The sequence below is a fragment of the Zea mays genome, chromosome 9 (assembly GCF_902167145.1).
Source record: "Zea mays cultivar B73 chromosome 9, Zm-B73-REFERENCE-NAM-5.0, whole genome shotgun sequence".
Lineage (NCBI taxonomy): Eukaryota > Viridiplantae > Streptophyta > Magnoliopsida > Poales > Poaceae > Zea > Zea mays.
In genome coordinates, this window is record NC_050104.1 from 150,337,802 (window position 1) to 150,409,890 (window position 72,089).

A 72,089-nucleotide genomic window follows, 5' to 3' on the forward strand; every position below is an offset into this window, starting at 1 on the left:
AGTCCCAGGAGGCTAGTAAACACATTTATACATCAGATGATTCTAGATCTGCTTAAATGAGACAAACCTATAAAGGTGGCGATCAACTTTAAGAGTTGGTCCACAACTCGGGACATATCATCAGAGTGGGGCTGAAGCAGCCCGATATACGCAGCGAAGCAAATCAGCGGTCCAACAGCCACAAGCAAGGTTGGGAACAGTCGTAACTCTTACCCAATCTCCTTTTTCTGAAAAAACAACAAATAAGCAAGGGTGAGTACAAACGTACTCAGCAGCCCACCTTCACTCGCGGAATGGGGAAATCAGATATAATGCATGGAATATGTGGAGCTCAGGATATTTTGCAGAAACAATAATATGTTATGCAGGGTTGTTTTGAAAAACATTTTGTATTTTGCAAAGCGCATTCTCTCCCAAAGGAGCAGGAAGTTTTTCAATATTAGAACAAAATCCCCTGGACTAAACCATCCAGGTCTCTCAGCAGTTTCCCACTGGTTTTCATTTTCAAAAATAGCTACTGGACTTCCCGTCCACCATAGCTCACGGCTCAACCGCCGAACCTTTTAAAAATCACTTTTCTCAAACGCACCCTTTTTTGAAAACAAAACACTAATTGCCATACCACATCAGACTCGTCCATTCCTGTGGACACAGACTATTCGAGTAGGTTTTCGAACTCTGCGCAGAGGTGTACACTTTACCCACTAGTCCGGCTCTGCGATCTTACTGCCATGAGATCCGACACCGAATCTCTTTCTTTCCTCGCATGTCCTAACCTTAACGGTTATACCGGAAGGAGTCAGGCCACCGCCATGTCCAAACCGGACAAAACATTCCCCCTCCTTATCCTCCTGGTGCTCCCCAGCCTTCATAACCCTGGGGTTGGACCGTACGAGTTCAGATTGAGTGACTGCCCACACAGTCTCGAGTGGTTGTACTTATCATGAGTACAGGTAGTGAAGGATGACAAACCGGTCCTTATATGAGGGGACAATCCTTCTGCTCACGCCTAAACTAGTTGAGCCATCACCTTAGGCCCTCCCCTAAACCAGGGAGTCCCTGATCATCCCTACTCAAAGGTGATAAGGGTGAAAACCCTTCATCATACACATTTCGAAAAGCATTTTCTTTTGAAAAACTCACACCTTTTCTTAAATCATTTGTAACAAATATATTAAGGATTGATTGCGGCAAGCGGCTTGGGTGGCCATAATAACTTGTCTCAAAATCATATCATGCATAAAATAATAGGCTGAGGGTTGTGGTTGAAAAATCATAGGTAATTTATGCATCAAAGGGATCCAGTGAGCTTGTCGTGCTTATCCGGCGAAGGGGGAAGGAGAGCTCGCGGAACTGGCTTCTGGCTCCACCGCCTGGCGTAGACTTGCAGATCTGGCCTCCGCGAGACAGCACAAACGCTCCGATAACTATGCAACATGAGCAAGCAAACATACAAACCAGCAAGTATACCAACAAATATTTAGTATAGTGGTCAGAATAGCAATATATGGATGGGTAGAGTCTTGAGTAGAATCTGTGTCATGTGGTGTTGTGATATTACTGGTGGTGGAGCGGAGGTGCTTACCAGGAGGGTGGACTGGAGGCGAAGCGACACTATGCGTGTAGTCGGAAGAGCGGAGTAACTGAGTGGGTAGGGTGTTTTCCTTGGCTGAGGGTGTTGAGTGTGTGTGGAGAGGGAGAGGGTAGCTGGGTGTATTTATAGCTGGGTGTATGTGGTGTAGCACAGTGAAGTTCACTGTTGGTGAGAATAGTGATGAATGAATCGGCTAACTTAGTATGAACAGGAGAGTTATAGGCAGAATATGGGACAAGAGTATTTTAGGAGTTTTCTGGAACATGAACCATGCTTAAGGGATGACATGGTTGGATAGGGAATAGTTCGATAAGAATTTAGAAACAAGAATTATTGGAATCGGGGTTTGGAAGCCTGGTTCGAAGGAATCTCAAAGTTAAGCGTGCTCAACTTGGAGAAACCTGGGATGGGTGACCAGATGGGAAGTTCCCACTGGAAGGAAAAATCACAGTCACCGGGGTTCGTATGACTGGAATATGGGTCTGGCTAGTCTTAGGTGGACTGGACAGCATGATGGATGAGTAGTCGAAATTTGGGGTGATCGGATGATCGATGAATAGTAACGATAAATAGTGACGATGGTGAATAGTGTCGATGAATAGTAATGATGATGAATAGTAACGGTGAATAGTGATGGTGAATAGTTCGTGCGAACGAACGATGAACGATGAATAGGAATTATGAACGAACGGACGAACGATCGAATGATCGGACGAACGAACGATCGGAATTTCGGCAGCATAACGGCAGGACAAAGATTATCTGGAAGAACGATGAATAGGGACTATGAACGAACGATGAACGATGAATAGGAACTATGAACGAACGATGAACGATTGAATGATCGAACGAACGAACGATCGGAATTTCGGCAGCATAACGGCAGAAAAAAGATTATTTGGACAAACAAATGGACGAACGATCGAATGATCGGACGAACGAACGATCGGAATTTCGGCAGCATAACGGCAGGACAAAGATTATCTGGAAGAACGATGCATAGGGACTATGAACGAACGATGAACGATGAATAGGAACTATGGACGAACGATGAACGATGGAATGATCGAACGAACGAACGATCGGAATTTCGGCAGCATAACGACAGGAAAAAGATTATTTGGACGAACGAACGGACGAACGATCGAACGATCGGACGAACGGACGAATGAACCATGAATGATCAGATCGAACGATCGGACGAACGAACGAACAAACTAAGAACAGGGGGACGAACGATCGAAGAATGACCGAACGATCCTTGTGCTAGTGTGTGCTTGTGTGGAACATAGAGTGGGTGGGTGTGGGGGGGAAGAGAGTTGCCATGAAATGGCTTGGGGTGGGATGAGAGGAGGCCCTTGCCCCTCTATTTATAGCCATGGTGGGGGATTAGGGGGAGGGATGAGAGGATTAGTGGGATATTAGCATGTATTTGTCTTGTATAAGTGAGATTAGCTTGTAGAGCTCACCGTATGACACTGGAGGCATACGTATACGTATGAGCATGAGAAAAGTTATGAAGAAAATATTTGTAGGGACTTGAAAATGATTATGAAGGTATTTCTTAGGAAGAAAATACTTGGAGATATATCGGTGGAATATTTGGGCAGTATTTCTGGAAAGAACTTGAAGGGGTCACTGGGGAAATATCTGGGCAGTATTTCTGGAAACAATTTGAGGGTGATCACTGGAGAAACATTTGTAGGATATTTTGAGGATGATTTTGGAGAGAATATAGACCACTATATTTTATTTGTTGATATCAACTCACAAACAAACATTTTGAAATGAAATTTGAAATTCATTTTGAATTTAGAGCGCGTTTGAGAAAATTCCAAGATTTGAATTTTTGGGATGCTACATGTTGGTACCTCATGATTGGGGTATCTACTATTGTTGGGTCAAGGCGGGCCCTCTAGGACTACCCTTAACTTCCATGCTAATGATGATCCGTCCTAGCCCAGTGGCTGGGCCTGCCCAGTAAGGCTGCTAGGTTTGGGGTAGAGACTGGCACCTGTAATCAGCGCTCTGGAACCCCAGTGCAGGGGGTCCAGGTTAGCCACGTGTCTTGAAGATGAGTGCTCTTAGCATCTGGGCCCGAGAGCCCCCTAGACCCCCGGAACGACCCTGACTCTCGTGGCAGCCATCCGGACCTCTGCCAAAGGGGGTCCGGTGCTGTCACGTCCTATCCAACACAGGAGGAAACAGGACCTCCTCCGAACACCACCTAGACCCCCCAGCCAAGGGATGTCCTAAGATGTTACGAGGAAGGGCAGTCCTAGTCTCTACACCCCACATAAGGCGAGGCCCGATGCTGCCACGTGTCCTACGACTCGTGATGTAAGTCATCGGGGAAAGTTTGACGTCAGCTTCCAAGTGTGAAGTGCCTCTGCATTAACTACAGACGAGACGTATACCTGCCCACCCCAGTGGTCGACGGTGCGTCCGCAGTATGCAGGTCGTACAATACTCGTGCGTTACCAAGGCAAGACCATTGTCTCTCTGCACTGTGTGGGCTGCTATCACCATGACTCCCACCGTAGCCCGCGTTGTACTAAGGCAAAGGGTGACAGACGGAGAAGGCATGACGACACTTCCTGAGCACCCTACATGCATGCGTATCAGCCTACGCCGCAACCTACTCCTGCGCTTTGCTTCGACTAGACAAGGCAAGGGCGCGACAAGCCAGAAGATCTACGCGATGACCATATGAAGATATCTGTTCTTCACGGACCGACGCTTCACTCACTCCATGTCCAACAGTAGATTGCTGGGCCCACTTGGTGGGGCTCGATCACCATGTATGCGCCTCCCTTGGGCAATAAGAGGGAGGACACACATTGTAGAACTCAATCTGGCAGAGAGCTAACTCAGGCTTTGGACAACACATAGACACTCCCAAGCAACACAACTCACAATAGATGTAGTGTATTACGCTCCGGCGGCCCAAACCACTCTAACTCTTGTGTTCTCGTGTTCTTTCAGCTAATCACACAATCCCTAGACCCCCTTCTCAACTTGGTCTCCGCCACCCGGTCGGAAGATTTTCTCTCCGACAATGTGTGCTGTCAGTGTTCGAAAAAAGACATAAAGTTGAAAACTAGCAAAATATCTTCAAGGACTACATCATAAAAAGACAAACCTATATAGGGCTCCAAATATATAAACTATATATATGCACATATTCATAACGATGTTATTGCGGGCATAACTCCACGACACATTGCAATCAAACAAAGAGGCAAATCAAATAATTAGCATAAGAACACACATTCAAGTGCATCAATCCCTAGAAAAATATTTCTTTACATTTTACAATTCCTAGAATTAAGACTCATATTCCTTAGGAAGAATCTTAGGTGCAAGATTTCAAGGTGTGAAATCCTTTTGTCTTTAGTAAAGAAAGGATAAGGTAAATTAGCAAGAATTGAGGTAAATATGAATAGAATAGAATAGTAAATATCAGAGTGATCAAAGTAGGAAGGGTTTGACCAGGTCTAATTAGGCTACAGTCAACATAGCTTTGATACCACTTCTGTCACACCCAAATTTAAGAATAAATCCACATGCACCTCACATGTGTGTCAGGATCAAGTTTCACACAAATGATGACTCAGTGTATAGAAACAATGTCACAATCTTTATTACATAAAGAAATATCTTACAAAAATAACTAATCTCATATTTATTACAAAAAAGTTTATTTCTTCATTACAAAAAAGTTTTCAATTCAAAATTTATTGGTTAGTAACTAATGTCATAGCTTAGCATACATAAATATTTTATGAATTTTAAAAATTATTTTGATGGGTTAAATCAGATAATATAAAAAATTAATGGTTTAAAATTAAATATAAAATAATAGTAAGAAATTAACATATTTTCTAACATAAGTTATGATGTCATCAAGCATCTTAGAAAATATGAACTCAAAGTTCAACTTTTGTGAAGAGAAAAAACAAATCTCCCCCTAATAAGATTTTTTTTTGTTTCTCCATGTAAAAGTTAAATTTCAAGTTAATATTTTCTGAGGTAATTGAAACCATCATAACTTATGTTAGAAAAAATATTTTAAATTTTATATCATTATTTCATATTTAGTTTTGTACTGTTAAAATTATTATATTATCTGATCTTTAATCAATCAAAATAATTTAAAAAATTCACAATATATTTCTCTAGGATAAGTTATGACATCAGCTACTAACCAACAAATTTTAAATAGAAAACTTAGTTTATAAATAAAGAAATAAAAAATCTTGTTAAGGTTAATTGAATCAACTCAAACGTAAGGAGTAAATTGAACCAAAAATAGTTTAGAGGGTTAAATGAACATCGTTCATAAAAAAGGGTTAGGGGATTCATATGATATCATAAATTTTTAAAAAATCCATTAAAAAATTAAGAATTCATATGATCAAATAGAAGTTATAAGGGTTAGGGGATGTTTAAGATGGATCCAAGTTGCATCACATCGTAGTTTATAATATCAATTTAAATAGTTTTAAAAATATTTTTAATCTAAATAATAAACAAAATAGTTTATCTAAATGTCTTCTAAAGATTTAAGGCTCCAACTTCATGATTTTCTAAAGCATCTAATGACCCGATCTACCAACTTCACCAAATTTTCTGGACATGAAGTTGTCCCAAATATGACCTTAATGTACAACATGTTGATTACTCCAATATCTTTTGAGTCTTAATGCATTTTTAAATGAAGAGATAAAATATTTTTTATAAATATATTTAATAATAAACATAATATTGTATTGTTGTTAACATTGTCATAATATTCATTACAAGTAATTAACACATATATTATATAAATATATAAACACTTTATATGTATTTTTTATCTCGTGCATGCCGCACATGCACTTGCACTAGTCTCTTCTATTAAAACCTCACCCGATTTCGGGCGTTGCCCGCACTTCACGCGTTCGTCGACCACCGCGTGTACGACACGTGGCCGCATGAGCCCACACTCTCAGACCCGACTTCTTCAATTCAGTTGAGCGAGCGCTTGCGTCCGTGTTCCCCACTTCCGCTTACACATGCCTCGCCTCCTCGCAGGCCCTTCAACCCCTCTGCCGCCCACTACGCCCTTGCCTCCTCCTCACGCGAAGCCACTTGCCTCCAGCCTTTGGCCGACGAGCAAGCTGCCCCCGCCGCCTCATACGCTGGAGATGACCGAGGAGCCTCCGCCCTCGCCTCCTCCTTCGTCGCCACCGCCGGAGGACTTCCGGCAGAAGGGTAAGGTGTTCGTGGGGAACCTGCTGCTGTGGGCGAGGAAGCCTAACATCGCAGAATTCTTTTGCCAGTTCTAGCCGCTAGAGAAGGTGGAGCTGGTGCGGAGCCACGACGATTCCGAGAGCAACATCCGTAGGCCGCTGGTGTTGCCACGCTGGGGAGCGACGTCGATCCGTTGCGCGCGGTCGCGGCGGTGCTGCCGTCCTCGGCGACTCACCCTGGAGGCCTGGATCGTCGGCTGTCCAGCCGAGCCGCAGCGGTGCGGGTGCAAGGCACGACAGCTGTGAGGCTGAGGCAATGCCGACGAGGACAACAACGTGTCGAGCTCCGAACGGTGCCCGTGCTGCCCTTCCGCCTGTCTGCTCCTTTTAACCCAGCTCACTCCAATCCCCACACAACCACTCTTCTCCGACCGATTCGAGGCCGTCGTGCCTTCGTCAACCCTTGCTTGTTGTACCGCAACTGGAGAGGAGACAGGATGCTGCGTCGGGAGCTGTTACTGCCCGACGCCTTCGTCCTCGTCCCCGACAAAGCTGTGTATAAGGTAGATGATAAATGCTGACATAAAAACAGAGAGGCAATGCAGCTCTGTGATATACCTTAGTTATTGACGCACAAGAATTATCAGAATATGCCAGACTCTTTTTTTGTTGGTCATTGTCTGATCTTATGACCATCTATTGTAGATTGTTGATTTCCATTCTTATGTTGATATACCGTCCAGCTTCATCAAAGTCAATAGGATTCAGATGAGATCAACAGTAATAATTGACATATTGACTTGTTTTGGACATGACCTTTACTTTTTGCTACATTAATAAAGAACGGAACTACCATGATATCGATAAGTGAAATGTTGAGGAGCACAAACCTTTTGAAATAACTGAAAAGTGTATGACATTTTAAAACTGTGCATCATGCTTGGGCATGGAATCATGCCCCACTCTTGGGGAGAAAGGCTGAGGGAAGCACCGAAGCAGTCAAAGACTGGCAAAGACAAAAAAGCAAAACAGTTTCTATGTTGTTCGGTTGCTCATCTTAACACTGCTTGGCAGCCATTCTGTAGTATTTTATGCTCACAGAGGCAACAGCAGTCGAGACGACAATAGCCGAGACAGCAGCAACTGATGCATGCAAAATTGTCACGAGGTTTCGTCATAAACATTTAGTGTGTTTTCCATGTTTTAAGTCTCAATGGTTGTTGCATAATTATATCAAGAAGCTTGCAAGCTTTAACTTACTGGAACTTTGTCAACCATGTCATGTTCTCATTATGGCATCGGTTGCATTGCTGTCCTGGTTGTCGGTATTTCAACAAATACAAACAAGGGCACTTTTCATTGAAGGTTTGAGGAGGGCCTCCCGAGTCCAGATATCTCGTATTCTTACTGGGAAAAGAATGGATACAATTTGAGGTACTTAAGGTTTCACGAAGAGCTTTAATGATTACCTAGCCTCTTTGCATTTTTACAGAGTAGCCACAAATTTTATGGACTTTGCAGAACATGTTTAGGACTCATGGTTAAGGCTATGGGTGCATTGATTAATGAAAATTAGTAGACCTTTCTTTTTGATTGGATATTCACAATCTGATTTGCACTAATACTGGCTACAGGTAGCACAATAGCTACCTAAGTCGATAGCAAAACAGACAACTAAAGTTAGATGTGCTTTCTTTTGTACAAAAATAAAATGGCACCCAAAACTTAACCTTTTTGTTTCATGATCACCGCAATAGGAGCAAAGTACAGTGTATAACATATTGGATACTATATGTGTTGCTCGCCACCAGCCTGCTCGAAGGTCAGCCCGTCAAGTACATCACGAGGAAAGGCAAGGTATGTATGTCGCCACACCTTCTTTATTTACTGAACCATTGTTAAATCATAAATCTATTTCCTTCACTCTACTTTCTTAGTTCTTACTAAGAGCTGCTGTAAGGAAAATGGACCCCGGGCCATTTGGCTAATTGAGTTTTGGTGTTTGATGAACAACACAATCCGTGAACTAATAAGTTTTCTAGTGTTTGTGTTTGTAGTTCACAGGATGCGAAGAGAATTGGACCAAGGCAATGAGGATGCAACACCTCAAAAGAAGACATAAAAAGATGCATAGGAGTCCAATACTCAAGAACAAAGAAGCCCGAAGAAATCAGCGAAGAAATCCAAGATAAGGGCTGTCAGCCAGCGCCTGGTGGTGCACCGGACATTGGTGTCCGGTGTGCACCGGACTGTCCGGTGAGGCACCGGACAGTCTACGCAGAGAGGCCGCAGACAGGCGCTCTCTGGCTGTAGCACCAGACTGTCCGGTGTGCACCGGACTGTCCGGTGTGCCAACGGGCAGACGGCAACGGTCGGATCCAACGGTCGACTGCTACAGGCGCCAACGGTCGGCTGACGTGGCGTGCACCGGACACTGCACAGTAGATGTCTGGTGGTGCACCGGACTGTCCGGTGCACCCGACGACAGAAAGCTGCTGTTTTCTGTCCAACGGCTAGTTGGGGGTGTGGGGGCTATAAATACCACCCCAACCGGCCATTCTCATGTGTGAGAGCCCAAGCAACATACCAAGACACATAGTGCATATTTCCAAGTGCTCAAACACCCAAGTGCTTAATAGAATCACTCGGTGATTAGCGTAGGTGCTTTGCGAAGTGCTTAGGTTAGTTAGACCGCTTTAGCGCTTGCTCTAGGTGAATCCTAGTTAGTTGAGTGAGTTTTGTAAAACCACACAATCCCTCGGCTCTAGCGTGAGCCGTTGTAATTGTACCGAGTGGGGCGAGAGTCTTGCGAGACCGTGACAACCGCGTTTGTGTCACGGCCGCCACCGTGTACCGGAGGGAACGAGGCCCGCGGCGTTTCGGCCGGAAGCTCGATAGTCGAGACCGTGGGGAGCGTCCGAGAGGAGCCGGAAGCGGAGCACCACTTGCGCGTGGAGAAGGCCCGCGGCTCTCTACGGAGTTACTCGACCGTGGTGCTTGGCCCTCGCGTGGGCTTCCCTTTGCGTAGGGGCACCAACGAGGATTAGTCGGGACCTTGCGTGGTTCCGGATACCTCGGTAAAAATACCGGCGTCATCCACGAGAGTTTGCTTCTCTACATAGCTCTTTACATTCCGCATTTATATTAAGCATTTAAGTTTCAATCTTGTAGTCATACTTATTTAGTGTAGATTGAAACTTAGCCTTTGCGGTAGAGATAGCAACACTTAGACAAAACCTAGTTTGCACATTCTAGTTTTGATTATTTGCATAGGTTTTGCTCTAGGGATTTAATTGTGGCCTAGTTTAGTAAAAGTTTTAGAAGTCCTAATTCACCCCCCCCCCCCTCTTAGGCGTCACCCGTTTCCTACAAGTGGTATCGGAGCCCGGTTTGGCTCATTTGAAACGCTTTAGCTTCACCGCTAAAAGAGCCGACGCTTTTTAGAGGAAGGGATGGATACCCATAGGCCACCACACTTCGACGGCACTAACTTCCCATATTATAGTGCTAGAATGGCTTGTTACCTAGAGGCCGTTGATCTAGGTGTTTGGAGAGTCACTCGTGACGGGATGAAACCCCTCAAGAATCCCGAGAAACCCACCACGAGTGAGGAAAAAGAAATTCATTTAAATGCTAGAGCCAAAAATTGCTTGTATGAATCTCTTAGCATGGATATTTTTAACCAAGTATTTACCCTGAAAACTGCTAATGAGATTTGGCTAAAATTGCATGAGCTCCATGACGGCACATCCAATGTCCGTGAGCAAAAACATTGCCTAGTCTTAAATGAGTATAATTCTTTTGCTATGAAAGATGATGAGCTTGTTAGAGACATGTATTCTCGATTGAATCTAATTATCAATGAGCTCAATTCTATTGGCATTAATAAGCTAGGTGATGCGGACATTGTGAGGAAGATTATCTCCCTGCTACCACAACAAAGATATGGGAGCATCATCACCATCCTTCACAACATGGAGGATTTGAGCAACATGACCCCGACCATTGTGATTGGGAAAATCGCGGCCTTTGAGATGTCGCGAAAAATGAGTCAGGGAGAGGAGCCAACTTCCTCAAAGCCATATGCTTTTGCATGTGATGAAAGGAAGGGCAAAAAGAAGGCTCCCACTCCAAGTTCCTCAAGTGAAGAAGAGGAAGAAGAAGAAAGTGACGATGATGAAGATAATCAACCATGCACATCATCCTCCGAGGACGAAGAAACAATTCGATGCGTCGGAAAGGTAATGAGGATGATCCGCAAGATTAATCTAATGGGTGTGCCCCTGCAGGTCGAGGATCTTCTCTTTAATATTGACAGGAAAAGGCAAAGGAAGAGAGGATGCTTCACATGTGGGGAGAAGGGCCACTTCAGGGACAACTGTCCAAATATGGCCAAACCCAAAAAGGTGAGGAGCAAAGGCAAGGCGCTAACAAGTGTTACAACTTGGGATGATTCTTCAAGTGAAGATGAACCTCCAAGGACGCGCAGCCACCGGTCCTCATCACGCTCATCACGGTCATCACACAAATGCCTTATGGCAAGAGGTAACAAAAGCATTCCATCCTCTAGTGATGAAAGTAGTAGTGATGATGAAGGTGAGGGAAAGCCCTCTGTAGATGAGCTTGCGGAAGCCATAGAATTTTTCCAGGATGTTTGCACTAAGAAAAAAGCTCAACTTAAAACTTTGAAAAATAAGTTGGTTAGCTCTCAAAATGATTACAAAAGTTTGCTAGAAAAATTTGAAACTTTTGCAAACTTAAATAGTGAGCTATCAACTAAAATTGAGCTATTAGAATCTAGTGCTTCATCCACTGCTACCGATGATAGCCTTATTAAAAAGAATGAAAAACTTAAGGCTAAGTTAGCTAGCTCCCAAGAAGCTATTGAAAATTTGCTAGAGAAAATGGAAATTCTTAGCATACACAACAATGAGCTAACTACTAAGCTAGAAAACATTGGTAGCACCCCAGCAGCATCTTTAGTTGAAATACCTGAAATAATTAAGAAAGATGCTTCTACTTCCTGCTTTGATTTAATTGATGATTCTAACCCCTGCAACCAAGTCGTTGTTGAGAATATTGTTGTAGAGACATGTACGGATGAGGTTGCAAAGGAAAATGAACAATTAAAGCAAGAAGTGGCTCGCCTTGGCAAGGCTTTGTATGACAAGAAAGGCAAAGCCAAACAAATCCAACCTCCACAGGATAACACCACTGCGGGAGTGAACAAGCCTGTAGAGGGAGAAACTGTGATTTGTAGGCTATGCCACATGGAAGGCCACAAGTCTTTCCAATGCAAGGCGATGACCGGGGATAAACAAAGGCAAAAGCTCAAGCCATCAAGCAAAATCTCCAACACCTACATCAAAAAGGTGAACAAAAAGGATGCTACACCATATTTGATCAAGAAGAAAAAGAACGGAAAGGTGATAGCAATCCAGGCCAACAAGCAAGCCAACAAAGGAAAGGGGGCCAAACGCATCTGGGTGCCAAAGGAGATAATTTCAACCATGAAAAGCACCAAGAAGGTTTGGATCCCGAAAGGGAAGCGAGTGGACCGAAGGTCCTCGGGAAATTTGGAGACTTGGCAAAGTTGGGATGTATATCATGGGGTACATCATATTGGATTAAGTTTATTGCCAAGTGGGTTAGTGAAAACTTTGGACCCAAATTTCCCACCCATGACTAAGGTAACTAGTTTTATTGTATTCTTCGTTTTTAGATATACGTATCTATTATCTAGTTTACCTTTCTTGCCTAGTATTACATTTGTCATGTACTTATGTTCAAAATCATGCATACTAGGTAAATCATATGGTAGGATTGCTTGTTTTAATTCATATACTTAAGCAAACCTACATGGTTTAAAATGTTTAGTTAAAGCACGGCACATAGCTTTTATATCACTTCATAGTAAATGATGCATCAATTGAAAATTTTGATTTCTACAAAGTGTATCATTTAACTTATATGTGCCAAAGTTTGGATTATGGATAATTTGCCCCTCTTGATATCAAATCAAAGTGCATGTCTCCTACAAGTATTCAAAACTTGTATGCACACCTTTAGGGGGAGGTTACTCTATAATCTAACACCTTGAGACTAACACCTTTTCAAGTCTATTCCATGTGATAGTCTCATTGTAAGGAAAATGAAGTCCCCGGAGAAAGACAACAATCTTCCACTGCAAAATCTCCAAGAACTCTCATGTCTCTCAAGCTCGCCATTGATCTTCAATTGGTATCTTTTGAGACTACATTCAGTATTATTTACATGTCTTCTCCAATATTTGATTAGACTATATTTCATATCATATGCTTCCATGTTGCTAAAAATGCATAAGTAGTTAACTCATATTTTGTTACCTATGCATAAGGGAAGTTAGTCTTTTCAAATCATGTCTTGCACCTCTAATTTTTCACATGCTTTTTCCTAAGTAGAGGATCTCTGTCAGGGGGAGTATTTCTTCATCTCTAAAGGGGGAGAAAAACTCTTTCTAAAGGAGAATACTCATTTAGGGGGAGTAATCTTTTAGGGACTCCTACAAGTGGTATCATTCACATGGCTTAATTTAATATCCTTCTAGTGATATCATTTGATACAATTCTTGTTGAGGGCAAGCTTTTATTTACTTCCTACATGCTTTTAATGTCTTCCTTTTCGGTGGTTGATGCCAAAGGGGGAGAAGTTTAGGGACCAAAGCAATGAAAACTATATCAAACACCAAACACCACCAATTTAAAATTTTATATCTACAAATGGCTTTTCAAGTGGTTTTGGTTATTTGGTCCAAAAATAGGAAGTAAGTGAATTATGGAGTTAGGGGGAGGCTTAAGTCCATAATATCACATTGTGGGGACAATCATGCATCTTAGCAAGTAGATTGCATATTTTCACTCAAATACTTGTATTATTTGCTTGTTTTGGTTGTGTTGTCATCAATCACCAAAAAGGGGGAGATTGTAAGGAAAATGGACCCCGGGCCATTTGGCTAATTGAGTTTTGGTGTTTAATGAACAACACAATCTGTGAACTAATAAGTTTTCTAGTGTTTGTGTTTGTAGTTCACAGGATGCGAAGAGAATTGGACCAAGGCAATGAGGATGCAACACCTCAAAAGAAGACATAAAAAGATGCATAGGAGTCCAATACTCAAGAACAAAGAAGCCCGAAGAAATCAGCGAAGAAATCCAAGATAAGGGTTGTCAGCCAGCGCCTGGTGGTGCACCGGACATTGGTGTCCGGTGTGCACCGGACTGTCCGGTGAGGCACCGGACTGTCTGCGCAGAGAGGCCGCAGACAGGCGCTCTCTGGCTGTAGCACCAGACTGTTCGGTGTGCACCGGACTGTCCGGTGTGCCAACGGGCAGACGGCAACAGTCGGATCCAACGGTCGACTGCTACAGGCGCCAACGGTCGGCTGACGTGGCGTGCACCGGACACTGCACAGTAGATGTCCGGTGGTGCACCGGACTGTCCGGTGCACCCGACGATAGAAAGCTGCTGTTTTCTGTCCAACGGCTAGTTGGGGGTGTGGGGGCTATAAATACCACCCCAACCGGCCATTCTCATGTGTGAGAGCCCAAGCAACATACCAAGACACATAGTGCATATTTCCAAGTGCTCAAACACCCAAGTGCTTAATAGAATCACTCGGTGATTAGCGTAGGTGCTTTGCGAAGTGCTTAGGTTAGTTAGACCGCTTTAGCGCTTGCTCTAGGTGAATCCTAGTTAGTTGAGTGAGTTTTGTAAAACCACACAATCCCTCGGCTCTAGCGTGAGCCGTTGTAATTGTACCGAGTGGGGCGAGAGTCTTGCGAGACCGTGACAACCGCGTTTGTGTCACGGTCGCCACCGTGTACCGGAGGGAACGAGGCCCGCGGCGTTTCGGCCGGAAGCTCGATAGTCGAGACCGTGGGGAGCGTCCGAGAGGAGCCGGAAGCGGAGCACCACTTGCGCGTGGAGAAGGCCCGCGGCTCTCTACGGAGTTACTCGACCGTGGTGCTTGGCCCTCGCGTGGGCTTCCCTTTGCGTAGGGGCACCAACGAGGATTAGTCGGGACCTTGCGTGGTTCCGGATACCTCGGTAAAAATACCGGCGTCATCCACGAGAGTTTGCTTCTCTACTTAGCTCTTTACATTCCGCATTTATATTAAGCATTTAAGTTTCAATCTTGTAGTCATACTTATTTAGTGTAGATTGAAACTTAGCCTTTGCGGTAGAGATAGCAACACTTAGACAAAACCTAGTTTGCACATTCTAGTTTTGATTATTTGCATAGGTTTTGCTCTAGGGATTTAATTGTGGCCTAGTTTAGTAAAAGTTTTAGAAGTCCTAATTCACCCCCCCCTCTTAGGCGTCACCCGTTTCCTACAGCTGCCAACAAAAAAACAACAAAAAATCTAAAATGGAATGCACGTTTCGTAATGATTTCATTTCATACAACTATGAAGGCGTCAGGTGCATCCGAGTAATAAGACACATTGCTGAACATAGGTTAGTTTTCATTCCAAAATGTAAGTCATTCCTGCTTTTCTGCATACATAGTTTTTGCAATTTGGAACAGAAGGAGTATAAAGTAAAAAAAAAACTAAAAAGAAAACAAGTGCTTTCTCACCTCTGTGACATGAGCATGGCCTTCTCAACAAAAAGAAAGAAAGAATGTCGCATTACGGTGAATGTAAGATGTAATCTCTATTTGCTACTTTACATGCACTTACGCTTTCTATGTCTTATTATGTGGTTAGTATCGTAGTTACTGTAATTTTGACAGGGATCTATTTCTCATCTTATTTCAGCGAACAGTACTCCGGAAAGTTATAAAAAACATCAACATATTGTGTTTGTGTTCTTCATGCAGAGGCCGAAAAGTGAGTTGTCTCCTTTTCTCCAAAGTCACCTATTTAACCGAGCTTTGAAAAATTGAACCAATAGGACATGAGTTGCAACCCTACAAAAGTACTGAATGTGGCTTTAGTAGATGTAGCGCCTTAATTTGGCAATTCAGTGGTGCCATCTCCAGTTAAGAATCATGTTGTTCCCCTTCTTTCTTAAGAACAATTGGTGAAACGGGAATAATGTGGTTAAGCCCCTATTTGGTTCAGCTTCTGGGGGGCTTCTAGCCGCCAGAAGCTAGAAGCTGAACCAAACGCTCAACTTTTTAGGCAGATTTTATAAAATTTGTTTAGATAAAAACCATTCAAAATCAACATAAACACATAATCAGTTGAGTTGTTGTAATAGTAGTAATCCGTCACTTTCTAGATCCTAAGTCATATCGACAAGTTTATCTTCCTTAGCACGTAATCCTAATAATACTTAGATTCTCCCCACAGCCAGATTCTCAGAAAAGCTGGTTAGAAAAAAGCTGAACCAAACGGGCCCTAAGTCTGTCTGGACGCTTGTATTTTTTTTTTTGAACTCTAACACACAGGAGAATGAATATTCAGGAAGAGGAAAACTTCAATTTCCTGAGCATCACTAACCTATTTCTTGTCTGACACGATGCTCTATTTCTGTAAATGCATTTCTATTAGGATTTGCAAAAATACCTCTGAACAACCTGATCTTGCAACTCCGGTCTCTCCCCAGTTTTTCCATAGTGTAGGTGGCTGGTACAAAGCGTCCTCGGACGCTGCCTATTTCTAGTATAAATTAAAAGGTACAGAAAATGTCTGGCTTTACACTACGATCAGCCTCGAGTGACTGAAATGAACTTGAGCAATTACATATTGTACACCAACAAATTTACATATAATTAGCTACTACTATGTCTGTAAGGAAAATAATACCCTAGCATGTGACACCACCTGTTGCGGTTAGCAAACCTCGACCAGGCTTTCTACGAGCAGTGATTTGGCAGATGGACTCAAGAGCATATGTTAGCATGTCTGTGCAAAACTGGTCGTCTGGTTTCAACCATAGAGCCTGACCAAAAAATTACACACATGAAAAAACCGCGGGCCAATAAAGCATTTGTTGCTGAATGCAACGGACACAAACAGAGAGGAGTTGGTCCAATGGTCCCCATAACCCAACACGTCTGGTTAGAGACAATTTGGGGGGTATGGGTTGCAGACTTGCAGGCATGTATTAATAAAGTCAAAGCACAGAGAACTCCAAGAAAGATGTATCTCACTGAAATAGTACTGTTTTTGCATAACCAGTACAGTACTATGAATGTGCTAAACTAGAATTGATAAAATTGAAATGATCAAAAGGACACACCTTATGGTAATAATTTATGGCAGCCTCAAAATCATCCTGCATAACAAAAAGAAAGCTCACGTAAAATTCAGATAAATTCTGGACAGATATGAAGATCAGCCAACCAATCACCTAGGACATAAAAAAACCATTTCTATGTTCAACAGTAGCAGTATTCATTTATATGCTAGTTGAACTTTCTTCTGTTTAATTCAGTATACACAGGTCATTTTTTTAACAAACAGCCAATACAATCAGCAAGGTTTCACCAAGACAATGACCCAATTATTATGTGGTTCTTGTTTTTAAGAGAACTTCTAAACAACGGCATCCATAGTTAACAGATATACCTCAAGCATCATGTTGAACACCAAAAGTGGCGGACAGTCCAGCTCTGAGGCCTAGACGGTCCGCGCCCTGCGATCAGATTAACACGGGCAATCATCCTTATCTCATGCGTGGTTATCCATCAAATCACGAGGGATCTATTGGCTATCGCCTAGAAACGGATCCAGACCTCACCCCTTATATATATGAAAGGGTACGATCGATTGAGAACCCCCAAACACATTCCAATCAAACTAATCTACTTTATTTACCTTTTCTACCCTAGGAGTAGATGTAACGTAGCTTTAGTTGTAACTTTCCACATATCCACCTCCACTCATATTCGACTCTATGTAGTCTAGGTCCGTCTTGGGTGGCCTATCGACCCCAAGACGACCCTAAGATCTTGGAGGCAAGGTCCATCCTTCTCATCTTCTTTGTCAATTGTCCCTAGTCGATTCTACACCGTCTTAGGACATCCTCTAAACACGCTTAATTTCTTGCCCCGAATGGCCTACCGACCCGAAGCACCCAAAGATCTCTCCCCCAGGGGCGAGATCTAGGTCGCAGCGAGGAAGAAGACCCTGCGCCATCAAGGACCGTCCGACCCAGAGCGAGGACCGTCCGGAGCGACACAGGGAAGGCACCGCTCCTACTACCGGGTCGCAAACCGTTCGGCCCAGGGCCACGGGCTGTCCCCGCCGCCGCAGAGGGCACCGCCAGGCGGTACATCCCCAATGATTGGCACCCAGATCGGCGCCAACACATCATCCATTAACAAATAATTGCCACTGTAACTTTAGAGTTGAGATGCATATGGCTATGGGCTTATGGCTAAAACTTTGCAGAATATCAACGGACCAAAAATCAACATAAGCTAAATGATCTTCACCATACTACAACTTCCAGCCTATATAAATACATTTTAGTATGGCAAGACAACATAACAGTAACAAATATTGTATGAAACAGTAAATGGGAGAGGATCAGAAAAAATACCATAAGATGATAAGTGTAAGCAAGACCAGCAAATGCACTCAAACTTTTGGTTGGAAAAGTGAGTGCCTTTGCATAATATGATACTGCTTTCTGGTATTCCCTGTTCAAATAATAAATAGTTAAACCATGGAAATTAGGGATGAAAATAGGTCCATCTGAAAATATCCTAAGCACAAAAACTATTGTACACATATACTAGTAAAGTTTTATTGTGACTGGCGGCGGCTTTACAATGAATGCCAAGACAAAGAATCCTACAAATTCAAATGGAGTGTGATGACACAAAATAAGCATCATGTGTTCTTGTAATTTATACAAAATAATGACCGAGCAAACAGTTATAGTTGCATACCCGCATAACTTTGATAGTTTAATCAAACAAACTGATTTGACATTTTCATGCATAAAATTGTTAAGGTACAATTGTCAAGGGTATTAGTGTAATCTCCTAGTCTAGGGTTTCCCTCCTGTATCCCTCATGTACTCTATATAGTCACTTTTAGGTCTTAATACTATCATCCAGTTGAGTCTATATCTCTCTCTTTATTTGTAACATGGTACCAAAGCTCTAGATTTAGATCAGCCACCACTCTTGTCTCCAACGCTGCCCCAGAGAGGATGCATCTGCTGCCTCTCAGGGGTGGTGTCATTTATCTTCATTTTTTCCCTCTCCACCCAGAGTAACAGTCACCATCCAATTACTCAGCAGCAAGTCTCCATCCATCATGGCAAGGTCCTCGCCTCCGGCCGCTGTAGCATGTCGCTTTCGGCCCAGCTCATCGTACCGCAAATCGCGTGGCCATTCATGCGCACATCCACTCCTGCAGAGTCGTTGTCCGCACCCATGGTTGTCTGTGGTGCCCAATTTCAGGCGTCGTGGTCACTCCCATTATCCCATAGGACATCATGCTTTCGCTGTCGCCTTCGCGACATCTGCTTCGTCTCCACTCGTCTCGGAAGCCCCAGTCATCGCTCATCCATGTGCATGCGCCATGCCGTCCGCTTGTTGCAGTCGACCATTCGCATGAACCCCATCCCTGTCCATGCGATATGTCCTTGCACCATACAGTGTGGACATGAGTGGCCAAGGTGCGCACATTGGTCCTCTGCTTTTTCTGCCACCTGCTACTATGACTAGTATGCTCACCTGCAGACTATGCACATGTGGTGGATTTCTCTCTTGTGTCATTTCCTTCCTTCATCTTATGCATCTGCTACATCAATATCCATCCAAGTCTGTTTCTAGATACTATAGTTCGTCCATGCAGTGTGTGTCCACAAATTGTCAGATCAGCCTATTGGGGCGAAGGCCGAGCATGTTTATTACTAACTCCGCCTCTGGTTGTAGGGCGCCATCATTGTGCAGATAAGCCCCAGGGGCGAAAACTACAGCAAAAGGGTGAGGGCCCCCTTAGTTCAGCGAGGGCATCCCACGGACTCGGTCGCCCCTGGTGGGCAACGAGGGCTCGACCTCTCCCGACGAAGACAAACCGGAAGGGGTCGAAGGCCCCCTGGCCCACGCCCCCTCACTCCAACACCTCGGCAATGGGTCCAGGCCAAGACAAAGGCATGGCAAGGCCTAAGGGCAACTGCTTCCCATCGGCATCGACCACAAGGGAAACGGGAAGGCGTCAAAGACCTTGAGGCGAAGTCCTCGAGTACCCAAAGCCCGGGGGTAAGTCACGGTTGACCACGACGACCGATGCCCCCCCAGCGAGGCAGGCCCACCTGTCAGTCTCCATGGCGTGCACACAACTCTGTACAATTGTACCTAAAACATTATTGTTCTGTAATTACCTTGTTGTACAGTCTATTGGATATAGCAGGTAACCAATGGCATAAACGTACTTTAGTTCCCAGGACCTTTGTTACCCTATAGATATTATCGTCCCGTCCGCAGATGGGACATGCTTGACAAGACATTTGAGCCCCGAGACATCTGTTTTATCGTGCTTTACACCTTACTTACTCCCAAGTGGTTGGGCCCCAGCGTCAGGTCCCAACACGACCAATCTTTTTTCCTTTGGTTAGCTGAGTCCTGATATTTGAGTTAATCATCATCATCATTGATGTAAATATACCCTCTTAGTCTATTTCGTAGCTATTTTGCTACACATCATGATCAATGGCAGTTTATTTATCGCCATCACAATTCTATCCTACTGTGTGCCGTCTTCCAGCAGTGATCTCTTTAATTTTCGTTTGGCTTGATTTGATACGTCTCTCTATTCTTTTGGGTGAAGGTAGGTTATCCACTTATACACGTCAACAAAAAAATAAATTCATCAATTGAGAAGGCTATTTGATCAGCAAAGGCAAGTCTATAGTGAGTTAGTATTAAACAAAGAAGTTCAAAGAAAGAAAGAACTCAGTAAAAACTAAATATAGCAATATGGCACAATTCATCAATTACTTGAGTTTCCGAAGTGCATGCCCAAGATTCACCAATGTTGGTTCCCACATTTCATTCAGAGAGGATGAAGTATGGTCCAATGTTAACTCAAACAACTGAACTGCCTTTCGGTACCTAAATGTTGAACAAACAACTCTATCAAGTGTTTTTGCAGAGCCAAAAAAACATAAATAAATTTATCAATGGATATTGATCAAATTGAAATTCTCTTTAGCAAACTATCACATCTAACTGGAAGGAATGTCATAAGGAATTCGGCGCTGAGCAGAAAAATGAATTGAGTATCAATGAGCCTAAACTCCCTCATTATGCTAGGTGCTTGGGTCTTATGGAATCACCGAAACAGATGCATCTTTGATGGCCTTTCCCCTAATATTGCTAATTTCCTCATTCAAATTGGGGACGAGTGCCGTCTGTGGGAGACTGCTGGGGCCAAGGGGCTGTCCTCCCTCTCAGTTGTGGACTAGAGCTTTATAAATGAGTCAGTTTATGTTCGTTATGTTTAGACCGCCGTAAGGCGTCAATTGTACCCCGGTCTATTTTGGACATTGTTTATTTCTACTTTTAATATAATGATACGCAGCTCTCCAGCGTGTTCGAGAAAAAAAAGTATCAGTGAGCAAATTTATATTGTACTAGTGCAAGCAACAAACGCCCCACAAAGTAGAAGAGTGCACATATCTACTAAAGGTTATGTTCAAATTTTCAGAACCACATAGTCAAGTGTATGTATATCGTGGGCACTGATAAAGCCCCTGTTTGGTTCAGCTTCTGGTCGCCAGAAGCAGAAGCTGGAGCCAAACGGGTAGATTCTCGCGCCGCTTCTCCGCGACGCGCTTGCGCACGAAGCCGCCCGGCCACGGAACGCTAGAAGCGCCCGTCAGTTGACTTCAGTTCGAAGCCGCACCCACTTCGCTAGGGTTCTAGCCCACACGCAATGCTCCTCTGCCGCCACGAACCCATCGCGCCGCCGCCGGTCCGTCTCCTCCCCGCATCGTGGTAGGTACAGGCGACCTCCTCCGCGCCGGTGTGTGTTCTCCTACGCCGCGTCTCATTCTCGTCTTCCCTAGGGTTCGCGCTCCGAGGACGCAGCCTCATCCCCGTCACGAAGGAACCTCTCCCCCCCCCCCCGTCGTCGTCGCAGGTACGGCCTCTCTCCTCCATCCGGACCCTCTCATTCACCACCGCCGCGGTCGTTCCTTGACCCTTTACTGTCGCTAGGGTTGCCGCACCCACACCGGCGCCGCTGCTCCGTCGTGAAGCTTCCTCTGCTCCCCCCGTCGCGTCGTCATCTGCGCAGGTACGGTGTTGCTCGACTCGATCCCGACCCTCGGCGCCCCCTCCGGTCGTGTAGCTAGGGTTCGTCCTGCCCTGTTTATTCAGTACACGGCCGCCTGATCTGCAGTTAATTCAGTACATCAAAAAGGGTATGGATGGAAGTAGTACCTAATTGTTTCTCCAATGTTGCCTGCAGATTTCCTTATCAACTCGGGGTCTTCGTCTTCGGTTCCAATTTCCAGTGCAACCAAGGTATTCTCATACTCAATTTGTTGCGCAGTTTACTGTCAACATGGGCTCAACCAATTACTGTTTAAGGTTTACTAGGGATGGCATTGCTCTGTTGCATCAGTATTATTTGTTCAGGGATTAGTTCTTAGTTTGTTTGTCAGAACCTGTATGGTCAGGGTTCAGTTCATACTTTTGTTTGTTACTAGCTGTATGTTAGTTGCTTCAACCAACATTTGTCCCTTGTCGGCAATTCATGTCAATACATGGAAGTTAGTAGATTGTCCCCTTGTCTAGTACACTAACCAACCTAAATCCACATCAGATGGATTCAGCAGACTCCATAGCCGACAAGGCAATTGGAAGGATGCAAGAGATTGCGGACAAGGTTTTTTCCGTAGCTCGGGAAACAATCCGTCCAGGACGCGGGTTGACCTCCTTTGACGCTACCAAACTTCGTGTAGCATTGGAGGACATTGCTTGCATGATGGAGCAAGATTCTCTGGTGTTCCAAGAGTATTTGGACAAGGTCAACAACGTAACCCACCAGCCTGACAGCAACTACGAACCCTCAGACTTGTCCTCACCACCCCCTGGTGAAGACAACCTTAGTCCAGACTGGGACTTTGCCGAGCACTTCGAAAGGTTTTGGGGTATTGAATATGACTCCGATCAGATGCCTTCCTTTAGTGACAATGAGGTTTAAGTTAGAACTTGGTTAAGCCTGTTGTTTGTGTGCATGCAGATGTGTGACCCTGCTGCACACACATATGATCATGACACGGATGACAGAGATGGACAATTGCTTGTTGCCCTATATGCTGTAGACATTTGGGGCAGGCCTTCCAGTGAGGTTTCTAGAAGAACAATGGTTGAAACAGGTATTCAATGGGTTGAGCGAACTTTGGGGAATAGTAACGACTGCTTTGACATGTTTCGCATGCGACATACTGTTTTTAGACGATTGCATGATACGTTGGTGGAAAGTTATGGTCTGCTTCCAAGCCGTGGTGTCGGTACTATGGAAGCTCTAGGTATTTTTCTTGTGGGCATGTGGGGGTCCACAATCATTTAGACAGATAAGGAATAAGTTTGGTCACTCCTTGGAAACTATTAGTCGCAAGTATAGTGAAGTACTTAATGCACTATATAAGATGTCATCTGACGTAATCAAGCCCAAAGACCCAAATTTCATAGAGATTCATCCTCGTTTGCGAGAGGGGAGATTTTGGCCCCACTTCAAGGATTGCATAGGAGCAATTGATGGTACTCACTTTCCAGCGTCTGTCCCGGCCTCGGAGCAAGCCAAATATATTGGTCGGCATGGTTACGCATCACAGAATGTAATGGCCGTTTGTGACTTCGATATGAGGTTCACATTTGTTGTCACAGGTTGGCCAGGTTCAGTACATGACACTAGAGTATTACAAGATACTTTGATAACTTATGTAGACTGGTTCCCCCATCCACCGGAAGGTAAATAAGTATGTTGTACTTTTGTATCATACGATATTCATTTATGTCTTAAGTATTAAACTTTATATTTCTGTTTGTGCAGGTAAATACTATCTTGTGGATTCAGGTTATCCAAATAGAAAGGGGTACCTTGCACCTTATAAGGGTCAGAAGTACCACATTTCAGAATGGCAAAATGCGAGGCAACCTATTGGGAGCAAAGAAGTATTCAACTATGCACACTCGTCGCTACGCAATGTTATAGAGCGATCTTTTGGTGTGCTTAAAATGAAGTGGAGAATTCTGTTAAGTCTCCCTTCATTTTCGCTTAAGAAACAATCCAAGATAATTATTGCATGTATGACATTGCATACTTCATTAGAGACAGTGCTCTACACGATAGAGACTTTGATCAACTAGGACCTAATAGCCTTGGTCATGATGTATCTGTAGGTGAGAGTAGTAGTAGCACATCTGATGAGTTAGACATGAGTGCATTTCGAGATGGAATTGCTAATAAATTAGTGTCGTAGTTAAATATGTAAATGTAATGGTAGTTATGTTGTAATGAACTCCACTAATTATATGCAATGACCTTTTGTTGGTTCGGTGTTAATGTGTATAGTTTGTTCAAACAGAATCTGCAATCTGAGAATCTGTGTATCCAAACACCTAGATTCTAACGAACAGCTTTTCTGCACAGCTGGCGAACCAAACATCTAAATTCTAACCACCAGCTTTTTCCCCACAGCCAGCTTTTCAGAAAAGCTATTCAGAAAAAAGTCGAACCAAACACGCCCATAGATAGAGCTAATACAGTCTAACACATTTTACATATATCTTATTATCTGAAAGTAAAAAAACTTGATGTACCATACAGAGCTCTAGAAACCATGAAATATGCCTGCAAAAGAAAAGCTTTTGGGCGTGTTTGGTTCGGCTTTTTTCTAAATAGCTTTTCTGAAAAGCTGGTTGTGGGGAAAAGCTGGCTGTTGGGAAAAGCTGGTGGTTAGAATTTAGGTGTTTGGTTCGTCAGCTGTGCAGAAAAGTTGTTCGTTAGAATCTAGGTGTTTGGATACACAGATTCTGTTTGAACAAACTATACACATTAACACCGAACCAACAAAAGGTCATTACATATAATTAGTGGAGTTCATTACAACATAACTACTGTTACATTTACATATTTAACTACGACACTAATGCATTAGCAATTCCATCTTGAAATGCACTCATGTCTAACTCATCAGATGTGCTACTACTACTCTCACCTACAGATACATCATGACCAAGGCTATTAGGTCCTAGTTGATCAAAGTCTCTATCGTGTAGAGCACTGTCTCTAATGAAGTTATGCAATGTCATACATGCAATAATTATCTTGGATTGTTTCTTAAGCGAAAATGAAGGGAGACTTAACAGAATTCTCCACTTCATTTTAAGCACACCAAAAGATCGCTCTATAACATTGCGTAGCGACGAGTGTGCATAGTTGAATACTTCTTTGCTCCCAATAGGTTGCCTCGCATTTTGCCATTCTGAAATGTGGTACTTCTGACCCTTATAAGGTGCAAGGTACCCCTTTCTATTTGGATAACCTGAATCCACAAGATAGTATTTACCTGCACAAACAGAAATATAAAGTTTAATACTTAAGACATAAATGAATATCGTATGATACAAAAGTACAACATACTTATTTACCTTCCGGTGGATGGGGGAACCAGTCTACATAAGTTATCAAAGTATCTTGTAATACTCTAGTGTCATGTACTGAACCTGGCCAACCTGTGACAACAAATGTGAACCTCATATCGAAGTCACAAACGGCCATTACATTCTGTGATGCGTAACCATGCCGACCAATATATTTGGCTTGCTCCGAGGCCGGGACAGACGCTGGAAAGTGAGTACCATCAATTGCTCATATGCAATCCTTGAAGTGGGGCCAAAATCTCCCCTCTCGCAAACGAGGATGAATCTCTATGAAATTTGGGTCTTTGGGCTTGATTACGTCAGATGACATCTTATATAGTGCATTAAGTACTTCACTATACTTGCGACTAATAGTTTCCAAGGAGTGACCAAACTTATTCCTTATCTGTCTAAATGATTGTGGACCCCCACATGCCCACAAGAAAATACCTAGAGCTTCCATAGTACCGACACCACGGCTTGGAAGCAGACCATAACTTTCCACCAACGTATCATGCAATCGTCTAAAAACAGTATGTCGCATGCGAAACATGTCAAAGCAGTCGTTACTATTCTCCAAAGTTCGCTCAACCCATTGAATACCTGTTTCAACCATTGTTCTTCTAGAAACCTCACTGGAAGGCCTGCCCCAAATGTCTACAGCATATAGGGCAACAAGCAATTGTCCATCTCTGTCATCCGTGTCATGATCATATGTGTGTGCAGCAGGGTCACACATCTGCATGCACACAAACAACAGGCTTAACCAAGTTCTAACTTAAACCTCATTGTCACTAAAGGAAGGCATCTGATCGGAGTCATATTCAATACCCCAAAACCTTTCGAAGTGCTCGGCAAAGTCCCAGTCTGGACTAAGGTTGTCTTCACCAGGGGGTGGTGAGGACAAGTCTGAGGGTTCGTAGTTGCTGTCGGGCTGGTGGGTTACGTTGTTGACCTTGTCCAAATACTCTTGGAACACCAGAGAATCTTGCTCCATCATGCAAGCAATGTCCTCCAATGCTACACGAAGTTTGGTAGCGTCAAAGGAGGTCAACCCGCGTCCTGGACGGATTGTTTCCCGAGCTACGGAAAAAATCTTGTCCGCAATCTCTTGCATCCTTCCAATTGCCTTGCCGGCTATGGAGTCTGCTGAATCCATCTGATGTGGATTTAGGTTGGTTAGTGTACTAGACAAGGGGACAATCTACTAACTTCCATGTATTGACATGAATTGCCGACAAGGGACAAATGTTGGTTGAAGCAACTAACATACAACTAGTAACAAACAAAAGTATGAACTGAACCCTGACCATACAGGTTCTGACAAACAAACTAAGAACTAATCCCTGAACAAATAATATTGATGCAACAGAGCAATGCCATCCCTAGTAAACCTTAAACAGTAATTGGTTGAGCCCATGTTGACAGTAAACTGCGCAACAAATTGAGTATGAGAATACCTTGGTTGCACTGGAAATTGGAACCGAAGACGAAGACCCCGAGTTGATAAGGAAATCTGCAAGCAACATTGGAGAAACAATTAGGTACTACTTCCATCCATACCCTTTTTGATGTACTGAATTAACTGCAGATCAGGCGGCCGTGTACTGAATAAACAGGGCAGGACGAACCCTAGCTACACGACCGGAGGGGGCGCCGAGGGTCGGGATCGAGTCGAGCAACACCGTACCTGCGCAGATGACGACGCGACGGGGGGAGCAGAGGAAGCTTCACGACGGAGCAGCGGCGCCGGTGTGGGTGCGGCAACCCTAGCGACAGTAAAGGGTCAAGGAACGACCGCGGCGGCGGTGGTGAATGAGAGGGTCCGGATGGAGAGAGGTCGTACCTGCGACGACGACGACGGGGGGGGAGGTTCCTTCGCGACGGGGATGAGGTTGCGTCCTCGGAGCGCGAACCCTAGGGAAGACGAGAATGAGACGCGGCGTAGGAGAACACACACCGGCGCGGAGGAGGTCGCCCGTACCTACCACGATGCGGGAAGGAGACGGACCGGCGGCGGCGCGATGGGTTCGCGGCGGCGGAGGAGCATTGCGTGTGGGCTAGAACCCTAGCGAAGTGGGCGCGGCTTCGAACTGAAGCCAACTGACGGGCGCTTCTAGCGTTCCGTGGCCGGGCGGCTTCGTGCGCAAGCGCGTCGCGGAGAAGCGGCGCGAGAATCTACCCGTTTGGCTCTAGCTTCTGCTTCTGGCGACCAGAAGCCGCCCAGAAGCTGAACCAAACAGGGGCTATATGTATGGGCCTAAAGCTGGGCCCATGAGGCCTATTAGTTGGTTGTGTCGGCTACGTAACCCTAGGCTTATGCCTATACATTGCAGCCTCCAATCTAATCAACGGACATCTAATTTTATCCTTCCAACAAAATGGAACTTGTAGAGGAACTAGTATAGTAAGGAAAGCCCTGTTTGGTTCCGTTAATCATAGGACTAAAGTTTAGTCCAGGGACTAAACTTTACCATTTGGTTCCCTACCCTGTTTGGTTGTAGGGACTAAGAAAATTTTAAATACATTAAATGCAACACATAAAGACCGAAATACCCCTTTTCTTGTTTCACGCTAGTTTTCTAGACAAAGGTAATTGGAGTAAATGTTGCTCTTTAGTCTCTTTTAGCACCCATGTGAGGGACTAGAGACTAAAGTCAATCAGTCCCTACTTTAGTCATTCCGTTTGGCAAAATAGAGACTAAACGGGACTAAAAACCAGGGACTAAAGATTAGTCCGTCTAACCAAACAGGGCCTAAGAATGTTTGTGAAAGCAAAGCATCTAGAACCAAAAGTAGAACAAAGAAATGCCTTACTCCTTCATATTATATGCAACGACCCCCAACTCATTGTGAATAAGTGGATCAGATGGGCAGATGGATTTTGCTTGTGTGAAGAACTACATCACAAAAAACGGTTTGTATCAACACCAAGTGAGAAAAAAAAATTCTGCAATGCAACAAGCTTAGGTAACTCGTCATGAATAGTTCTACAGTCTGTAGATGCAAGAATACTTAAACAATGGAGCTGTTAGCAAGCGAAACTTGATTGCAGTTTAAGCACTCAGATAGTTAAACAACATGAGAATCCAGCTCAGATTTGGCTCATTTGGATAAAAAACCAAGCTCCAGCTAAAATTCAGAAGAGCCAAAGTGCAGAACTAGAGCTGGTTTGTGTATCATGATTCACAAACATATGCAATGTGTTTAAAATATTCTCAGATATGGAAGTTCACCAATGATAAATACTAGGTAAGGTGACCACATGATACAAGTTAGCAAGCCTCTCATTATGAGATACAGTAAACAGCACTCCCCTGGAAGGAGATAAACAAATACCAAAAGAAACATGTTGATTTCTACATCGCAATTGCCAGGCTGCTCATTTGCAAGATGCATTTGGACAACAACAAATGCCATTTTCAAACCTGTCTTTGGCCGAAAATCTGTATTACTGAGGTAAATGAGGGGGATGTGACAAAGAAAGATAGATTGGCTCTAGTCACAATTCCTCAATGAAAATGAAGTTCCTCACAGGAAAATCAGAACCAATAAGCAGTTGTCAATTAATATTACCTGCTCTGCAAGTTTGAAATTGTGCATTCGCACATACTGCATGCCCATGTATAAAGTTGGCAGATGGCATCTGAAAATGCATTATTGGGAATAATTAGATGATAGCTTGAAGACAAGAACCATATAGATAATTATGCCACAACAGAACATTTGAAAGAATTTTATACACTAAATTAGAGAACAGGCATAAATCCATTTTTTTACTGTGAGATAGCTACATTAAAGGAGCTCGTCAAACTTTCAGAAAAGCAACGCCAAAGGTATCTTCCCGAAAACATCTGAAATTCTGAAGTATAACAGACAAAGTTCCGGCACAAAAAGTTCAGAATTAAAGATAAATGTGTCATCATTCAGTAAACATACGGAGCTTTTTTCTAGCCAAAAGCCATGAAAATTAAGTTGGCATCAACAACCACTTTATATCTTCAAGAAATCAAGAAAAATAAATGAAATGGATTACTCACCCAGGAAATAACCGAGCTGCCGTCCGAAACGCAGCCATTGCTTGGTCACCCTCCTCTTGAGCAGCATAGGCAATGCCTGTACCAATCCAAGCAGGAGGAAATGCCCCATCTAAACCTGTAGCTTTGCTGAAAGAAAACAGATTAATGTATAGAAAACCACAGTACCTACCAAGTTTTATCAATTAGAAATTTAGAATCATTCCACGTTCCAGTGAAACATAAAAGTTTCACAGAAACAAAATTCAAGTGAGACCTTATTCATAGAGGTACATATCTTAGAACAGCGCTCAGCATATAATTCATATTGGTTAGAGTTAGTTGATACATAACTTTGGGATAAAATGTTGGCTGTTTTTGTTTACATGTTTGAAACTACAATTCTACATGATTGCCACAAGAGCTTTCCCGCAGGTTCAAGGGGAAATAGTAAAATAGTACTTCCTCCAAACTTATAAAGTCTGTGTCTTACATTTTGTTTACATTTTTATATGGACAGATAGTATAACAAAAAAAATATGGTGTGGCATGTTTTGAAGCGCATGCGTGCATGTTCTCTTAAATAAGCATGGTGTCTAATCCAATTGAAGATAACAACTTCGAGAGCAAGCATGGTAGGAAACCAGGAGTTCACTCAAGTAGTCAAGTTAACACATGCTTACTACTGCTAAATAACATCCTGTTAACCATAGCATGGCGTCAAAATTATTAAATGCAGAATTGCTTGGGAAGCAAGGTTACACAATACTTTCGAAGTCATAGTTTTTTCACAACCTGTAATTGCATGTCATCCAAGCCAACCACTGGCTCAAAAAAGATAACAGTACAAGTTTGACAAAAAAATAGTAATTACCATGACAGCATACAAGTATTGTCAGAGTTTCCGGGCTAAGAAGATTTTATCCAACGGAGAAAAAATGGTAGAATAATGAAGCTAGAAATGCAAATGATAATGTAGTGAATTGTAACACTTAAAGAGGACAAGATGATCACCCGAAGTATCTTCGCGCTTGATCATACTTCTTGATACAGTAGTAATAGCAACCAACAGCAAACCATGAAAGAGCTCTGCAAATGGAACGAGTAGAAATTAGAATCATGCAATGAGCATGATTGACCGCAAACTATAAGGACAAAAAACTTCTTCCCAGTTCATGCAATGGAATGTTGCATATAGTGCACAGTACAACCAAGCCTTACTATATCTCAAATTATTGGCATGCAAATGAAGTGAGGAATCACTGAATCAGGGAATCTAGCAGGAATAGTCTTTTTATAGAATCAGGTAAACTTTTCAGTCAGAGGGAACACCAACAACTTTTGTCGAAAATTAAGTCAGAATACTGATCATATTAGATAATGGAGATAAAATAATGAATTAAGTAATCAACCAATGATTAAGATCCATACTCACTTTTGAGGATAATCCTTCACTAAGTTGCATGCCAAAAGATAAAGATCATTGCAATGACCAAGCTCCATTGCAGTTGCCAAATGAACTAATGTGCACTTTAAATGGAAAGGGTCTCTCTCAAGTAACCTGAGATAAAATTGCAACATATGTGATAAACATTTGCAAGTAAATAAAAAGGGAAATAGTAATGAATGCTACCAACTTACGAGGATGTGAGTTTAAAACATTTTTGGTACTCTCCACTCTGGTGGTAGTATTCAGCTTTGCAAACCAAAACATCAATGTTATTTTTCATTGTTTCACCAGAACTCGAGGACGAAATACTACAAGCTTCTTGCTCAAGTTCCTTGAATTTTGCTTCAACTAAATATTCTTTTTCATGCTTAAAGGCAAAAGAGAAACAATCAGCAAAAAGGAAGCAAGTACCATTATACTTTCGGCTTTTGCATGTGTAAAAGTTCAGATATTAATTCAAGTACCTTCGTGACCAAACATGAATAGAATGCTGATAGCCACCCATCTTCTTCACCGAATTGCAGAGAGGACAATAACTCAACTTCTGAAAAAATACCATAGCACCATCTTAGTCTCTATAATGCTCAAAACTACAGGAGGTTCCAAGTAAAACATGTTCTAAGAATTATTTAAATGAAGAAAATAGAACTTATGTATTTTACAGAAATACCCTCAACAGATACACTTGCCAATCAGATTAATCAATCCGATCAAGCTTGTAGTAGGATGTCTAGCCATTTCCAGTTAAGTTCACTGCTTAAAACATGATCCAGAATTCCAGATGCATAGGTTAACCAAACAATCTATATGACCGGTAGATCATATTGGGAACGAATGTGCTTCTAACTTTATAAGTGATGTGACACTTAAAACTCATTCAAGATATAAGAAAGCCTCAAGACAAGCAAAAGCCAATTTGAATATTACCTTCCTCACATGTCAACATATAATTATCAACAAGACATTCAATAGCCTGAAACATATATAAATGAATTGTATTTAGGAGCCTACAAAGTTAGAATATCATGCAGCATTATATCAACTCAAAAGACCGTCAACAAGAATTGCAATTGCCAAATATACAAGAAAAGCCATGGTTATTAAAGTGGTAAAACGTTATGAACCACCTTTTTAACATTTAAACGTCTTTTCAGACTTCACATAAAATGACAGGATATAATATGTTCATACATAAGTTGAGTACTTGAGATCACAAAACAAATAGCATAAAATAAAACAGATCAAGTTCAACTACATATGTCTATGTAACTATGCAACATGCAAGTTACAACTTGTATCTATGATCAGTAACCATCATCCAACATGCAAGTTACAACCTAAAACTTTTTTTTCTCGAAAGCGCAGGAGAACTGCGCGATAATATATTAAAGAAGAGGAACAGATACAAGAAACAAACTAGGGGGCCCTACGGCGGCCAATAGCAGGCATACAGAAATCCATCCATGTCTAAAAACTAACAAGAACTACCACAGTGCTAGCTAACTAGCAGGGAGGCCCGGAATGAGGGTGGTAAGCAAAGACAAACTTGATGACTGAAAGTCTGAAACTTGATGACTGAGCATCGCCACACCGGCTGCTTCAGGATGGAGGAGGGAGGGCTGTCTTGGCGGCGCTGGACTGCTGGAGGAGGGAGGAGGGGCAGAGGAGAGGACGGAGGTCGGCGGCGTTGGACGCTGGAACAGGTCCAGGGCGGCAGGCATGCCACTGGAGGTGGATGTGGGCGGGCGGCGGCGCTGGTGGAGGAGAGGAGTCGGCGGCGGTGCTGGAGGGAGTCGGGTGGTGCTAGAGGGACCTGGAGGAGAGGATGGAGGCGGGCAGCAGCGCTAGCAAGAGCTAGAGAAGAGGGTTGAGGCGCTAGCAGCAGCACAGGGAGCCAGGAGAAATAAGTCGTGTCCTAGGTTTTTTTTTTGGCCTGGGAAAGGCCCAACAACGTGTATAGAACGTCCTAAACGGGCCCAGAACGTCCAAAAACGAGAAAACAACATTTAAGCGACGTTTAAACGTGAAAACAGACGTTCTACGTGATTTTGCTAAAACGCCCAGAGACATTCTACAGTCTAATCATGTTTTATCGTTTAAACGACGCTTAAACGACGTTTTAATAACAATGAGAAAAACTAAGTTTTTTATAGAATGCTATGAACTCATTTCAATTTTCAGAATTTGCGGAAACAAAAGTAGTAAACAGGGTGTGACACATTGTTCATTTGACACTACAAGTAATAGCACTATAGTTATAACTTACAAGACACCTGTCCACAATATTCAAAGGTTAGGCATCAGGTATTTAAGTATTGATGGTAAAGTGATGTTTAAGCAATAAGGCGAGCCTCGCCATGTAAGGTTTCCTGTCACGTTACCGAGAGAGTAAAGCGAGAGCAAAACAGAGGGCGCTGCAGCAGCGGCGCGCATGGGGCTGTGGCGGCGGCGCGCAACACCGGCCAGTCAATCAGAGGAAGGAGAGAGGAGCTGCGGGGGGAGAGAGCTGTGGTTGCGGGGGGAGGGAGAACTGTGACTGTGGGGAGGGGAAGAGATGCTACGGCTGGAGAGTGGAGACTGAGTTTAACCTAAAACTGGTGTTGGCCTGGATTGGTTGGGCCATTGGGCTGACTTGTTGTAAGCTTCTTTCATTTTTCCTATTTCTCTCCTCTACTAGGCTAAAATGGGCCTACTAGGATTTATAGTTTTGCTAGCTTATTTATTAATTTTGAATTAATGTTATATAAATAATATTTGGCCTAATCTTCTATATTACTATTACTATATAATTAAGGCATCGCCTCGCCATACACTTTACCGCCTAAAAGGTAAAAAGGGGGTCGATCGCCTTACATCGCCGTACCGCCTTAATAACAATGTAAGTATCATTTAACTTTAACAGAAGCAGCATGTGCATCATGAGTGTCAGACTCAGCATGTCATAGAATTCAGACTACCTAAGTGAGAAATATACGGGTCAAATAAAATAAGAAACACATAAAACAATTCAGATATTATGTAAGGTGTGTGCACTGTACACATGGAATTATATATTACAATAATAATAACATGATACTGCATGTTCTTTTTCATCATAAAAAAATAGTACTGTCATTGAGTCACTGTTCTTCTCACCTCATAACACAGAGGATCGGCTTTAACAGCTGCCTTGTACCTGAGACCAAGAAGGAAGAAAATCATATAGATCAGGTACAACACAAGACTAATAAGAAGAAGCATAACCAAACTTTCAACTTTATTTTACTATATAACTCTAAACTAAGGATAGAAACTTGAAGGGATAAAGTAGAACTAATTCAACTTTAAAGTGTACAGGGAAAAATATTTTAGCAAAAGTGCACAAAAACTAATTGAATATATTGATGGTAATGGTACTATTTTGAAATACACAACCAATTTTAACCAAAAGAAAAGCAAACGAAGCTACTTAGTTTTACCATTGGCGAGCAAGATCACGGTTATCCAGTGCTTCATACGCCTTGCCACGTAAGAAACATAGAGCTGATTTGATCTGGCAAGCAAGTATTATAGTAGTAAGCAATCATCCAACAACCAGAAAGGGGAAGGTGTTCAGGGAGGGAAGGGGCATCATCACACATTGATCTCATGATCTTCAGCGTCCTTGTCAAAATATATATCACTGCCAACATCATGATCAAGGACATTTCCATGCTCATCCACTTTTGCATCCCCAAGCATCAACAAACACTGATGCCACTCTTTCAACTCCTCCTAATAAACAAAGAAACAAAACTGTGAAGTTGAAGTTGTAGCAGAAGCCCGAAGCTCACGCTAAGTTAACAATCTAGACTTTCCTAGAAACGGAAAACTGAGACCTTCAGCTAAAAATCCATATATGACAAACACATTTATGTAAATCATGTCACACCATCTTATATGCCCACTTGCTCTTTTGTTTGCTTTAATTTCCAGGATTAGTAGAAATACATCAGAAACATGTGCACTACTGACCATTTTCCCTCTAAGAAATCCTAACATTGCACTAAGTAGCTCCAAGTAGCAGGAGACTGATCAAAAAAGACTACAAAGGGGATATTTGGCATGGCTCTAGAGTAAAATTCCAAGGTAGAGCTAGACAGAGCCAGCCAAATACTCTAACTCTAAATTTAGGCCATATTTGGGACAGCTCCAACTCCAAAAAATTTGGTATTGTTGGTGGAGCAGGTCATTAGATGCTCCAGAAAATCGTGGAGCTGGAGCTATAAACATTTAGAAGATATTTTGTTTATTATTTAGATTAAAAATATTTTAGAACTATTTAAATTGATATTATAAACTACAGTTTCACACTGGAGCCATCCCAAACACTCCCTTAGGGTACAAATTTTTGGAGTACCTCTTTTGCTGCTCAGAAATCTTTAAAAATCAAACTAAATACGGAGTTTGACTACTTGAAGGTATTTTCCCAGCACTACCACCGACTATAAGAAAACAATCAAGACTCCCGAGCAAAACCAGTCCATCCAGAGTAAAACTAATCTAGAGTGGAGCAGAGCCATACCAAACACCCCAAGAACACAATCAATTTATTTAGTGAAAAAACATTAATCAAGGCACCGTGTGGACATCTAGAAGCTTTCCACTACAGGCCCAAAACGAATTTGATGGCACTAGGGGCGCCATGTATCTGAGCAAATGCACAAATACGCCCAAAAAACATCACCCGAAATAGAATCAAGCGAATCTCAGTATTTTTAACAATCAGCTGAAATGCCAGCAGCCCAGCAAGGTGTTCAGCCAAAGTATTAGCCCAGAACGCCTGACGAAATGTCGACATGTTGAGAGCTGCTGGTAATCTCCCCGCGATCCAAACAGCGAGGAGCAGAACGCGGCCCCCACATTGACACGCATGCGACGTGCGCGAAGGGATGAAACGGCGCCGGGGGGTGGGGGTGGGGTTCTCAGCAGCCTTACGAGGCACTTGGCGGCGAGGAATCTGAACCGGAGGTCGCGGAGCAGACGAGAATTGTTGAGGAGGTGGAGCGCGCGGCGGAATTGGCGGCCGAGAAAGAGTGCCTGCGCGAGCATGTAGACGTCGCCAGGATCCCCCGTGGCCGCAGCCACCTTGTCAGCGAGGAAGATGGCCGACGTGTAGAGGTGCTTACCGGCGCTGTCCCGCACCACCCCGCGCAGCCGCTCCAGTGCCTCCTCCCTCATCTCCGGCGGCGGATCGGTGGCCTCTCCTATTCTCCTCCGCTTGGGGCTAGGCTCGGCGGATGCGGACGATGTGGGCAGGACGCGAGGGAAACCGAAATTTGAGTTCCGCATTCGAATTTAGGGTTCGGGATGGTTTCGAAGGCAAAAGAAGCAGCAGTGCATGTCTGGTAAGAGCAACTCCAATGGTTCTCTAAGGTAGTGTTTGGTTGAAGAGCCAAGTAGAACGGAACGGTTCTATCCCAGTTTTGTTGTTGTTTGGTTACAAAGTAACTAGAACGGAATGGCTCCAATTAGGGAATATTCTCCTCAGATCCGGAACCATTCCGCTCCAAAAAATCAATGGAACGGAGCCGCTCCGTTCCAATCCCGCTCTCACAGTCACGCTCCGTTCCATTCACTCTGCAACCAAACAAAAAACAGAACCGCTCCGTTCCAGATTACCAAACACAGAATAGAGCGGCTCCGTTCCTAGAATCAGGGATGGAACGACTCCGTTCTACTTGGCTCCTCAACCAAACACTACCTAAATAACTCTCTAAATCTTAAATTTAAGAAGTAAACAGAAAAATGCTTCTCCAATGGTTCTCTAAATAGACTTGCTAAATTTACTTAGTTGCTATTCAACTCTATTTACTCTCCACATTTAGCAACTCGGTAGGAACTCCCTAAATACAGTTGACGTCAATTTCTTCACACTAGCGTGATTATTTTTACCTTTCCCATACAGTGAGATAGCCAGTTATAACACACTCTTTTTTCATTTTCTAGCATAATGAGGTAGCTAGGTCAAACACGTATGACGCAAGTTTCTCCTTCACCGTCGAACCTAACTTTCTCATAGGTTGCATCACCGGACCACCACTCATCCATAATTCATATCGACCGACCTTTTTTCTTCCGCCCTCATATCCTCTGCTCTCAACCTTATTATCAGGCAGATCTCATAGGGACAGGGCCGCTAAAGCTAGATTCAAAATCGAACTACTTCCTAAATATGAGCAACTATTGGAGATTAAGTTATTTTTTACTTCCAATAGCTATTTAGCAACTTGCTAAACATGATTTTAGCAAGCTATTTTTTAGAGAACTACTGGAGTTGCTCTAAGTGTGGGTCACCACTCACACCGGTCACCACTCACCACATGTGGTCACGCTATCCGCATCAGTTTCCTCTAAATTTTTCTCCTTATATCACTTTTTTGCGTCATATAATTAACATTTTACTCCTTATTTTTTCATCTCCCGCAGCTATTCCCCTATATTATCCCCCTATACCTCATTATAACTATAAAATATCATTATCTAACACTATTTATCTTTTATTACTATTTATTGTCAACTATTAAATAGGGGAGCACTGTGCAAGGGCGCTACAGTGATTCCCTTGATCTGGGGGACGTGTGTGCCCTCCCCTACGGCCGTAGCGCGTAGGGGCTCTTTAGTGTCGGCCGCTGCGGGCTTAGAGGCCCCCCTACGCAAGGGGAGGGGGCACGGTGTCGCAAGCACTGCGGCCAGTCTCAATGTGTTTGTTTTGGTTACTCTCCACCAATTATTTTATTATCAATACTTTATATCTTTACTCTTTATATAATATACTAGGTGAGTGCCCGTGCGTTGCAACAGAACCGTATAATAACACGATAACTTATATACATATGTGTGTTATATTGTTATAGATATGTGCCCGTGCGTTGCGACGGAAGTAAAAGATTTGTATGAAACATTGATACAGAACGACAAACATCACTATAATATGCAAAATACGTGTGGAAAACATTATCAATATCACACAAATATGTCGACAACTGTACACTAATCAGCTAATCCTTTTTAGCGATATCGATAAGTCTCTGTTGTATGTTTGCAGGGATGACATATCAGCACGAATTGTCCTCATAACTTAACAGATCAATCACAAAGTTCCTTCGAAGAATCTTTGCATCCTACAGACAAAGACATAAGAGAAAAAACATATTATCTTGTAGAACGAGATAGCTGGAATGTATGTTTTGAACATAAAACGAACGTACTACACTCACCCCCAACAAATTTCATTCGTTTGTCATTCACCCACATGGCCATACCTTATAGAACGAGGTAGTTGGTATTAAACCTATAGAATAATGTTTGGACAACTATGTTTTATACAATGTTTATCATAGAAAAAATTTAAACTGTTGAGAAGGTGGTACGAAGAAAACGATGGGTGAAACAATTGTGATTGGTATACCCACAATACCTTGTGTTGCAAAGTTTGTGAAATCAATTGTGCTACAGCCATCCCAAAGACTAACTGTGAAACACAATGAAAACCAAAAATAAGAATAATAGATATTCACTAATCCACAAGAGGATCTATTAAAATAATTGTTACAATGATCATGTACCTGAACCAAGATGGACATCTCCACTTATTTCAAAGTTAATCGTCTCACATGTCTTCATATTAATGTCTTCTTTGTATATCACCCATATACAAAAGAATACTGAAAGGGAATTAGGCTTACACCTAGTCCCTAAATAATTTTGGTGGTTGAATTGCCCAACACAAATATTAGACTAACTAGTTTACTCTAGTGTATAAGTTATACAGGTGCAAAAGGTTCACACTTAGCCAATAAAAAGACCAAGTGTTGGGTTCAACAAAAGGGCAAAAGAAGAACCAAAGGCTCCTCTGGTCTGGCGCACCAGACTGTCTGGTGCGCCACCGGACAGTGTCCGGTGCACTAGAGGACTTCAGCTCAAACTCGTTGCCCTCGGGAAATTTCCAGAGCCAGCGCACTAAAATTCACCGGACTATCCGGTGTACACCGGACAGTGTCCGGTGCTCATTTGAGTCGCGGCTCAGGAACTCGCCAGTCTCAGGAATTCGCAAAGGCTGCTCCGCTATAATTCACCGGACATGTCCGGTGTACACCGGACTGTCCGGTGCAACCTCGGGGCAACGGCTACTTCGCGCCAACGGTCACCTGCAGGCACATTTAATGCGCGCCAGAAGCGCGCAGTCATCAGGCACGCGGGAGCAGGCGCACCGGACAATCTACAGTTCATGTCCGGTGTGCACCGGACATCAAGGCGGGCCCAGAAGACAGAACCCCAACGGTCGATCCAACGGCTATTTGGTGACGTGGCTGTCGCACCGGACATGTCCGGTGTGCACCGGACTGTCCGGTGCACCATACGTCAGACAGCTCCACCAACGGTCAAGTTTGGTGGTTGGGGCTATAAATACCCCAACCACCCCACCATTCACTGCATCCAAGTTTTCCAGCTTCCAACCACTATACAAGAGCTAGCATTCATTACAAAGCACACCAAAAAGGATTAAATCCTCTCCCAACTCCACACAAAGCCCTAGTGACTAGAGAGAGTGATTTGTAGTGTTCATTTGAGCTCTTGCGCTTGGATCGCTTCTTTTTCTTTGGCATTCTTTCTTGTGATCAAACACTCACTTGTAATTGAGGCAAGAGACACCAATTGTGTGGTGGTCCTTGCGGGAAGTTTGATTCCCAAGTAATTTGAGAAAGAGAAGCTCACTCGGTCCGAGGGACCGTTTGAGAGAGGGAAGGGTTGAAAGAGACCCGGTCTTTGTGGCCTCCTCAACGGGGAGTAGGTTTGAGAGAACCGAACCTCGGTAAAACAAATCCGCGTGTCTCACTTCATTATTCGCTTGCGATTTGTTTTGCGCCCTCTCTCGCGGACTCTATTATATTTCTAACGCTAACCCGGCTTGTAGTTGTGATTATTTTTGAGATTTTCAGTTTCGCCCTATTCACCTCCCCCCTCTAGGCGACTTTCAAATACACGTCAACTTTGTATAAGGTACATGTAGGTATAATAACAATTAGGAATTTAACTTTTTCATCACCTCTAGATGCCTCTAGCTGTATAGGAGGTCCTTTATTTCGTTGGCTTACTTCACGACGCTTTCTACTTTTCTCGTTTTTTGTTCAATGGTATCGCGGCATATCTTTCCCTTTCCCTTTGCCTCTTACATTCCTTAGCATCGACATTTGGACCAAGCGATTTCGATCCATTTTCATCAGCTACAATATAACCTTGTGTATTAGTGTTCCCCTACATACTACGTTTCAAACGTTAATCGACACGCATGTAATAACCTTTACCTATAGTAATGGTGTTTGAGATGTTTGTCAATGATGTGCGACCATCGTTATGTTCCATCTGATCTGTTTCTGTTGGTTCTCCGTTCTCCATAAAGAAACCCTACTTAGTTAAGTTTTCACACAGTACTCTGTGTACAACCACAATTTAGTTCAATATATCTCTACCACACCTTAAGGACACAGTGAGGGCGTCCACCAAGCATCACCGTGCCTCCGCCAATAATCATTCATTCATCATGTTTGCAAACGGCTAACTTCCACAATAGGAAACTAATTAAACTCCGAAAGTCTAAGGAGGTGTTTGTTTATAGGGACTAATTTTTAGACTCTATTTTATTCCATTGTAGGCGTCTTGGGGATGACTCCAGTCTGCAAAATGACAACCAATTTCCTTAGCGCGGTTTCCTAAAACCTCAAGAAAAGTGACAGCGCAACAACGAAGGCCTGCCAGGGAGTGCTCTCTCTTCTCTGCGCTGGGCTGCAGTCGCACTAGAGATGGCAACGGGTACAAACCCGCTGGGTTTTGCCGTCCCAAACCCGTACCCGTGAAAAATATCTATGCCCATTAAAAAACCCATACCCATGACGGGTTTGAGATTTTGCCCAAACCCATACCCATCGGGTTTGCGGGTACCCATGGGTTACCCGCGGGTTTCGTCTCCAATATACTTGTTCTTCTCATAATCAATAAGTATCGTAATGATAAATGATATCATGATCCAAAATTTATGTAATGAACAACGAGTTCATGATTTGGTATAAAAATTATTAGTAGAGAAAATGAAATACAAATAATAAGTTGTATAATTAAGTGACCTTGCACTAAGTTATCCATCCACCACATATATAACGCTAGTAAAAACTATAATAGCAAGCAAGCAACACTCTCACCGACTACTGATACATTCACCAATTGATAAAAATTATGAAGTAAATAAGGAATAACAAGTTTGTTGTTCGTTTATAAAATAAAATGACAATATGCACTAGGTTTGGTCGGGTTTAAAAAACCCACGGGTTCACGGGTTTGGGTACTATAGGAACAAACCCGTACCCATAAACCCGCTGGGTATAGATTTATGCCCATTAACAAACCCATGGATATGAAAATTGACCCAAACCCGTACCCTAATGGGGTAAAAACCCATCGGGTTTCGGGTACCCATTGCCATCTCTAAGTCGCACCCGTGAGTGCTCACTGCTCAGTGCTCTGGTCCCAGCAAGTAGCCCCCACCGCATCTCACCTCATCACTTTCCCCTCCTGCTACGTCTGTCTGTCTCTCTGGCTTTTGTTCACTCGCCTAGGAGTATTTTTCTTTCTTTTAGATACCATGTCTGATGTATGCAGCCACGCCACTTCGCAACTACAACTGGCAGAGCTTACACCATTCTACTACGGTTTAGTTTAATCACCTGTATCATCATCACAACAGAGAGAGATCCATCCATGCCACAAACGGGCATAGGAGAGAGCTGGAGTGTGCTTTTCATCACCTTCTTGACACTGGCAGCAGCTACTAATAAACGTCTACTAATTATCTACTACTAATACTATTATTTATGCCTACTACTCACTCACACTTACTATCATATACTTATCATAAGCCTAAGAGCTAAAAAACCAAGGTGTTGTTTGGTTCACGAAATGTAACGTAAAGGGTAATGGTTTATACTCGATTACGGGCGGTAACAAGTTTGAATAGTCCGATATCAATTTTTAGTACGGTATCTGATTATGGTTGGACTAAAACAAACATGATTTAACATTATCACTCATCCATTACATTACAAATATTTGAACCAAACGATACCCAACCTAGACTTGTTTCTTCTCTGTTGCTGTCTTCAATGTCCCCTCCTTCTCCCACTCTAAAGAAGATTACACCTCTCCAAAGGTATTTATTTTTTCTTTGTCAAAGCTTCTCTACGCTCGGTTGATGGGGCCGACCATCATGTAGCCATATTAGTAGTCCCCTGCACACAACAGCTCGTCAACACACAGCTTATGACCATCATGATTCAGGATCTATGCTGGCATATACATGCATCATGGTCATGGGAGCAGCAGCTAGCTTATTATTAATGGTTACAACACTATCAGAAAGACAGGCACAAGGAGGGTTGTTGTTGACACTTACTCCCAGATTAGAGGAATGGAGGGCCCCCTCACCCTTTTTTTGCTATGTGCACCTCGCACATCACATCCCAATGGCTTCATGCCCAGGAGAAAACCTGGAGAAATTCCGAACAGATGTAACAACAAAAAAACTTAGTGTGAGTTGTCATGGATTCACACAGAACCAACTGACTGTGTGGAAGTACCCATCGATGGTGAAGATGACTGAACTTACTGGCCATACCTCTCGTGTCCTTTTCATGGCTCAAAGATCACTGAAACTCTGAGCATACCAGTAACACGACTAATCTGGGATACTCACACTGTCATCCTTAGCTCTGTGGCAATAAGTCGTTCGTCTACAACACAGCCGACAAAAAAACTGAGTATGTGCTTCAGAGACCAGGCATTATTGAACTCTGCTGCCACTAATTTACATCAGATGAACTGAGTTACAGCAGAATGAATTTTTGGACCTGTCACTTGAATTGCCACAACAAACCGGAATAGTTTAAAGAACACAACAAAACCTATTTTGTTAAGACGTTTGACCTACAACTAAACATAATTTTAAATTGGCTACCCTACATTCACTGAATCAATCAATGATTCACATGGACAATCCACCACCAATCACTAGGCACATTGGACCAAGAATTGCTTTAATAGTTGTGTTTCCCCCTGAAACATGGACCTTAAAGTAGAGTACAATGGAAAATTAAAACAAAGATTCCTCATTTCCTGAGCTATTTCACCAAACCAAACAGGGAGAGCAAAACAAATGGGCTAAATACAAAATCTTTAATAGGATAGTGCTCAAAATAAAGTGTCTGAACGGCCAAACAAGAAAGATCTGGCACTGATAAAAAATATTTTGTTTGTACTACACTCCATTGGTGAACAGTTTCAATCAATCAAGGAAATGTAGTAACATATAACTATCCAAATCCATGCAAACAGACAAAAAACAGGTGCCATGCCACCTCACATAGAATCAAGATAGTCACAAAATAACCTATAGCAATTAGGAACTAAAAATCCAAATGTCATTTGTGTTGTCTAAGATTGAGTAAATTACATAGATTGGAGAGCAACCGCCTCAAAAAGGCATGAACAGGTGCATTGCAATCATAAAATGAAACAGCCTCACTGAAAAAATGATCACAACCACTAATCAGGTAACATAACAGTGTCAGGCATCGGATTTCAAAGCGACGCCAGAAAACAAGGTCAGGGATAAACGCTTATACGAAGATGGTGAACTTAGAGTAACATATAATCCGTTTTAGACTCCCTGTTGCTATTAATACAAAGTCATAAGCACTCCTTGTTGCTATTAATATTTTTTTGTTTAACTGGATGGCATGTGCTAACCCACTATAATGGCTGATGTTTTTTTGTTTTAAGTTGTTTTCACAATTTTCATCTTATGGAAGTATGTTAATATAATGATAACTACATCCAAAGTTTAGGGCCTTTTTTCTCTTCTGGTACGGCATGTAAATAGGATTGCCTTACTTTGTCAGCTAATTCACTCTATTGTTGTGTAAAATTGTCTCTATCTAAATTGTTCACCAGGCAGTAAATTAAAAAAAACAGGTAGCACATTGCATAGGAGCTGAGGGCTTATAGATACCCAACTATTTTTGGCTCCTATGTAAGAGTCTAGGGTCTGTCAGATTTGCTAATACATGTTTTTTGACTGTCAAAGAAAATTCTGGTATAAATAGGAGACACCAGCAATTTCAGTAAGGGATTCGATGATATCTTCTGGTACGACATGTAAATAGGATTGCCTTACTTTGTCGACTAATTCACTCTATTGTTGTGTAAAATTGTCTCTATCTAAATTGTTCACCAGGCAGTAAATTAAAAAAATAGATAACACATTGCATAGGAGCTGAGGGCTTATAGATACCCAACTGTTTTTGGCTCCTATGTAAGAGTCTAGGGTCTGTCAGATTTGATACCTGTTTGCAACACAGCCGACAGAAAACTGAGATTCTATTCAGAAGACAAAAGTAGTGTTTCCTTTGGCAGAAATCATGCTAGAGCCAGTACTACTACTACACCACATGAATAATAGTACAAAAGTAGTAGTAGAGATATATCTAACATGGTGGGTATCAATTCAATTATAAAGCCATCCTGTTGGCATTATAAATGAATGGCCTGATAATGACTCTACAGTACTGTACTACAGACTCTACAGTACTGTAATACAGATCACACATGCAGCTGTGTCTTTTTGCCTTGGTTGACACAGATGACAGATGGAAAAACAAACAAACAAACAAAATGGGCATAAACTGGTGTTCACAATATTTTGGAACAGACATTAGCTGTAAAAGATGCAAGATGGCTTACGATTATTATTATCAGTGTGTTCCAACTGAAGCTCACCATTTCCCAGCAAATTCCTCCCAACTGTACTCCACTTGTAGTTGGAAACTCGACAAAGGTGTATTTAACACGTGGAATGGAAAGCTTGTTTGTTCTGTTGGAATTAGAAGAAGCTGTAGCAGGAGAAGTGACACAGCTACCTTCTCAACGATGCTAGTTCCTTTGTGCAACCAATTCTTATTACTAAAGTCCCCTGGTGCAAATCAGTCTGCACAATATACCGCCCCACTGAACAGTCAACACAGGCATGGCTATCAGATCAGATGGACCAAAAACTGGGGATTGGCTCCTGCACAAGGCTACAAACCATAGTTTTTTTACCCTCTCTATTGGCTTTAGCACAGACAGATAAGAGGAAGGTGGAAGCAATGTAAAGTACAAAAGAGGCTTCAACCCCAGTCCAGGTGGAATGGAAGCAGCATAGCATGCAGTGGAGACAAAGCAAAGGCACACAGATAATGTGGTAGCAGAGTTCACAAGGAAGAACCAGTAGAGAGCTAGGCGGCCGTCCATGGCCAAGCATGTGACTTCTCCAATGCATTTATCTGTCTGCACACAGATCATGGCATGCATGTGACAGCACAAGCGCCGAATCTACCTAGTTTGACGACGACGGGCATCCCAATGTTTGGAGGGACGGTTACGCAAGGCTTTGGAAATTTTTGAACCGACCAATGTAACGAAGAAATTTCTTGTCCATGCATGGCCAGGCCACTGATCGAGCAAGCAAATTAAACCACGCGGTTTGTTGTGCGCATCAATTGCATGCTTGATCAGAAACACTGAGCAAAATTCCAAACCACCTCCTAGAATAGAATCTTAGCTCCTACAGCGAAGCCAATGCAGCATTTCACACTGCTACTATTGTATTAATTACTGTCTAAACAAAGAAAGAAAGAAGAAATGAATGAACCCATGACCTAGGAGCCGATGATGACCGCGCCGCGGTGCAGGAAGAGGGTGAAGCGGCTGGTGAGGTTGAAGCTGCCTGTGAGCCACCTCCCGGGGGGCACGTCGAGCCTGGCCCCTCCCCCATCGGCGGCCCTCGCGCCCAGCTCCACGACGGCGCGCCGGAACGCCGCGGTGTTGGGCGTGGTGTCGTCGCCCATGGCCCCAAACTCGTCGACGGACGCCCATACCTTGCGCGCCGGCTCCGCGCCCGCGTAGAACCCCGCACAGCTGTCTCCGGGCGCGGGCGCGGGCGCGTCGTGGGGGCGAGAGCGAGGGGCGATCGGGAGGACTACAGATCATCTAGAACACCGACTCGTCCTTCGCCTCTCCGAGATCCGGCGCTAGGAAATGCTACAGATCTACATCGTCTTGGTACGACACGATGGAAGAGGACAAGAGCTCGCTGGGGATGGTGGGGATCTGGACGTACGCGACCTCTGCGGGGCTGGGGCGGGCGCCGATGCGAGATTGCTGGGGGGAGGAAGAGGGCGGAGGCGTGGTGATGCCGGTGGGACTGGGTTAACGCGAGGGCGTGCGCGAGATCTGGGGGGTGAGGGCATCCATGCGCGGTCGTGGGAGGGAGCGATAACCTTGTAGCAATCCCTAAATGTAACCTCGATCTAGGCTGTAGGCTCCCTAAATGTATTTCAGTAAGAGAAGAGGCGATGGTATGGAGATCGTGTAACCTTGAAAATGAAACTTAAAGAATTGTTGGCTTACATTGATGTCAGATAAACGAAATGTTGTCTGTCACGAAAACGTGGTTCAATCGGGAATTTAACTTCTACCCGAGCAACAATACTGTATTTCCGCGGTAGCCCATAGTAAAAATCTTCATCACGGTAGTCGTCGAACAACCTGAAGCTATATTAAACATACGACTTAATAACGGTCATAACTTTGATAGACAAATTTTGTGTAAATATATTTATATAATAACTTACATAGGCATCCGTTTTAGGCGGTCCGTTACGCCTCTTTCACGGTTCAATACGATCGGTTCCATCAAAACCTTGTAGCCTTTAACATAAATTTAAATTTAAATTTAAATGGAACACATGTCTTCTGGTAATAAATTATTTTTAATAATGATCAAAGAATACTTTGGAGAAACTAATAATAGATGAGTGTTTATATATATGGATTTTTTAGTTCTGATTTGGGATTGGATTTCCAAAACTTTAGTTTGGACACAGATACTTTGAGAAGCATTAAAACTCGAAACACTATTGTCATGATCAGTTTTGGTTCATAAGATTGGAAAAATAAAGTTCCCTAAAATACCATGACCTAAATGAGAATATATTGCTAATAGCTACACACCGGTTCTTTTTTCTGTTTCACAGAAGCAGCCAGAGATCCATCAGTAGTGCTCGCTTTAAGGAGTCTGTAACTTCCTAATCAAATATAACTTGATATGCGCGCCATTTGTTGGTGTTGACCACCATTGGTAGAATGTTGTTTTTGGCTGCGCGTTTTTGTTAGACGAGACTGTAACTTCCTATGCATGGGTATTTAAATCATTCTTGGAGTCAATGGGAGGGCGATCGCCAAAATCAATATTCACTGATCCGGATGAAGCTATTATGGAGGCAGTCAAACAGGTTTTCCCTAATACGCAACATTGTTTTTCCTACTGGCATATTCTGAAGAATGCATAATCTCATTTAGGCTCACTAAATACGTCTCAAGCATTTGAAAGTATGTTTACCAAGTGTATGCGAGGATCTGACTCAGAAACAATTAGTTTGAGAATTGTTAAGTTAACAAATCAGATGTATTTTAGTTACGATGGTTTCTTGATTTTGTCTGCTGTTCTTTATATATTGAAGCAGCACAGACCATGGTGTCAGCAGCACAGATCCTGGAACTGTCTAAAGACTACAAGGAAAAATTTTAACTACAGAAACCTGACAGCATAAGGATATCTGATGACAGTGATAAGAGGGCTGGAAAACATGGCTTGGATCAGAATAGAAGCATTTTCCGTCGATAAGTTGAAGTGTGACTGGAGGAAGGAACCCTACCTTCCAAGTTAAAGATGGAGAGGTTGGTCAGCAAGATGCAGGTCATCAGAGTGCAAACTTTATAGACATAGGGCCAGGTTTTCCTACTATTCAAGTGGGAAAAACAGGATACAGATTATGGACTCGCACTACTGATAAGCTGAAAGGTGTAACACGTGCTGATTTTTGCCCAGGATCAAGTTCTGGGGAGGTCAAAGGGGAATTGATCACTAACAAGGTCATTGCAGGACCTACAAGCCCTCTGTGTGTTTTTCCTCGAAGGCATGTGCACCATAGAAAAAAGGCTGGTACGCAATGGATGTATTCCCCCCTCTAACATAGCCAAGACAGATGTAAAAGTCAATGAAAAACAGGAAATGTGCTCTTAAAGTACTTCTTATGGCGGTGATGCTGCTTACACTAAACAGGAAATTGTGGATTTATTACTGGAATCTGTTTTGCTATCTTACATGCTTGATTAGTATTGATGAACTTTGCCACTCATGTGTTGGGCATCTTGTAGCAGTTTCCTGTGAAGCCGAACTCCTTCTCATGCAAAAGGAATGGGGCACAACAGAAACTGAACTACTTCTGCCGAGATTTTATTTGGAGACGAGCAGCAAAATAAGGCCTTCGACTCTACAGAGAGAATGTCTAATGCCTCCCCACGCACAATTTTATCTAAAAATTAGCATCAACCAATATATACTGGAAGAATGCATATATAAACTTTATACTCCAATAAAAACCTCCACAACACACAAGCTCATTGTATTACTTAACATATGTCATATATAAAAGTTATATTAGGGGAAGCATTGAAAAGAAGTTAGTTCATTTTATGTTTGAGCGACAAATTCACTAACATATCACAGGCTACTAAAGAACAGTTGCAGCAAAAAATTCGCTTGAAAGCTTACCTTGGCCTGATAAGCTGCGGAAGCCGTCGCTGCGTTGCAGCGAACCCCCGACGATGTCCTGCCTTCCGGTCCGGGTCAACCAAGCGCAAATCCCTTCCTTCTTCTGCACCCCTCGCTAGCCGAAACAACAAACTACTACAATGAAACCCCCATACCCAATTTCAGTAAACACTCTATGATAAATGTAGTCAGGCATAACTGAGTTTCAAATGAAATTGTTAAGAAAATACCTGGTTGATGAAGAAACTTAAGATCGACAAAATTTGTTATTTGAGATTCCCTTCGCAACTGTAAAAGTTCAGATCTGAATGAGTATAGTATTGTCGGCGTTTCGACCCCGGGGGGTCCCTGGACCGACGAGTAAATTGTCGCCGCGTGCCCCAGCCCAGATGGGTCGGCGCGAGACGGAGCGCGAAGGGGGGAAAAAAGCTGGAGGGAGACAGGCGTAAAAGGGGAAACCCGCGGCCTTCGTGTTTGTCCCGCGCCCAGGTCGGGTGCGCTTGCAGTAGGGGGTTACAAGCGTCCACGCGGGAGGGAGCGAGAGGCTTACGCGAGCGCCGTCCCGTCCTTCCCCGCGCGGCCAACCCTCTGTAAGAGGGCCCTAGACCTTCCTTTTATAGGCGTAAGGAGAGGATCCAGGTGTACAATGGGAGGTGTAGCAGTGTGCTAACGTGTCTAGCAGAGAAGAGCTAGTGCCCTAAGTACATGCCATCGTGGCAGCCAGAGAGGTTTTGGCACCCGGTTCGTGTGGTGTCGTGGCCGTCGAAGGAGCGCTGGAGCCTAGCGGAAGGACAGCTGTCGGGGCTATCGAGTCCTTGCTGACGTCTCCTTGCTTTCGTAAGGGGGATGAGAGCCGCCGTCGTCATGGAGCATGCGGGGCGCCATCATTACTTGTTTACCGGGGCGAGCCAGATGGGACGCCGGTCTTGTTCCCCGTAGCCTGAGTTAGCTTGGGGTAGGGTAATGATGGCGCCTCCTGTGACGTTGTCGGTCCGAGCCCTGGGTTGGGCGAGGTGGAGGCTCCTCTGAGGTCGAGGTCGAGTCTGTCTTCCGAGGCCGAGGTCGAGTCCGAGCCCCTGGGTCAGGCGAGGCGGAGACCGTCGGCTGAGGCCAGGGCTGAGTCCGAGCCCTAGGGTCGGGCGATGCGGAGTTCGTCGTCTTCCGGGGCTGAGCCCGAGTCCGAGCCCTGGGGTCGGGCGAAGCGGAGTTCGTCGTCTTCCGGGCTGAGCCCGAGTCCGAGCCCTGGGGTCGGGCGAAGCGGAGTTCGTCGTCTTCCGGGGCCGAGCCTGAGTCTGAGCCCTGCGGTCGCTTCAGCTCTGTCGACTGAAGGGCGCGCGTCAGGATAAGGTGTCAGGCCACCTTTGCATTAAATGCTCCTGCGATACGGTCGGTTGGCGTGGCGACTTGGCCAAGGTTGCTTCTTGGTGAAGACTGGGCCTCGGGCGAACCGAAGGTGTGTCCGTTGCTGGAGGGGGTCCTCGGGCGAGACGTAAATCCTCCGGGGTCGGCTGCCCTTGCCCGAGGCTGGGCTCGGGCGAGGCGAGATCGTGTCCCTTGAGTGGACCGAGCCTTGACTTAATTGTACCCATCAGGCCTTTGCAGCTTTGTGCTGATGGGGGTTACCAGCTGAGATTAGGAGTCTTGAGGGTACCCCTAATTATGGTCCCCGACAGTAGCCCCCGAGCCTCGAAGGGAGTGTTAATACTCGCTTGGAGGCTTTTGTCGCACTTTTTTGCAAGGGGACCGGCCTTTCTCGGTTGCGTTTTGTTCCGGTGGGTGCGCGCGAGCGCACCCGCCGGGTGTAGCCCCCGAGGCCTCGGAGGAGTGGTTTGACTCCTTCGAGGTCTTAATGCGTTTCGCGATGCTTCGACCGGTCTGGTTGTTCCCTCATGCGAGATGGTCGTAGCCCGGGTGCACGGTCAGGTCCCAAGTTCTCGGGCTGGTATGTTGACGCTGTCAACGGTTTGGCCAGAGCCGGGTTTGCGAGAGCAGCCCCCGAGCCTCCGCACAGAGCGAGAGGAAGGACAGACTCGACTTTTTTTACATACGCCCCTGCGTCGCCTTTCCGCAAGGAGGAGGGGGGAGAAGCGCCATGTTGCCCTTGGAGGGCGCCGAACATGGTGTCTCCAGTGAGCTGCTAACGGGTAATCCGAGTGGACGCCCGTGCCCCATTTGTTAGGGGTCGGCTAGAGGCCCGGAGGCGTGCTCCAAAAGTACCTGCGGGTGATTTGCCGGACCCGGTCCCCTTTTGAAGGGGTCCGAGGGCTCGATGCCTCCCTCTGATGGGATTCTGTTACAAGATCGTTCCCGCTGGCCTCGGAAATGTCCTAGGGTACCTCGGGAGCGTAGCCCGAGCCTTGGTTATGTATCGAACATACCCAGGGTCATCCCTCGCTCTGCGTCTAAGGCGGTTGTGAACCCTTCGAGGGCCAGCCTACGAACCCCTGATCAGTAGTGGGCACGGAGCCCGAGCGGCCTGAGGCAGCCGTCGAACCCTTCCGAGGGGCCGGCCTTCGAACCTCTGACCAGTAGTGGGCGCGGAGCCCGAGCGCTCTGAGGCGGCTGTTGAACTCCTCCGAGGGGCCAGCCTTCGAACCTCTGATCAGTAGGGGGCTCGGGGCCCGTTTCCTTCGCGGAGAAGGATCCCTTTCGGGGTATCCCCCTTTCCCAGTCCCTGTCGTAAGAGAGAGAGAGAGGAAAGGGAAAAGGATGCGAAATCGAATGACGTGGCGCACCTTTTTTGACGCGGTCATTATGGTGAAGGTGAAGCATCGCCCGCTTCTCCTGCCAAAGGTGCCGCCTGTCCCGCCGCAGAGTTAATGCGACGGGACGAGTGTTTCGCGGGGCAGCTGTTGCGCGTGCGCGAGCCGTTCGAGGAACGGACGTTTCGCTTTGAGTTTTGAATCCCGCGGTGGGTTCGGGCGACGTGTTGAATGGGTCTCGCCTGGGTCTTTATATATTCGGGAGAGGGTCCGGTGACGGTTCTTTGCTCTGCTACTTGCCTCCTTCTTAGGTTTTCGCAACCCGAGGGAATAGCCAGAGAAAGGGAAACCGCCCACCCAGTCCTTTCCGCCGCCACCTCCTCTGCTTGGTGATGGCCGACCGGGTGACCATTGTTCCGTCGCGCGACCCATGGCCTTTCTCCACCGTCACGGCGGATGACTTGGAGGCCCTCGTCGCTGAGTGTTTACTTCGCCCTCTCTCCGATGAGAGGCAGCCAGAGTGGATGCCCCCCCCGAGCGGAGCCGCCCCGTCTCCGCCGCCGGGGTATGTCGTGAGCTTCGTCTCCTTTCACGAGCGGGGGTTCATAGTGCCGGCAAGCCGTTTTATGCGGGCGATTCTGCATGTCTACGGGGTGGAGCTGCACAACCTCAGCCCCAACTCCATCTCGCAAGCCACCATCTTCGCAGTGGTTTGCGAAGGATACTTGGGGATTGACCCTCACTGGGACCTGTGGACTCATTTCTTCTCCGCGGAGCTTTTTGCTTCGCCGACGGGGGGAGAGAAGGGTCCGCGCGGCAGTGCGGGCCGGTGGCTGCATCCTCCAGCTGAGACAGGCACGGGCGCCGCAGTATATTCCCGCCATCCTTGCGTCCTCGAACAAAGGGTGGCAGCGTCGGTGGTTCTATCTCCGAAATGACGACGGGAGGCTCCCGTCGTTTTCTCAGCGAGTGGTGACCGTCGCCGCCGATGCTTGGCGCTACGGGACCCCACACGACAGATAGAAGAATCTCCAGTCCCTTCTGAAGGCCCTTGAGGTGTTGCGGAAAGGAGGGCTCACCGCTGCGGGAGTGATTGCCACCATTCATCGCCGGAGGGTGCTTCCCTTGACGGAGCGGCAGTTGCCGCTTTGGGAGATGACGCCGGAGGCCGACTTGGAGGGTTCGCGGATGTCCTCGGATCCCCTTCCCGTTGACGACCTCCACAGGCGGGTAGCCGTCACGTTGGGGAAACCGGACGCCGGCGCCCTTTCCTAGCCCTTGATGCGTCCCGACCGTGGGTGTGTGTCCCTGGTGAGTGTCCGCTCCTTCTTTCTCCTTGCGTCGGATTGCCCTTGGTTCTCACAGCCGAGACTTTTCGTCTGTCTCCAGGAGGTAGGGTTTCACAAGCCTTCCTGGCCACCGATCCCGGAGGACGCGGTGGACCGAGCTGCGCGGAGGGTTGCCACGGAGAAGAGGAAGGAGAAAAAGGATGCGAAGAAGGCTCGGGCCCGCGAGCAGACGTGGGCCCGAGACGCCTAGGAAAGGCTCTATCGTCGGCAGGAGAGGGATGGACTCCCGAGGGAGCCATCGCCGGAAACGCCTGACGACGACGACGACGATGAAGACAATGACAAAGACGACGATATGGCTGCCCGCCTTGGCCTCAGCCCGGGTCTGAGGCTAGGCCAGGAGTCGAGGTCCCGGTCCGAAGAGCGGGGGTAGACCGAGGGGGTACTTGACCCCTCGGCTGGGGAAGTTGAGGTGACCCTGGGGAGTCAGGCCGAGCTGCCTGTTCCCCGAGAACCGTCGCCCGTGCCGGCTGCGCAGGAGGGCGATCCTCAGGTCGTCGTGGCAGCGCCTGGGCAGTCCGTCTCTCGGGCGTCTAGGGCGCCCAAGGCGAGGATGGTACCGAAGCTGGCAGCGAGGCAGACCTCAACGGTACCTTCGGGGGTCGAGGTTCGAGAGACCTCCCCACAGGCACGGTTGATCATGGCCCAGAGTGGGTAAGTACCTTAGGATGTCTTCGTCCCGACTCCTCCTTTGTATGTCCCGACCCTGACTTTCCTTTTCTCCTTAGCAAGCGGAGTCATGGTCTGACCGATCTGGCTCCCCGGAAGGTCCTCAAGACGGCGTCGGCTTCCGCAGCTGGTGCCGCGTCGGGCCTCACCGGCCAGCTGACCTCCTCGTAAGACGCCCCACAGCGGGGGGCTCAGGCGGCACCAGTTGCCGTGGAGCGAGCTCCCGAGGTTGGCTCTTCTGTCGAGGCGACCGTCGCGCTGGGGGAGGCTGCCGGCGCGGCCGTGGCCTCGGGCCCACCAGACATGCTGTCGGCGATGGCGCCGGCTGCTGCCGAAGCCGTTGCCGTCCTGGCCGTGGAGCGACCCGTCGCCGCCGACGCTGAGATGACCGAGGCGTCGCTACTTGGCGCCTCGGAGGAGGGGGGCGCGGGACCGCGACCCGTCCCATCGAGCGGCAGCCTTGTCCCCGCGCGACGGAGCTCCGAGGGGCAGCGCCAGTTGCTTTGGTTCCGGACCCGTGAGGCTTCGGATCGCTTCTTCGTTCTTGACGATGAGCGGGAGGAGCAGTCTTGGGACGAGCTCCGTGAGTGTGCCGAGGCAACGGTGGGGTCGCTCCGGTCATCCTTGGAGGTCTTTTGCAGGGACGTTCCCAAGATCCTCGAGGTAATGATTTCAGGCATACCTTTCTTGTGATCAAGGCGTCCTTTGTGATGCCCCGCTTCCTTCCCTCAGGATCTGACGGATCTGAGCGCCGCCAAGTCGTCGTTCATCCACCGCGAGGTCGATGTCTGGGGTTCGCTGCGGTCCCTGAGGACCTCGCTTGCCAGGGCTACCACGTGCCTCTCCCAGCAGAGCGCCGAGGTGGTGGACCTTCGGTTGCTCTGTGCCGATCTGGGAGCAGAGGCAGCAGCGGCACGCGCAGAGGTGCAGCAACGGCAGTCGGAGCTTGACCAGGTCACCGGCGAGCGGGACCAATCTCGGGGCTGGGCCGCCGAGGCCGAAAGCCGGGCCGGAGCCCTTGCAGCAGACCTAGCCGTAGCCCAAGCCGCATCCTCGGAGCAGCGTGCCCGAGCCGGAGGTATGTCTTGGCTGTTTTAAGTTTTTGCTTAAGCTCGGTTCCTTAACTTGTGTTTGAGGTCTTGCTCTTTGGCTATTCGCAGAGCTCGAGTCTGCCCTTGATAAGTCCACCAGGGCGCTTGCTCAGGCGGCCGAGTAGAGGGAGGCCGACCACGTGGCCATGTCCGAGGCCATCTCGGCTTTCTGCCGGGTCTTTGGCTTCGACGACCTCCCCTCAGGAAGCTCCCCTCAAAGTCGCCTGCAGGCCTTGGGTGACCATGCGCGTGGCAGACTCCGTGAGACACTACATCACGACGTCAGGCGGGCCTTCGCCGTGCTTGCTTCCCACTATGTCGTGGATCTGGAGCGGGTCAGCGAGGGGTATTGCCTCCCCGACGAAGATGAAGCTGCCCTGGCCGAAGTCCAGAGGCTCGACACGGTCACCGCAGGCCCGAGCGCGGTGCTGGCAACCACCTTCGAGGCAGAGATCCTCCCGCCTGCGCCGTCGTCCGAGGCCGGGGCGGACTTTGCCGAGGGTGGGGACAAAGCCGAGGGCGCGGGTCCTTCTCCGGGCGACGCCTGACTCTGCCGAAGCAGTTTTCTTTGAATGCATATGTGTCTTTTGCGGCCGCTGAGGCCCGAACACTTTATTATCGTAGTATAAGGTTGTGCTCCTTTTCCTTCCATTTTGCGTATCCAGCCCCGTTCGTCAGCAGCAGGGTGGCTTGCCCAAGTAGGAGTCATTTTTCGTGGTAGGTGACAAGTGAGGTATCCGTATCCCAGAGGTGTAGGAGTCCCTCGGCTCGGTCGGCCTTGCCACTTACATGCGCCCTCATTCGCTTCTTGGGGTCCTGCTACTGATATAGCCGGGAACGCAGAAGCCTTTTTGATGGAAGACTTTTTTCGAGGAAAATTTTGACGCAGAGGGGGTTCCCCCCTTCTAGCCCCCGAGGGAGGGTCAGGCTTTGCCGAGGCAAGGCTGACCCTTCCTTGATGGTTAGACTTTGTGTGTGAACGAAGTGTACGAACGACTTGAAAGCATCTTAAGGGTAGAAGCGACGTAGCTGTCGGATGTTCCAAGCGTTGTTGTAGACCTCGCCTTGACTGTTGGCCAGCTTGTACGTCCCGGGCTTTAGAACCTTGGCGATGACGAACGGCCCTTCCCAGGGAGGCGTGAGCTTGTGCCGCCCTCGGGCGTCTTGTCGCAGCCGAAAGTACCAGGTCGCCCACCTGGAGGTCTCGGGACCGAACCCCTCGGGCGTGGTAGCGTCGCAGGGACTGCTGGTACCGCGCCGAGTGTAGCAAGGCCATGTCCCGAGCCTCCTCCAGCTGGTCCAGTGAGTCTTCTCAGTTAGCTCGGTTGCTTTGGTCGTCGTAGGCCCTCGTCCTCGGGGAACCGTATTCTAAGTCTATGGGCAAGATGGCCTCGGCCCCATAGACTAGAAAGAATGGTGTGAAGCCCATGGCTCGGCTCGGCGTTGTCCTCAGGCTCCAGACCACCGAGGGGAGCTCCTTCATCCATCGCTTGCCGAACTTGTTGAGGTCGTTGCAGATCCGCGGCTTGAGTCCTTGCAGGATCATGCCGTTGGCACACTCTACTTGCCCATTCGTCATGGGGTGAGCCACGGCGGCCCAGTCCACCCAGATGTGGTGATCCTCGCAGAAGTCCAGGAACTTTCTGCCGGTGAACTGGGTGCCGTTGTCGGTGATGATGGAGTTCGGGACCCCAAAGCGATGGATGATGTTGGTGAAGAACGCCACCGCCTGTTCGGACCTGATGCTGTTTAGGGGTCGGATCTCGATCCACTTGGAGAATTTGTCGATGGTGACCAGCAGGTGCGTGTAGCCCCCGGGTGCCTTCTGCAAGGGGCCGACGAGGTCCACACCCCACACAGCAAACGACCAGGTGATGGGTATGGTCTGCAGAGCCTGAGCGGGCAGGCGGGTCTGCCTTGCATAGAATTGACACCCTTGGCAGGTGCGGGCAATTCTAGTGGCGTCGGCCACCACGGTCGGCCAGTAGAAGCCTTGTCGGAAGGCGTTTCCAACAAGGGCTCGAGGTGCTGCGTGATGACCGCAAGCCCCCGAGTGTATTTCTTGTAAGAGCTCCTGGCCTTCGGCGATGGATATGCATCGCTGGAGGATGCCTGAGGGGCTGCGGTGGTAGAGCTCCTTCTCGTCTCCCAGCAAGACGAACGACTTGGCGCGCCGTGCCAACTGCTAAGCTTCGGCTCGGTCGAGGGGTAGCTCTCCTCGGTGGAGATATTGCAGGTACGAGGTCTGCCAGTTCCGATTAGGCGTGACCCCGCTCTGCTCCTCCTCGACGCGCAGTGCCTCACCTTCGGGGGCCGAGGGTGCCTCGTGCTGAGCCGAGGGTGCCTCGGGCTGGGCCGAGGCCTTCTCGGGCTCGGGCGTGTCGTCAGTCTTGATGGAGGGTTGATGCAGGTCTCGGGAGAAGACGTCCGGGGGAACCGTTGTTTGGCCCGAGGCTATCTTAGCCAGCTCGTCCGCAGTCTCGTTGTAGCGTCGGGCGATGTGGTTGAGCTCGAGCCCGTAGAACTTGTCCTCCAGGCGCCGAACCTCATCGCAGTAGGCTTCCATCTTCAGGTCGCGGTAGTGGGAGTTCTTCATGACTTGGTCAATGACGAGCTGCGAGTCACCGCGAGCGTCGAGGCGTCGAGGCGTCGGACCCCTAACTCGATGGCGATGCGCAACCCGTTGACCAGAGCCTCGTACTCGGCCACATTGTTGGACGCCGGGAAGTGGAGGCGTAGCACGTAGCGTAGGTGCTTCCCGAGGGGCGAGATGAAGAGCAGGCCTACGCCTGCCCCTGTCTTCATCAGCGACCCGTCGAAAAACATGGTCCAGAGTTCCGGTTGGATCAGAGTTGTCGAGAGCTGGGTATCGACCCATTCATCCACAAAGTCCGCCAAGACTTGGGACTTGATGGCCTTACGAGGGGCGAACGAGATTGTCTCGCCCATGATTTCCACCGCCCACTTTGCAATCCTACCCGAGGCCTCTCGGCACTGGATGATCTCCCCCAGGGGGAAGGATGACACCACAGTCACCGGATGAGACTCGAAGTAGTGTCGCAACTTCCGTCGCGTCAGGATCACCGCGTACAGCAGCTTCTAAATTTGTGGGTAGCGGATCTTGGTCTCGGACAGTACCTCACTGATGAAGTAGACTGGCCTCTGGACGGGCAATGCATGCCCCTCTTCTCGTCTCTCAACCACGATCGCGGCGCTAACCACCTGAGTGGTAGCGGCGATGTAGATCAAGAGGGCTTCTCCGGCGGCGGGAGGCACCAAGATGGGCGCGTTCGTGAGGAGCGCCTTCAGGTTCCCGAGGGCTTCCTCGGCCTCAAGGGTCCAAGTGAAGCACTCGGCCTTCCTTAAGAGGCGGTACAGAGGCAGGCCTCTTTTGCCGAGGCGTGAGATGAAACGGCTCAGAGCCGCAAGGCATCCCGTGACCCTCTGTACGCCTTTCAAGTCCTTGATGGGCCCCATGTTGGTGATGGCCATGATTTTCTCCGGGTTGGCCTCGATGCCCCGCTCGGAGACGATGAACCCCAAGAGCATACCTCGGGGGACCCCGAAGACACACTTCTCAGGATTGAGTTTTACTGTTGGGTCTATGCTTCGTCGCCGAAGGTCTTCAAGGGAGAAGCGGCTTTATAATATGTGAGCAGGTATCTTCGGACTCGTATCAGAAAGGGAGAAGCTCAAAAGATACAAAGGTTGACACAGCGCCGAAGCTGTGAAGCAGAAAAGCTTCGGCATGTTCGTAGAAAAGGGAACCGACTTAAAGATGAAAAGGCCATTTAGACCTCGATAGAGTGCTATAGAATTATCACCAAATGTAAAGGGCATGTATGTAATTTTGTATGGGTTGTACCCCGTGCCTATAAATAGGTGAACAGTACCCCTGTACTGTTCACGCGGACTTGACATTTGCTTTTGCGTCACACTTGTATTTTCATCTCCTTCCAAGCCGAAGGTACATTTATAATTCGATATTGTCTTTATTTCTCTATGATGACTTAATAAAGTTAAATAAATGATGTTATATGATTATTTGTGCTATCTTCTAAGTTTCATATGCTTCGTCTTTCATTAATGTATACTGTAATGATGAAGGTTCGTCCTTCATAACCTTCGTCCGGAGATCGTTATATCCTAAGGGAAATAATGCCTCAAAGGACGAAGGACTTTATCGTTTAACATTTTCTATGTTGCCTTGTTCTTAACTCATAGCACTTGAGAACAAGTCCCCAACATTGGCGCCCACCTCCGGTGAACTCACTTCCACTTTTTGAGCTGATGGCTTCGTTCAACGACCAAGCTGGAGCTGCTTCGGACCCGAAGCTGGTGCTCCCGATCACAGGTGGCTCGTCCTCAGAGCCAGCTAACAAGAAACAGAAGAAGGAAGCACAGAGAAGGGTACAACATGTTGGGGTGCAAGGACCCTTCATCAAGTCAAGATGGTCTCACATTCCTATTACCTTCTCCCAAGAGGACCTTCAGCTCAAAGATTACCCACACAACGATGCCATGGTTATCTCTTGTGTTATCAAAGGATTTCTGGTCCACAATGTCTTGGTTGACACAGGCAGTGCAGCTGACATCATATTTGCTAAGGCCTTCAGACAAATGCAAGAGCCAGAAGATAAGATTCATGATGCTACACATCCTCTCTGTGGCTTCGGAGGAAGACAGATTGTAGCATTGGGCAAGATAACCATGTCAGTGACCTTCGGGTTCATCAACAACACTAGAACTGAGCAAGTTGTGTTTGACATTGTTGACATGGAATACCCTTACAATGCAATTATTGGTCGTGGCACCCTCAATGCCTTTGAAGCAATCCTTCATCCTGCCTATCTTTGCATGAAGATACCTTCGGATCAGGGACCCATTGCTATCCATGGAAGTCAAGAAGCTGCAAGAAGGGCCGAAGGCAATTGGACTGACTCAAAAGCAATCCATAACATAGATGGAGCTGAAGCTTGTGAACAGTACAAATTCAGAAGGGAGAAAGCAGCTTCAGCAGATCAGCCGAAGTCTATGCTCTTATGTGAGGACATAGCAGAGCAGAAGGTGCTGTTAGGCTCTCAACTATCCGAAGAACAGGAAAAAGCCTTGATAAGGTTTTTGTTCAATAACAAAGATGTTTTTGCATGGTCAGCCAATGATCTATGCGGAGTTAATAGGGATGTTATTGAGCACTCGCTCAATGTCGATCCATCCTTCAGACCCAGAAAGCAAAGGCTTCAGAAAATGTCAGATGATAAGGCCGAAGGTGCTCGCAACGAAGTCAAAAGACTCCTCAGTGCAGGAGTTATCAGGGAAGTGAAGTACCCAGAATGGCTGGCTAACACTGTTATGGTAAAAAAGGCCAATGGCAAGTGGCGAATGTGCATCGATTTTACAGATCTTAACAAGGCTTGTCCGAAGGATGAATTCCCATTACCAAGGATAGACTCTTTAGTTGATGCAGCAGCTTCGTCAGAGCTCATGAGTCTGTTAGACTGCTATTCAGGCTATCACCAAATTTGGATGAAGAAGGAAGATGAGCCGAAGACTAGCTTCATAACTCCAAGCGGCACATATTGCTATCTTCGGATGCCTGAGGGGCTCAAAAACGCTGGAGGAAGTTTCAGCCGAATGACTGCGAAGGTTCTCCAATCTCAAATAGGCAGAAACGTGTTAACTTATGTTGATGACATCATTGTCAAAAGCACGAAGCAGGAGAATCATATTGCTGATCTGCAGGAGACCTTCGCCAGTTTCAGGCAAGCTGGCCTAAAGTTAAATCCAGAAAAATGCGTCTTCGGAGTAAAGAAGGGGAAATTTCTTGGATGCTTGGTTTCAACAAAGGGAATTGAAGCCAATCCAAGTAAAATTGAAGCCATACTTCGGATGGAACCACCAACTACAAAGAAGGGGGCTCAAAGATTGACAGGAAGATTGGCATCTCTCAATAGATTTATATCCAGATCAGCAGAGAGAAATTTACCATTCTTCGAAGTGCTGAAGTCAGCAGAAGTCTTTCAATGGGGACCAATTCAGCAGAAGGCTTTTGAAGAACTAAAACAGTATTTAATAAATCTAACAACATTGACTCCACCAATGCCAGGGGCTCCTTTGCTATTATATGTGGCAGCTTCGCACTCAGCGGTAAGTGCAGCGCTTGTCCAGGAGAAGCTTGATGGCCAGGTTAAAAAGCAGGTTCCAGTGTATTTTGTATCTGAAGTTCTTAGTATGTCAAAGAAAAATTACACAGAATTGGAGAAGGTGTTGTATGCTGTTTTAATGGCATCCAGGAAGCTTCGGCACTACTTTCAAGCATATAATATTGTTGTTCCTTCTTCACAGCCGTTGAAGGACATTATGAGAAATAGAGAAGCTACTGGAAGGATTGGAAAATGGGCTGCAGAACTCAACGAATTCTGTATTGAATATGTTCATAGATCTTCGATTCAGTCTCAGGCGTTAGCAGATTTCATTGCTGACTGGACGCCAGGGGCTCAGGAGGAAGAAACAAATAAAGATGCCGAAGCATGGACAGTGTTTTGCGATGGATCTTGGGGAACCTTCGGAGCAGGAGCGGCTGCTGTGTTGGTTTCACCTTCCAAAGTCAAAATTTGTTATGCAGCAAAACTTGATTTTAATTGCACAAATAACATTGCTGAGTACGAAGCATTGGTTCTAGGTCTTCAGAAGTTAAAAGCAATGGGAATCAGAAGGGCCATACTTAAAACTGATTCCCAGGTTGTTTCGGGTCATATTGATAAAAGTTGTAAGGCTAAGGATCCGAAGCTTGAAAAATATCTGGATATGGTTCGAAGAGTCGAAGCTTCCTTCGAAGGGTTTTCTGTCAAGAATATTCCTCGAGGACAAAATGAGCATGCTGATCTGCTAGCTAAGTCAGCAGCACAGGGGCTGCCTTTACCTTCGGATGTGTTCTTCGAAACAATAAAGGCACCTTCGGTGGAACTTCTTGAAAGAGCAGTTCTTAATATATCTCCTGTTTTTAGCGAAGATTGGAGAACCGAGATCATCTCTTACCTTCAGGGTAAATTTCTTTCAGATGACGAAGCTTATAACAAGAGGATAGAAGCAAGAGCCCGTCCATATGTCATGATAGAAGGGGAGTTGTACAAACATGGCGTTTGCGCTCCGCTGCTCAAATGCTTATCCAGAACCGAAGGTATAGAGTTAATGAAAGAAATACATGCAGGCCTGTGTGGATCTCACATCGGATCTAGGCCGTTACTCGGAAAAATTTTCCGTCAAGGGTTTTATTGGCCGAAGGCAGCTTCGGATGCAGCAGAGTTGGTTCAAAAGTGCGAAGGTTGTCAGAAATGTGCAAGAGATCAAAAACAACCTTCGTCCCTAACACAGCTCATACAACCCACTTGGCCATTGCAAAGGTGGGGCCTTGACTTGTTAGGTCCGTTACCACCGGCCCAAGGGAACCTGAGATATGTTGTAGTAGCTGTGGAATATTTTTCTAAATGGATTGAGGCGAAGCCTTTAGCAACAATAACTTCGGCTACCGTCCAAAAGTTTTTCTGGCAGAATATTGTTTGTCGTTTCGGGGTGCCAAAGGCCATCACTGTGGACAATGGGACACAGTTTGACTCCGAAGCTTTCAGGGATTTCTGTGACCAAATTGGTACGAAGATCCATTTTGCATCAGTTAGGCACCCGGAGTCAAATGGACTCGTTGAAAGAGCCAACGGCATTATAATGACAGGAATAATGAAGTTAATCTTCAATCAACCCAGAGGAAAATGGCCAGATCAGTTAACCAAAGTGGTGTGGAGCCACAACACGACAACATCAAGGTCTACAGGCTTCACTCCATTCAAGTTGTTATTCGGTGACGAAGCAATAACTCCAGAGGAAGCTAAAACCGGATCAATAAGGATAGTAGCTTCGGCAGAATCAGATTCCGAAGCTGCTTATTCTATAGAAAAAGATGCTTTAGAAGGGATCAGACTGCAAGCCGTGGAGAATATCAATAAGTATCAAGCTGAAACAGTTAATTGGCGGGATAGAAAGGTTCGGCTAAAAAATATTGAGCCAGGGCACTTGGTGCTTCGGAGGGTGGCCAACCCGGAAACAGTGGGCAAATTGCATTTGAAATGGGACGGGCCTTTCTTAGTAGCATCTTCGTCAAGACCCGGTTCATACAGATTGAAAGATATGGACGGCAATGACATTCCTAGATCTTGGAATGCGGATGAGCTTCGGCGATATTATGTATAATTCGATGTAATTTTTCATATTTTTTATTTTTTATTTCTTTTTCATGGCACCCTTTTCCTTTCCGAAGGGGGAGAAAGGTTTTTAATGGGGCCATCACGTGTAATTTTCTTTCTTAGTTCTATAAGAGCAAAATCCCCCAAAGAATGTAAATGTAAAAGCTGAGAATGCACCATCGAGTGCCAAAAAGAAAAAACGAAGCTCCAAAGACGTTCCTAAGGGAATGCAGAGCTTATTCCGCCAAAAGTAAAGGCGAAGAAGCTCCAAAGACGTTCCTAAGGGAATGCAGAGCTTATTCCGCCAAAAGTAAAGGCGAAGAAGCTCCAAAGACGTTCCTAAGGGAATGCAGCGCTTACAGCGAAAAGTCAACGCTGATTCCGCCAAAAGTAAAGGCGAAGAAGCTCCAAAGTCGTTCCTAAGGGAATGCAGAGCTGAGGTGTGATTGTTTTTAAGAAAATAATGGTTATGAATATGGCTTCGGATACGTGTTTGGCCATTCATTTGCACATCACATTACATCATCGCATTTGCATTCATAAACATTCATCTAGGCATATGTAGGATAATCATCTTCATCGCATAAAATGGTTGCTTCGGCAAGAAGAGAAAAAAGAAAGGAAAAAAAAAGAGCTTCGTGCACAAAGAAGAAGGGAAAATGTTGTTTTCTATGAAGGAAGAGCTTCGGGAAAAAGGAAAATGTTGTTTTCTATGCTTCGTTGCGTACGAAAAGAAGGGAAGGTGTTTTTTCGCCTTCGGCTCAAAAAAGGAAATTTCGTCCACATCAAAGCATTTCTCATACATCAGTGAAAGGTTAAAGGATATATTACAAGGTATGAACAGCATACATTAAAAACAAGTTTTTGTTTACATTTACAAAAGTTATCTCAAAAGTTTTTCAAGTACTGTCTGCAGTCTACTATCTAAATCTCCAAGGAGCTTCGGCTTCGGCGTTATTTTTGATCATCAGCTTCGGCTTCGTCATCCTACATGAATAAGGTCGTTGGAAGTCAGAATCAAGTTTACAGGAAAAGGTAAGCACAAGGTATGATTTCTTACTGGATCAAGGTGGCTACGAGCTTCGTCTCCAGCTTTCTCTCGACCACCTTTTGTCCATATCATTTTTACAAATCGATTCGAGATGCTTCGGGCGAGATCAGGGATGTCATCCAGGATTGATGGTGACAAAGTAAAATTTGGCCTATTGACAATTTTCCCATTATCACAGCCAGCCTTCATGAAGGCTGCAGCAGTCCCTCGAGAAGCCACCCAGGCACAGAAGTCACCATGCCCGGCTATGACTTCGTCGAGTTCGTCAATCTCCCCCTCAATGTGTTCGAAGGTTTTTGGCAGATCTTCAGCTGAGGGGGTAAATTTTCCGCTACTGGCTCCAACTGAGTAAAAAATCTTTCTTAGTCGTTGAATGCACTTGTTGCCAAATTCCAGGCATTTTTCTTGAAGATTTGTCAGTAGTTCTCTCAAATCCGAATTTTGCTGAGCTTCGGCTTCAAGTTTTGCATTGAGATCTTGTTTTTCTCGTTCGAACTGCTCAGACTGGCGGAGAAACTTCGAGTTCAGTTCTGATATTTTTGCTTCAGCTTCCGCTAGTAAACCTTCGGCTGCCTGGAGCTCAAAGTTCTTTTTCTCAAAAGCATCTGATTGCTCCTTTATTTTGTTTTCCAAATTACCAATTATAACTTCATGCTTTTTATCTTCAAGATCTTGCTGCATTTGCAAGGCTTTGCTCAATAGCATGCTCTACATAAACACAACCTTCGTCAGACATGTTTTTATTAGAAGCAATAAAAGTTAAGGGACAAGTCATTCACCTTGAAGTTGGAGTAAAATAAACTACCAACGACATGTTGTCGTCGGTAGCGGCTGATGTCTGCTTCTAGCTTCGGGAATCCAATACTTTTGGACAGAGTACTGATAACTTTGGCCCCTGTTTGGTCTCGAATACACTCTAATTTCTCGTCATCAACGCCTCCGAAGAGGAGTGCCCCAGGTTTGTATCCACAGGATTGGGCATACTCTTTAAGCTCTTCTATTTCAGCTTTTGTTAGATGTTCACCAACTAAGTTTTGGAACGCGAAGGCTTCGTTTTCTGAAGCTTCATCAGCAATTTCTTTTCCTTTCTTTGACGCTGCGGTCACAGTCTCTTCGGCAGCAGTGGCAGCTTCTTCTGCAGCCATGTCTAGCAGCATTTGGTCAATATGTTCAATTGTGCTCTCTAAATTCAAATCTTCAGTTGAGGTAACTTCGGCGGCTGCGGCCTCCGAAGGTGCAATTTCAATATCTGCCCCCTCTGCAGCTGCTCGTGTTTTTTGGGCCGAAGCTCTTGGCGGCGTTTTGTCAATTACCTCTGTCACGGTAATGATTCTTTGTTTCCTTGCCTTGATTGTTTTCTTCGATTTCTCGGGCTCCTTGTCCTTCTGAAAAAACTTTGTCAGTTGAGGACCCAGTGGACTTAGCTTCGCAGGTAAGGATTCAGTCATTACCTTCAGAATTTCCTCAACAGCAGCAGCAGAAGGTGATGCGGGAGTTTCTTCTGCTTCGGATATTTGTTGCTTCGGAGAAGAAGTTTTCCTTTTCTTCGGAATTTTCTTCTTTATTGGCTCTTTTTCACCTTCATCTAGGGCTTCAGTTACCCTTTTCCTTTTTTGGCCTCCGGCACCTTTGTTCAGATTTTCGTAGTCTGGATAATCGAAACCCAAGGCGTCCAACACTCGATTCAGCCTTCGTTTTGGACGGGTGCTGAAGGCTGCGGTCAGCAATTGATCTTCTTTTTTGGAATAATTACCAAGTATTTCGTTGCACATCACTTCAATCGTATCCAGCCACTCTTGGCAAGGAGCTTTAAAGTATTTCTTAAATTTGAAGTAGTAAGGCAAACGTACAAGTTCACCTTTTTTCTTTTCCCCCTCCAGCTTCGGCATTTCCCACTCTTTTACACTAGGGAAAACCTTGAAAGCCAAGAATTCCTGGACCAGGTCCCTTGTACTGATATTCTCTACAATTATTTTGAATTCATACATTGCTTTTTGAGTCGGACCCTCTGGTAACATGTGGCACTGGGGGCGGGTTTCTCCGAAGGTTAATTCAAGTGGACTCTGTACAAGCTTTTCCTTATCGTCATCAACCTTGACGTAGAACCATTCCGATTTCCACCCTGCTGCCCATTTGCTTCGGTAGCTGATCACAGGATACTTCGTAGTTTTCCGATAAGCAAAATTATAGCAACCAAAATTCTCATGTAATCCATCTTTTCTAGCCTTTGTCTGATAGTGCAATTCGTGAACCCGGCAAAAGCTGTCCGCAAACGGTTCCACCGCCTGGCTTCGGAGTGCCCAGATATAAACATTAAGCCTAACGATAGCGTTGGGGGTTAGCTGGTGAAAATAGATTCCAAAATTCTTTAATATCTCTGCAATAATCCCATGAAGGGGGAATCTTAATCCAGCCTTTAGGAAGCTCTTAAAAATAACAATTTCATCTTTTTCCGGCTTTGGGGTAGTCTCTTCTCCCCCGAAGCGTAATAGCTTCTTTTGATTTTCAGTAAAATAGCCTGACTTTACCATCTTGGACAAATCAGCCTTCGAAACAGTAGATTTCCCGAAGTCTAAATGGCTGGGTTTGCTTGGTGTAGCAAGGTGATAATCATCTTCGGGGTCAGTTTCCTCAGCATCTTCTCCTTCTGCTTCAGCGATTGTTTGTTCTGCATCATCAATAGGAGTCTTTTCCGAAGTCACTAGCCCGGATCGTTGCATGGCTTCGGAGATAGGAACAGTCTCCGAAGCTTCAGTTTCGACCCCCTCACGTTCAACCCTAGCGGTAGAACGGACTCTGGCCATTTAACTATGAACTTGTGAAATTTTAATACTTGTTTCTCCGAAGCAGGCTTCAAGATGGAGCTTCGTTCAACTCTGACAAACAAGCTTCGGCGATGGTTAAAGATTTTGGCAGCAAAACAGTGCAAATAGCAGTAAATGCTGTGGTAACTTCACACCTACTCGTCTGTTTATATAGTGCCGCAGGTAAGAAGGCGAAGCGCCAGAAGTTTTACACCAGGCGGGCACCCGCTCGCACTCGCTGAACGGTGGACCACAGAGACCAAACAGTAAACTCTGCAGGGTGGGGCCGCTACGCGCAGGGGGAGTGAATCGTTTCTCGACAACGAGCTCAGGGAAGGTGTTTTTGAGACCTTCGGCGCTCCGAAGCTTAAGAAACTTTTTTCACGGATCAAGCTCGTTACGAAAAACGATCTAGCACCGCGAAAGGGGCTACTGTTGGGTCTATGCTTCGTCGCCGAAGGTCTTCAAGGGAGAAGCGGCTTTATAATATGTGAGCAGGTATCTTCGGACTCGTATCAGAAAGGGAGAAGCTCAAAAGATACAAAGGTTGACACAGCGCCGAAGCTGTGAAGCAGAAAAGCTTCGGCATGTTCGTAGAAAAGGGAACCGACTTAAAGATGAAAAGGCCATTTAGACCTCGATAGAGTGCTATAGAATTATCACCAAATGTAAAGGGCATGTATGTAATTTTGTATGGGTTGTACCCCGTGCCTATAAATAGGTGAACAGTACCCCTGTACTGTTCACGCGGACTTGACATTTGCTTTTGCGTCACACTTGTATTTTCATCTCCTTCCAAGCCGAAGGTACATTTATAATTCGATATTGTCTTTATTTCTCTATGATGACTTAATAAAGTTAAATAAATGATGTTATATGATTATTTGTGCTATCTTCTAAGTTTCATATGCTTCGTCTTTCATTAATGTATACTGTAATGATGAAGGTTCGTCCTTCATAACCTTCGTCCGGAGATCGTTATATCCTAAGGGAAATAATGCCTCAAAGGACGAAGGACTTTATCGTTTAACATTTTCTATGTTGCCTTGTTCTTAACTCATAGCACTTGAGAACAAGTCCCCAACATTTACGCCTTTCGCCTTGAGACATTGGAATGTCACTTCAAGGTCGGAAAGGAGGTCGGAGGCTTTCCTCGTCTTGACTACGATGTCATCGACGTAAGCCTCGACCGTTCGACCAATGTGTTCGCCGAACACGTGGTTCATGCACCTTTGGTACATCGCACCCGCATTCCTCAAACCAAACGACATGGTAACGTAGCAGTACATGCCGAAAGGTGTGATGAAAGAAGTCACAAGCTGGTCGGACTCTTTCATCCTGATTTGGTGATACCCTGAGTAGGCATCGAGGAAAGACAGGGTTTCGCACCCAGCAGTGGAATCCACGATTTGATCGATGCGAGGCAGAGGGTAGGGAACTTTCAGACATGCTTTGTTTAGACCAGTGTAGTCTACACACATCCGCCATTTCCCTCCTTTCTTTCTCACAAGCACAGGGTTGGCAAGCCATTCGGGATGGAATACCTCTTTGATGAACCCTGCCGCCATTAGCTTGTGGATCTCCTCGCCTATGGCTATGCGCTTTTCTTCGTCGAATCGGCGCAGAGGCTGCTTCACGGGTCAGGCCCCAGCTCGGATATCCAGCGAGTGCTCGGCGACATCCCTCGGTATGCCGGGCATGTCCGAGGGACTCCACGCGAAAACGTCGGCGTTTGCGCGAAGAAAGTCGACGAGCACTGCTTCCTATTTGGGGTCGAGCTCGGAGCCGATCCGGATCTGCTTGGAGGCATCGTCGCTAGGGTCGAGAGGGACGGACTTAACCGTCTCCGCTGGCTCGAAGTTGCCGGCATGGCGCTTCACGTCTAGCGCCTCCTTGGAGAGGCTCTCGAGATCGGCGATGAGGGCCTCGGATTCGGCGAGGGCCTCGGCGTACTCCACACACTCCACGTCGCATTCGTACGCATGTCGGTACGTGGGGCCGACGGTGATGACCCCATTGGGGCCCGACATCTTGAGCTTGAGGTAGGTGTAGTTGGGGACGACCATGAACTTGGCGTAGCATGGTCTCCCCAACACCGCGTGGTAGGTTCCTCGGAACCCGACCACCTCGAACGTGAGGGTTTCCCTTCGTAAGTTGGAGGGTGTCCCAAAGCAGACGGGTAGATCGAGTTGTCCGAGGGGCTGGACGCGCTTCCCGGGGATGATCACGTGAAAAGGCGCAGCGCCTCCCCGAACCGAGGACAGATCGATCCGCAGGAGCCCGAGGGTCTCGGCGTAGATGATGTTGAGGCTGCTGCCTCTGTCCATGAGGACTTTGGTGAGCCTGACATTGCCGATGACGGGGTCGACAACGAGCGGGTATTTCCCCGGACTCGGCACGCGGTCGGGATGGTCGCCCTGGTCAAAGGTGATGGGCTTGTCGGACCAGTCTAGGTAGACTGGCGCCGCCACCTTTACCAAGCAGACCTCCCGACGCTCTTGCTTGCGGTGCCGAGCCGAGGCGTTCGCCACTTGCCCACCGTAGATCATGAAGTAGTCGTGGACCTCGGGGAACTCTCCTGCCTTGTGATCCTCCTTCTTATCGTCGTCGCGGGCCCTGCCACCTTCCGCAGGTGGCCCGACCTTGTGAAAGTGGCACCGAAGCATGGCACACTCCTTAAGGGTGTGCTTGACGGGCCCCTGATGATAGGGGCATGGCTCCTTGAGCATCTTGTCGAAGAGATTGGCGCCTCCGGGAGGTTTCCGAGGGTTCTTGTACTCGGCGGCGGCAACAAGGTCCGCGTCGGCGGCGTCGCGTTTCGCTTGCGACTTCTTCTTGCCCTTCTTCTTGGTGCCGCGCTGAGTTGATGCCTCGGGGACATCTTCCGGTGGGCGGCCCTGGGGCTGCTTGTCCTTTCGGAAGATGGCCTCAACCGCCTCCTGACCAGAGGCGAACTTGGTGGTGATGTCCATCAGCTCGCTCGCCCTGGTGGGGGTCTTGCGACCCAGCTTGCTCACCAGGTCGCGGCAGGTGGTGCCGGCGAGGAACGCGCCGATGACATCCAAGTCGGTGACGTTGGGCAGCTCGGTGCGCTGCTTCGAGAATCGCCGGATGTAGTCCCGGAGAGACTCTCCCGACTGCTGGCGACAGCTTCGGAGATCCCAGGAGTTTCCAGGGTGCACGTACGTGCCCTGGAAATTGCCGGCGAAGGCTTGGACTAGGTCGTCCCAGTTGGAGATCTGCCCCGGAGGCAGGTGCTCCAGCCAGGCTCGAGCGGTGTCAGAGAGGAACAGGGGGAGGTTGCGGATGATGAGGTTGTCATCGTCCGTTCCACCCAGGTGGCAGGCCAGCCGGTAGTCCACGAGCCACAGTTCCAGTCTCGTCTGCCCCGAGTACTTTGTGATAGTAGTCGGGGTTCGAAACCGGGTCGGGAACGGTGCCCGTCGTATGGCCCGGCTGAAAGCCTGCGGACCGGGTGGTTCGGGCGAGGGACTCCGATCCTCCTCGCTATCGTAGCGTCCCCCACGCCTGGGGTGGTAGCCTCGGCGCACCCTCTCGTCGAGGTGGGTTCGACGGTTGCGATGAGGGTGTTCGTTGTCGAGGCGACCTGGGGCCGCAGGCGCTGTGTTGCGCGTGCGCCCGGTGTGGACCGAGGCTTACCGCATGAATCAGGAAGTCGCGGCGCGATGTTTCGAGGGGTACCCCTGTTTTCGGGAGGCAGAGCTTTCGGCCTGTCGGACCGCGGCATCCTCCAAGAGATTCTTGAGCTCTCCCTGGATACGCCGCCCCTCGGTGGTAGATGGCTCCGGCATCGCGCAGAGAAGTATTGCCGCTGCAGCCAGGTTTTGGCCGACCCCACTGGAGGCCGGTGGTGGCCTTGCCCTGGCATCATCGGCGATGCGGTGTTGGGTGCCCTGGGGTAGATGACACGCTTCTCCGGCCGGAGGTTGGCCCGCCCATTCCTGCCCGATGTCCCGGCGGAACGGCTCAAGTGTTCCTGCTCTCTCGTCGAGCCTGGCCTGCATCTCGCGGATTTGCTCGAGCTGTGGGTCATGACCCCCCATCGGGATGGGGACCACAGCTAGCTCCCGAAGGATGTCAACGCGAGGCGCTGGCCTAGGGGGATCATCGTTTTCCAATATACCAAGATGGTTGCCTTCACCGGGACCCCCTAGATCGACGTGGAAACATTCACGACTTGGGCCGCAGTCCTCGTCGCCGAGGCTTCGGCTACCGTCAGAACAGTCGGAAAGACAGTAGTCGCATGCGGTCATGAAGTCCCGCATGGCACTGGGGTTACCAAGTCCAGAGAAATCCCAACAAAAGTTGGGCTCGTCATCTTCCTCGGAACCCGAGGGCCCGTAGGTCGAGACCGCCATCAGCCGGTCCCAGGGTGACCGCATACGATACCCCAGAGGGTTTGGACTCGCCTCTATGAGTACGTCCACCGAAGCGAAGTCGCTTGGTGGGTCGAGGCTGAACCCAAAAGGCACGAGATGGGAGTTGGTCGGTACCTCTTGGTCGACGGGTGGTGACGAAGTTGCGTCAGGGGCAGACTACACCGTCGTCTCAGGTACGAGGGTGACGCCCAGCAAGTCCTTTGCGAGCGTGCTGGCGTCGTCCGTTTGCTTGGAGTTGGCGTGTTGCGGGGAGACGGCGCTCGTCTTCGCCTCAGATGCGAGGTCGATGCCCGACGTGCCCCCCGTTGGGGCGCCGACGCCGTCGACTCGCTCGACAGCCGACGAGGTGCCGCCTCCTGCTTGGCCTTGGTTGCCCCGCCTCCTCCTCCGTCGGCGGGGTAGGGGACGGGACAAGCCCGAATGTTGTTCTTCCGCCACGTGGGGAAGACGTCGTTGATTCCGCCGCCGGCGGGCGGGTTGTCGACCGCCATTGTCGGTGTCGCGCAGCGGAGGAAGGAGTATCATGTCGTAGCTGCCGTCGAGGGACATAAACTCAAGACTCCCGAAACGGAGCACCGTCCCGGGCTGGAAAGGTTGCTGGAGACTACCCATCTGGAGCTTGACGGGAAGCTGTTCGTCAACACGCAGCAGGCCCCTACCTGGCGCGCCAACTGTCGGCGTTTCGACCCCCGGGGGTCCCTGGACCGACGAGTAAATTGTTGCCGCGTGCCCCAGCCCAGATGGGTCGGCGCGAGACGGAGCGCGAAGGGGGGAAAAAGCCGGAGGGAGACAGGCGTAAAAGGGGAAACCCGCGACCTTTGTGTTTGTCCGCGCCCAGGTCGGGTGCGCTTGCAGTAGGGGGTTACAAGCGTCCACGCGGGAGGGAGCGAGAGGCTTACGCGAGCGCCGTCCCATCCTTCCCCGCGCGACCAACCCTCTGTAAGAGGGCCCTAGACCTTCCTTTTATAGGCGTAAGGAGAGGATCCAGGTGTACAATGGGAGGTGTAGCAGTGTGCTAACGTGTCTAGGAGAGAAGAGCTAGTGCCCTAAGTACATGCCATCGTGGCAGCCGGAGAGGTTTTGGCACCCGGTTCGTGTGGTGTCGTGGCTGTCGGAGGAGCGCTGGAGCCTGGCGGAAGGACAGCTGTCGGGGCTGTCGAGTCCTTGCTG

General features: G+C 46.5%; 1 protein-coding gene and 1 long non-coding RNA gene across 6 annotated transcripts; one reads left to right on the top strand and one right to left on the bottom strand.

The window, feature by feature from the left end:
* Window positions 1–16,339: 16,339 nt before the first annotated feature.
* On the bottom strand, window positions 16,340–36,269 carry LOC103639381 (anaphase-promoting complex subunit 6). Of its 5 annotated transcripts, none has more exons than XR_004852814.1 (20): window positions 35,851–36,269; window positions 34,513–34,647; window positions 34,353–34,426; window positions 34,030–34,069; window positions 31,822–31,867; window positions 31,359–31,438; window positions 31,086–31,261; window positions 30,880–31,005; window positions 30,459–30,533; window positions 29,469–29,594; window positions 29,005–29,074; window positions 28,246–28,328; window positions 27,275–27,345; window positions 27,119–27,197; window positions 26,889–26,944; window positions 22,219–25,521; window positions 20,773–20,886; window positions 18,360–18,459; window positions 17,055–17,090; window positions 16,340–16,754 (listed from the first exon to the last, which is right to left on the bottom strand). XR_004852814.1 is itself a non-coding variant. In XM_008662133.2 (16 exons), exons 1-16 carry the CDS (start codon window positions 36,202–36,204, stop codon window positions 16,620–16,622), a joined length of 1,770 nt encoding a protein of 589 aa, XP_008660355.1. In that variant the 5' UTR covers window positions 36,205–36,269; the 3' UTR covers window positions 16,340–16,619. The 5 variants fall into 5 exon arrangements, 2 of the variants coding, with proteins under 2 accessions (XP_008660355.1, XP_008660356.1); XR_004852815.1 differs by having other exon boundaries at window positions 22,219–25,355; window positions 25,438–26,944; XR_004852816.1 differs by lacking the exons at window positions 27,119–27,197; window positions 27,275–27,345 and having other exon boundaries at window positions 22,219–25,355; window positions 25,438–26,944.
* LOC103639383 (uncharacterized) lies at window positions 20,893–23,885 on the top strand. The gene is made up of 3 exons (XR_002264997.2): window positions 20,893–22,072; window positions 22,247–23,754; window positions 23,837–23,885. It is a non-coding gene; the product is annotated as an uncharacterized lncRNA (long non-coding RNA).
* Window positions 36,270–72,089: the final 35,820 nt, after the last annotated feature.

Bases quoted from the DNA above. Each gene is read 5' to 3' on its own strand.
- LOC103639381 (XM_008662133.2), bottom strand. From the start codon at position 36,204: ATGCGGAACTCAAATTTCGGTTTCCCTCGCGTCCTGCCCACATCGTCC. The intron at 31,006-31,085 runs GTAAGTTGGTAG...ATTTTATCTCAG, and splicing joins TGTTTTAAACTCACATCCTC to GTTACTTGAGAGAGACCCTT. The intron at 29,595-30,458 runs GTGATCATCTTG...GTTTTCTTTCAG, and splicing joins CAAGCGCGAAGATACTTCGG to CAAAGCTACAGGTTTAGATG.